The sequence below is a fragment of the Bufo gargarizans genome, chromosome 1 (genome assembly GCF_014858855.1).
Source record: "Bufo gargarizans isolate SCDJY-AF-19 chromosome 1, ASM1485885v1, whole genome shotgun sequence".
NCBI lineage: Eukaryota > Metazoa > Chordata > Amphibia > Anura > Bufonidae > Bufo > Bufo gargarizans.
The window spans coordinates 501,975,187-502,047,275 of record NC_058080.1 but is presented as its reverse complement, the minus strand read 5'-3'; the positions used below and the strand labels follow the sequence as shown (position 1 = coordinate 502,047,275).

General features: G+C 46.3%; 1 protein-coding gene, 1 long non-coding RNA gene and 3 other non-coding genes across 6 annotated transcripts; 4 read left to right on the top strand and 1 right to left on the bottom strand.

Annotated features, from left to right (window-relative positions):
• Window positions 1–13,238: 13,238 nt before the first annotated feature.
• On the bottom strand, window positions 13,239–47,177 carry CCNB1IP1 (cyclin B1 interacting protein 1). Of its 2 annotated transcripts, none has more exons than XM_044288351.1 (4): window positions 47,123–47,177; window positions 35,884–36,199; window positions 16,343–16,682; window positions 13,239–13,553 (listed from the first exon to the last, which is right to left on the bottom strand). In XM_044288351.1, exons 2-4 carry the CDS (start codon window positions 36,178–36,180, stop codon window positions 13,369–13,371), a joined length of 822 nt encoding a protein of 273 aa, XP_044144286.1. In that variant the 5' UTR covers window positions 36,181–36,199; window positions 47,123–47,177; the 3' UTR covers window positions 13,239–13,368. The 2 variants fall into 2 exon arrangements, with proteins under 2 accessions (XP_044144286.1, XP_044144293.1); XM_044288358.1 differs by having other exon boundaries at window positions 13,455–13,553; window positions 16,279–16,682.
• A 255-nt stretch (window positions 47,178–47,432) lies between these two features.
• On the top strand, window positions 47,433–63,285 carry LOC122933380. The gene is made up of 8 exons (XR_006388423.1): window positions 47,433–47,525; window positions 50,023–50,649; window positions 50,889–50,930; window positions 52,162–52,236; window positions 52,702–52,743; window positions 53,023–53,072; window positions 56,431–56,471; window positions 63,155–63,285. It is a non-coding gene; the product is annotated as an uncharacterized LOC122933380 (long non-coding RNA).
• On the top strand, window positions 50,997–51,138 carry LOC122925311. The gene has a single exon (XR_006387619.1). It is a non-coding gene; the product is annotated as a small nucleolar RNA SNORA79 (small nucleolar RNA).
• Window positions 52,810–52,953, top strand: LOC122925309. The gene has a single exon (XR_006387618.1). It is a non-coding gene; the product is annotated as a small nucleolar RNA SNORA79 (small nucleolar RNA).
• Window positions 56,530–56,672, top strand: LOC122925312. Its single transcript, XR_006387620.1, has one exon. It is a non-coding gene; the product is annotated as a small nucleolar RNA SNORA79 (small nucleolar RNA).
• Window positions 63,286–72,089: the final 8,804 nt, after the last annotated feature.

The following is a 72,089-nucleotide window of genomic DNA, read 5'->3' as shown; positions in this document are numbered from 1 at the left end:
CAAGCCCGGCCTGGTGGTGTGTGATAATGGGCGAAATCTCGTTGCAGCTCTGGGACTAGCCAATTTGACGCACATCCCTTGCTTGGCGCATGTGCTGAATTTGGTGGTGCAGAAGTTCATTCACAACTACCCCGACATGTCAGAGCTGCTGCATAAAGTGCGGGCCGTCTGTTCGCGCTTCCGGCGTTCACATCCTGCTGCTGCTCGCCTGTCTGCGCTACAGCGTAACTTCGGCCTTCCCGCTCACCGCCTCAGATGCGACGTGCCCACCAGGTGGAACTCCACCTTGCACATGCTGGACAGACTGTGCGAGCAGCAGCAGGCCATAGTGGAGTTTCAGCTGCAGCACGCACGGGTCAGTCGCACTACAGAACAGCACCACTTCACCACCAATGACTGGGCCTCCATGCGAGACCTGTGTGCCCTGTTGCGCTGTTTCGAGTACTCCACCAACATGGCCAGTGGCGATGACACCGTTATCAGCGTTACAATACCACTTCTATGTCTCCTTGAGAAAACACTTAGGGCGATGATGGAAGAGGAGGTGGCCCAGGAGGAGGAGGAGGAGGAAGAGGGGTCATTTTTAGCACTTTCAGGCCAGTCTCTTCGAAGTGACTCAGAGGGAGGTTTTTGGCAACAGCAGAGGCCAGGTACAAATGTGGCCAGCCAGGGCCCACTACTGGAGGACGAGGATGAGGAGGAGGTGGAGGAGGATGAGGATGAAGCATGGTCACAGCGGGGTGGCACCCAACGCAGCTCGGGTCCATCACTGGTGCGTGGCTGGGGGGAAAGGCAGGACGATGACGATACGCCTCCCACAGAGGACAGCTTGTCCTTACCCCTGGGCAGCCTGGCACACATGAGCGACTACATGCTGCAGTGCCTGCGCAACGACAGCAGAGTTGCCCACATTTTAACCTGTGCAGACTACTGGGTTGCCACCCTGCTGGATCCACGCTACAAAGACAATGTGCCCACCTTACTTCCTGCACTGGAGCGTGATAGGAAGATGCGCGAAGTACAAGCGCACGTTGGTAGACGCGCTACTGAGAGCATTCCCAAATGTCACAGGGGAACAAGTGGAAGCCCAAGGCCAAGGCAGAGGAGGAGCAAGAGGTCGCCAAGGCAGCTGTGTCACGGCCAGCTCCTCTGAGGGCAGGGTTAGCATGGCAGAGATGTGGAAAACTTTTGTCAACACGCCACAGCTAACTGCACCACCACCTGATACGCAACGTGTTAGCAGGAGGCAACATTTCACTAACATGGTGGAACAGTACGTGTGCACACCCCTCCACGTACTGACTGATGGTTCGGCCCCATTCAACTTCTGGGTCTCTAAATTGTCCACGTGGCCAGAGCTAGCCTTTTATGCCTTGGAGGTGCTGGCCTGCCCGGCAGCCAGCGTTTTGTCTGAACGTGTATTCAGCACGGCAGGGGGCGTCATTACAGACAAACGCAGCCGCCTGTCTACAGCCAATGTGGACAAGCTGACGTTCATAAAAATGAACCAGGCATGGATCCCACAGGACCTGTCCGTCCCTTGTCCAGATTAGACATTAACTACCTCCCCATAACCATATATTATTGGACTCCAGGGCACTTCCTCATTCAATCCTATTTTTATTTTCATTTTACCATTATATTGCGAGGCTACCCAAAGTTGAATGAACCTCTCCTCTGCCTGTGTGCTAGGCCTAAATATATGCCAATGGACTGTTGCAGTGGTGGCTGACGTGAAGCCTCATTCTCTGCTATGACATGCAGACTGATTCTCTGCTGACATGAAGACAGATTCTCTGTTACGGGACCTCCCTCCTCTGCCTGGGTGCTGGGCCTAAATATATGCCAATGGACTGTTGCAGTGGTGGCTGACATGAAGCCTGATTCTCTGCTATGACATGCAGACTAATTCTCTGCTGACATGAAGCCAGATTGTCTGTTACGGGACCTCTCTCCTCTGCCTGGGTGCTGGGCCTAAATTTATGACAATGGACTGTTGCAGTGGTGGCTGACGTGAAGCCTGATTCTCTGCTATGACATGCAGACTGATTCTCTGCTGACATGAAGCCAGATTGTCTGTTACGGGACCTCTCTGCTCTGCCTGTGTGCTAGGCCTAAATATATGCCAATGGACTGTTGCAGTGGTGGCTGACGTGAAGCCTCATTCTCTGCTATGACATGCAGACTGATTCTCTGCTGACATGAAGCCAGATTGTCTGTTACGGGACCTCTCTGCTCTGCCTGTGTGCTAGGCCTAAATATATGCCAATGGACTGTTGCAGTGGTGGGTGACGTGAAGCCTCATTCTCTGCTATGACATGCAGACTGATTCTCTGCTGACATGAAGCCAGATTCTCTGTTACGGGACCTCTCTCCTCTGCCTGTGTGTGTGCTGGGCCTAAATATATGCCAATGGACTGTTGCAGTGGTGGCTGACGTGAAGCCTGATTCTCTGCTATGACATGCAGACTGATTCTCTGCTGACATGAAGCCAGATTGTCTGTTACGGGACCTCTCTCCTCTGCCTGTGTGTGTGCTGGGCCTAAATATATGCCAATGGACTGTTGCAGTGGTGGCTGACGTGAAGCCTCATTCTCTGCTATGACATGCAGACTAATTCTCTGCTGACATGAAGACAGATTCTCTGTTACGGGACCTCTCTCCTCTGCCTGGGTGCCGGGGCCTAAATATCTGAGAATGGACTGTTCCAGTGGTGGGTGACGGGAAGCCAGATTCTCTGCTATGGAACCTCTCTCCAATTGATTTTGGTTAATTTTTATTTATTTAATTTTTATTTTAATTCATTTCCCTATCCACATTTGTTTGCAGGGGATTTACCTACATGTTGCTGCCTTTTGCAGCCCTCTAGCTCTTTCCTGGGCTGTTTTACAGCCTTTTTAGTGCCGAAAAGTTCGGGTCCCCATTGACTTCAATGGGGTTCGGGTTCGGGACGAAGTTCGGATCGGGTTCGGATCCCGAACCCGAACATTTCCGGGATGTTCGGCCGAACTTCTCGAACCCGAACATCCAGGTGTTCGCTCAACTCTAGTCCTAATGTATTCTGAATGGAAAGCAATCTGTTCAGTATGCATCAGGATGTCTTCAGTTCCGTCCCTTTTACGGTATTTGGCCGGAGAAAATACCGCGGCATGCTGCTGTATTTTCTCCGGCCAAAATTCCGGGAACACTTGCCGGAATGCCGGATACGGCATTAATTTTCATTGAAATGTATTAGTGCCGGATCCGGCATTAAAATTGCCGCATTGACGGATCTGGTCTGCGCATGCGCAGCCCTTTGAAAACGTGAAAAAAATAAATAAATACCGGATCTGTTTTTCCGGGTGACACCGGAGAGACGGATCTGGTATTTCAAAGCATTTGTCAGACGGATCTGGAAACAAATGATATCTGTTTGCATACGGATTTCCGGATCTGGAACTGCCTGCCGGAATCCAAAAACGCAAGTGTGAAAGTAGCCTTAGCTGCTAAGTATTACACGTTAGAAAATCCTGTCTACCAGCAAAGGTTCAGGTCCTGCTGAAGTTTCGGGAAGCACACCTGCTTCAATATTTGGCACATTTGTGTAATGTGCCCCTCCCCATCAGCTGTGCCACCTTCTGGGCATATCAGTCCATAGGTCAGTCAGTTAAGCTGGCCATCAGGGGCGGACTGGCTATATATAGACTTTACAGGGAAATTTCCCTGTGGGCTGATGCCCAGGGGGCCACCTGAGCCCTCCTCACGCCCGGCCAGTGGAAGTTTTTCGGGATGTATTTTGTGCTGCTGGCAGCAGTATTTTGTGATGGACTGTGGCATTTAGCTCTGTTGGAGTGGTATAACCACAATATGGTATTGCTGGCCTTGCTTTCCGTCAATTTGGACCCAACTACAAAAACGGGGCCACTTTTAGTATTTTTTCCAGGACCACTTTAAAGGGGTTGTCTCATCACAGACAATGGGGGCATAATGCTAGGATATGCCCCCATTGTCTTATAGGTGCGGGTCCCACTGGCGGACCCGGACCTATATCGAGAATGGAGCCCCGAAAGTGTTGGAGGGCACACCGCACATTTCCGTCGGGCTCATAGAAGTAAATGGGAATGGGGCCGGTCATGCGTGGTGTGCTCCCATTCACTCCTATGAGGAGCCGGCTTGATGGTGGCCGGACCGGAGTCCACCAGCCACCACCTTGCGGGCTCTGTTCCCGATATAGGTGCGGGTCCCATCGGTGGGACCAGCACCTGTAAGATAATGGTGGCATATCCTAGCGATATGCCCCTATTGTCTGTGATGAGACAACCCCTTTAAGTTCCCAGTCCGCCCCTGCTGGTCGTCCTTTATGATGGTACAGCCAATGGGACCTGATAGCAGCCCCCGCAGGAGCGCTTCATTTGCACTTGCTTTTGCTTATTTGTAGAACTCCTGGGGAAATTTACAGTTGTACGGTCAACCATCTGTATATATACTGTATATACTGTCACTGTATATAATGTCATTGTATAACACTGTTGTGGGGGCCCTGACAATAAAATCTTTCAGTCCTCCTCCCGGGCGGGCCCCTTCTGAGTTCCTCTGCTTCCACTATAGCTATGCCTCTGCATCCATCTGATGGTCAGTTTCCATATCAAATCTATGGCCAGCATTAAAATCAACCAAACCATATAACGTTGGGTGGATAGGCGGACAAGTAAATGTGAATGGGGGCAGCCCAACAGTCCCTCATCTGCCATTGAGGAGAAAAGAATCAGGCATGGTGGTGCATGCAAATGTAGAAGGACTTGTGTCAAATTATTTAGGCTAGGTTCACGTCTGTGGCTCTGTTCAGTTGTTCTGTTCCAGTATCGGCACAGACAACAATTGACTAGAATGGGATCTGGTGGGTTTTCATTATGGATTCTACAGCTGCGTTTTGGCCAGTATTTTTGCCAGAATCTGCGGTGGAGGCTCGCGCCAGGGCCTCAGCCACAGATGTGAACCTAGCCTTACAAGGAAAACAAGAAGTTCTTTATTCCTTTGCTTAATAACGGCAGATTGTAGAGACGCCTGACCACTAGATCTGGAATACTGGTGAAGGTTCCAGCACAGGAAAACATTTCTGGTGGACTACCAGTACAAGCTTGGCCAAGTACCTCCTCCAATGCAGCTTTTTCATACTTGCCAACTCTCCCAGAAGGCCTGGGAGTGCCCCACACATAGTAGGAATACCCTCTTAGTGCCCCAACACCATAAGAATGTCCCCTTAGTGTTCCTCAGACAGTATTGATGCACTCTTAGTGCCCCTGACACGGTGTGATGTACCCAGGGTTGTAGCAGGGGGGGGGGGGGGGAGCAGCCAGGGCAGTGCCCCGGGCACAGAGGGTCGCCGTTCGCTACATGGTGAAGCAGGGAGCCGCCCACTCCCTGCTTCACCATTCTGTTGAGCTCCGGCACTCCTCAGCAGGCCGCACATCGCACTGCTGTCTGTGTGGAAGGAGCGGTAAAAGCCTGGGAACCAGCCTCCTGCTGCTGCTGGGAACGCCGGATGTGCCATTATCATCAGGGAAACAGGTAAGTATTTGTGTTTTTTTGTTTTTTATGGAGCTGGAGAGAGCTAGGGACCAAAGGGGGGACATAACTACAATGAGGGGCCACAAAGAGGACATAATTACTGTGAAGGGGCACAAAAGTAGGCACAACTACTGTGAAGGGGCACAAAGGTGGGCATAACTACTGTGAAGAGGCACAAAGGTGGGCATAACTACTGTAAAGGGGCACATAGGTGGGCATAACTACTGTGAAGGGGCTACAAGGAGGACATTACCACTGGGAAGGGGCTACAAGGAGGACATAACTACTGGGAAGGGACTACAAGGAGGACATAACTACTGGGAAGGGACTACAAGGAGGACATAACTACTGAGAAAAGGCTACAAGGAGGACATAGCCACTGGGAAGGGGCTACAAGGAGGACATAACTACTTGGAACGGGCTACAAGGAGGACACAACTACTGAGAAGGGGCTACAAGGAGGACATAACTACTGGGAAGGGGCTACAAGAAGGACATAACTACTGGGAAGGGGCTGCAAGGAAGACATAACTACTGTAAGGGAGGCACAATGTGGGCAAAACTGCAGTGAGGGACACAATGTGGGCATTAGTACTGTGTGGTAACACTAAGGGGAAAGCAATGCCCTAGATTACCCTGTTATACGTTGAGATGGCTCTGTCTTCCAGGGCAAGCACAGTGCCCCCTGCTGGGGATTTACCAGAGGCAGTCACCATCACTTCCTTATGTGATTATTCTTTTTGCTCTATCGCCACAGTGACCTTGTTCCAGATCCAGCGCACATCGCGCCGGCACCCTGGATGAGGAAGGACCAATTGGTTCTTTCATTTATTGCAAGGTATATTGGTAACGCCATGTATACTATGATAGATTTTATTAGGTAAGTTGGACTGGGTGGGTATAGTTATGCATTGGGCGCTGTTAGAGGAGTGGATTAGTGTAAAAATCTTTGCCGCTGCGCTACCCGTGCAGCTGAACTTTTCCTTTCTTTATGTATATTTGAGTGGCAAGTGGGGGGTTGGGGGTAGGGATGGCGGGGATTGAGATGCTGAACCATTGCCCCAGGTACTGGAAAGCCTAGCTACACCTCTAGATGCACCTATAGGATGACCATTTAGTGCTACTAATATAGTATGATGTCCCCTTAGTGCCTCCCCACACAATATGATGCCACCGTAGTGTTCCCCATGCAATATGATGCCCCTAAGTGCCTCAACACAATACAATGCTCCTAACTGCCCATCTCACATTAGAATGTTCCCATAAGTGCCTCCCAAAAGTATGATGTCCCCTAAGTGCCCCCCACACAGGATGATACCCTCATGCAGGGGCGGATTGGCCATAGACCTTACAGAAAAACATTTCCCGGTGGGCCGATGCCCAGGTGGCCGCCCAAGCCCCCATCTCTGTCGCTGGCTGGGTACATAATAAGCTATCAGTGGTAATTAACTCTGTTAGAATCACATACTCATTTACCCAGCCAGCGACATGCCCTCCTGAATTCATCTCCTAAGCCCCCTGCTCCATATCTTAATCAGAGACAACTGGAAGAGGAGGAGAGAAAATGGCCACTATTGATGGCCAACTCAGAGGAACTGTGGTATCTGTTATTTTGTGCTATGGTATTGCTGACCCCCTACTTTTGTTGCCCCGCCTCCTGTCAATTTAGACCTTCCTATAATATGGGGCCACTTTTAGGTATTTTTTCCAGGGCCACTTTAGGTTCCCAATCCGCCCCTGCCTTCATGAGTGCTCCCCCCTAGAGTATGAGACCCCCCCCCTAAGTTCCCGATCAGTGCTGTCTGGGGCTCGGCACAGCAGGCACGATGATGTCACTTTGTCAAAGCTGACGACTCCCTGCTTCACCAATGTATTCGACTATATTTGTGTCCTGTGGATGCAGATACAGTTGAAGGGACTGTGGGACAGAGGGTCGAAATTCAGGACTGGCCTTTTGGACCCAGGACGGTTGGGAGGCATGGCCTCTCTGAACCCCTAGATCAGTCTTCAGAAAAGTTGGCAAGTATAAGCTGATTGCTCGAATGGTGAACATGTAGGATTTGTCTGGAGGGGGCTGACAGATACAAAGGAGAAAAGTTAGCATCACACGAATATGAGAGTGAATTCACATGCAGCAGATTTGTTGGAAATGTGATAAATGTATGATGGCCACTAGAATTGGGGTCCTAAGTACCCAACTCCTCTTCACTGCCCAAATGTAGGAGTTTGAGTGAGAGGGGGTTACAGATACATGGTGTGGCCCCCCAGCTATCAAGTATTTATCCTTGTGCAAAGGTGATAAATGGGCTGATCCCAAAGCATCCCCCTACTAGTACCCCTAGCAGACAGCTGCTATACTCACCCCTTTCTCCAGCATCATTCTCTGCGTGCTAGTCTGTTCCAGCAGCCATAACGGGCTAGTCTACCCCACATGACTGTGCCCCCGGAGGACTAACACTGAGAACACTGCTTAGGCTACTTTCACACTTGCGTTGTTTGATTCCGGCAGGCAGTTCCGTTGCCTGAACTGACTGCCTGATCAGGCAAACTGTATGCAAACGCATGTCATTTTTTCTGACTGATCAGGCATTTTTCTGATCAGTCTGAAAAATGCCTGATCAGTCAGAAAAATGCATTGCAATACCGGATCCGTTTTTCCGGTGTCATGAGGCAAAACGGATCCGGTATTTATTTTTTTCTCATTTTTAAAGGTCTGCGCATGCACAGACCGGAAGGACGGATCCGTAATTCCGGTATTTTCAATGCCGGATCCAGCAATAATATACTCCTATGAAAAAAAATGCCGCATCCGGCATTCAGGCAAATCTTCTGTTTTTTTCGCCGGAGATAAAACCGTAGCATGCTACGGTTTTCTCTTTTGCCTGATCAGTCAAAATGACTGAACTGAAGACATCCTGATGCATCCTGAATGGATTGCTCTCCATTCAGAATGCATGGGGGTATGCCTGATCAGTTCTTTTCCGGTATAGAGCCCCTGTGACGGAACTCTATGCCGGAAAAGAAAAACGCAAGTGTGAAAGTAGCCGAATCCCTGCTGCATCCACCAGCATCGGTGATAACGCCGATGACGGTGAATTAACCCCTCATATGCCGCGGTTAGTGCTGACCATGGCATATGATTGGTTTGCACTCCCTCTCCTTTGCCATCCGGTCCCCTTGCTGCGGTGGCGGGGACCCGATGGTTGCCATGGCAGCCCCAAGCAATTCCAAGGCCTTGGGGCCCGGCATGTACAGAGGCCTATGAGGCCCAGTGTAATACACTGATAGTCAATGCAGTACAATACAGATGAATTGTGCTGCATTGAAACAGGGCTCATACCCTCTAATGCCATGCGTTTAACCCCTTCCATGCCGCGGTCCGTAGGGACAGCTGTATGGAAAAGGTTAAGAGGAAGGGAGCTCCCTCCCTCTCCCATCGGGGGCTGCTGTGCCTTTTTAGCCCCCGATGGGAGAGGGAGGGGGCCCCCCTCCCTCCCCATCACCCACTGCTCTGCTGTGGCAGCGAATGATGGTTACCATGGCAACCGGACGCCTTCACAGGCGTCTGGCTGTCCATGGTACTGATCAGAGGCTGTCCATGGTGCTGATTAGACTTCTGCTAAAGGCAGAAGTCTAATCAGACTTTGTAAAGTGAAAATACAGTACAGTACACTATATAGTGTACTGTACTGTATTATACAGACATCAGACCCACTGGATCTTTAAGAACCAAGTGGGTCTGGGTAAAAAAAAATGTAAAAAAAAGTAAAAAACACATTTATCGCTGATTAAAAAATGAAAAATAAAATTCCCTACACATGTTTGATATCACCGCATCCGTAACGACCTGATCTATAAAACGGTCATGTCACTTTACCCGAACGGTGAATGCCATAAAAATAAAAAATAAAAAACTATGATGAAATAGAAATTTTGCCCACTTTACTTCCCAAAAAAAGTAATAAAAGTGATCAAAAAAGTCGTATGTTTGCCAAAATAGTACCAATTAAACCGTCACCTCATCCCGCAAGAAATGAGACCCTACCTAAGATAATCGCCCAAAAACTGAAAAAATTATGGCTCTCAGAATATGGAGATACTAAAACACGATTTTTATTTTTTTTTAGTTTCAAAAATGAAATAATTGTGTAAAACTTACATAAATAAAAAAAAAGCGGTGTAAAAAAAACTATTTTTTGTCACCTCACATCACAAAAAGTGTAATAGCAAGCGATCAAAAAGTCATACGCACCCCAAAATAGTGCCAATCAAACCGTCATCTCATCCCGCAAAAATTATACCCTACCTAAGATATTTGCCCAAAAACTGAAAAAACTATGGCTCTCAGACTATGGAGACACTAAAACATGATTTTTTTTTTGTTTAAAAAATGAAATCATTGTGTAAAACTTACATAAAAAAAAAAAATTGTATACATATTAGGTATCGCCACGTCCGTGACAACCTGCTCTGTAAAAATATTACATGATCTAACCTGTCAGATGAATGTTGAAAATAACAAAAAATAAAAACGGTGCCAAAACAGCTATTTCTTGTTACCTTGCCTCACAAAAAGTGTAATATAAAAATAATATGTACCCTAAGTTTCTACTCTAGGGGTGCATCAGGGGGGCTTCAAATGGGACATGGTGTCAAAAAAACTGGACCAGCAAAATCTGCCTTCGAAAAACCGTATGGCATTCCTTTCCTTCTACACCCTGCTGTGTGCCCGTACTGCGGTTTACGACCACATATGGGGTGTTTCTGTAAACTACAGAATCAGAGCCATAAATATTGAGTTTTGTTTGGCTGTAAACCCTTGCTTTGTAATTATTAAAATGGAAAATCTGCCAAAAAAGTGATATTTTGAAATTGCATCTCTATTTTTCATTAAATCTTGTGGAACACTCAAAGGGTTAACAAAGTTTGTAAAATCAGTTTTGAATACCTTGAGGGGTGTAGTTTCTTAGATGGGGTCACTTCCTTCCAAAAACCATACGGCGCACCGTTCCCTCTACGCCCTACTGTGTGCCCGTACAGTAGTTTATGGCCACATATGGGGTGTTTCTGCAAACTACAGATTCGGGGCAACAAATATAGCATTTTATTTGGCTGTTTACCCTTGCTTTGTTACTGGAAAAAATGGATTAAAATGGAAAATTTGCCCAAAAATTGAAATTCTCAAATTTCATTTCCATTTGCCAATAACTCTTGTGCAACACCTAAAGGGTTAACAAAGTTTTTAAAATCAGTTTTAAATACCTTGAGGGGTGTAGTTTCTTAGATGGGGTCACTTTTATAGAGTTTCTACTCTAGGGGTGCATCAGGGGGGCTTCAAATGGGACATGGTGTCAAAAAAAACAGTCTAGCAAAATCTGCCTTCCAAAAACCATACGGCGCACCTTTCCCTCTACGCCCTACTGTGTGCCCGTACAGTAGTTTACGGCCACATATGGGGTGTTTCTGCAAACTACAGAATCGGGGCAATAAATATAGCATTTTGTTTGGCTGTTAACCCTTGCTTTGTTACTGGAAAAAAATGATTAAAATTGAAAATTTGCCAAAAAATCTAAATTCAGAAATTTTATCACCATTTGCCATTAACTCTTGTGGAACACCTAAAGGGTTAACGACGTTTGTAAAATCAGTATTGAATACCTTGAGGGGTGTAGTTTCTAGAATGGGGTCATTTTTGGGTGGTTTCTGTAACATCCCAGAGTTATGTTACTACACTCTTTTACCCCGCTACAACATGTTAAGTGTGATTATCTTGTCATCTTGCATAATCTAACATCACCTCCTCAATTATGTGCATATTCTAAGCCTGTTACATATATTTGCTGTCATTTCCATGTACACCAGCAGATGGCAGCAATGTCAGCAGGTCTTTAGTGACAGTTTAGTGTTTCTAAACTGGAATAGTTTATTCCAGTTTAGCTCCCCCCTCTTTGAGGAGGTGTGGAATGTTCTCACATCCTGCCTCATGGGGAGGAAAGGAAGTTCTAGTTAGTGTACCAGCTACCCCAGCTAGGGTAAGGTTGTGTTAGTAGGAGCTCCCAGAAATAGGGATCCCAAACCAGGATCTCGTCTCGGTTGAGACCAAAGATCACCATTCCCAGTCTGAGCCCTTCAGCCTCAACTGGTGACCAGTAAGCAGCACCTCCAGTCCTCCAGGAAGAGCCATTCCCTGTGAGCATAACTGTGAGTACTTATCCAGAGACCAGGAGAAGGCAAATTCCTCCTCAGCTAGTCAGGCCCACACCAAGCAGAAGATAGACAGAGCAGAAGACAGATTCCTGCCACATATTACAGAGCCATAAGCAGACGACTAATCCTGCAAGAGAGCTCCAGGCACATGCTAGATGCAGAAGAGATATTGATCCCTGCCATACATTGCCAAATACCTGCTGGGACCTAAAATACTAATGCTGCATCTCATATGGATTTATGCTGTCTTCAGTAAAGACAAGTTGAATTATACTTCAAGTCTGGATCTCATTCATTCCTCAATTACTCCTACTAGCAACACATTTATTGCAAGTGAGCCAGGATCCAGGAGTCCAGCCGTACCAAGGTAGGAGACACCGTTGACACTATACCTACTACCACACAGAGACATTACCCCACTCTGGCATTCCTCACCTGGTACGTGAGTTGCAACACCTTAAAGGGCCCTGAGACTGTACCCTGCGCACGCTCCAATTGGCGTCACAAAAAAAAAACGATAGACTTTTATACACATATCCTGACCCACTGCATATATGGTGTCCGTGTAACTGTACCCACGGTCCGGCTCATTGCATTTCTATTATGTAAGCCTCACAAAGTGACTACTTCAGACCTGAACTGGTCCCTAAAAAGTGGGTTTTTGAAAATTTCGGAAAAATTTCAAGATTTGCTTCTAAACTTCTAAGCCTTGTAACATCCCCCAAAAATAAAATATCATTCCCAAATTGATCCAAACATGAAGTAGACATATGGGGAATGTAAAGTAATAACTATTTTGTAGGTATTACTATGTATTATAGAAGTAGAGAAATGGAAACTTGGAAATTAGCAATTTTTTACAAATTTTTGGTAAATTTGGTATTATGTCATATTTTAATTACCAGAGATGAAGAAATAATTAAAAGTTTACTCTTCTAGCATTCCACAATAGCAGAATTTTCCACTTTATTCAACAGACACATGATTACCACTAACCGCAGTGCTGTACCTGTACTTGCTGCGGTTGAAGATCTAGGTGCAGCACAGCAATTGGTGGTTATCTGCATGTGGTTAATGTGGCTTTGGCTCACATGTAATAACACCCCAAGGCCCCATGTACATGACCGTATCCGTTTTTTCCGTGAACATATCGCGTATCTGTAAACATGGATACCGGCTATGTGCGCTCCGCATTCTCCCGTTCTGCACGTCCTGCCTATGTTACAAATGCCTATTCTTGCCCACAAAAAGGAGAAAAATAGAACACTTTCTATCATTTTTGCAGGACGGCAGAATGGACTTACGGATGCAGAGAGTACACTGTGTGCTGGCTGCACTACTGAAGTGCATGGGTCTACATCCGATCTGCAAAACATGTGGATCAGATGTGAACCAAAAGTATGGTCGTGTGCATGGGGAATTTTTTCCCTCATAAGACAATGGAAACTGAAGTAGAGAACTGCAATAAAGCTATCAGACCAATATGCAATGTATACTTCTATTATGGTAGACAACACATCAAGCTTACAAAATAAGGTTATATAGAGAAATACATAGATATGAATGCAAAGTCATTGAAAACGTGGACACACTTGTTCCAAAAGAGGCAGCAGTTTACATCCTCATAACTTTGAAAGCCCTAGATGAAGCCAAGTTCAGTCGGTCTGCCCTCATTCCAGGGGAGCCATGGGCAGTGTTTCCGGCATCATCACGTGGAGATGTACAGAAGAATGTCTGAGCATGGAAATCGCCATCCGATGACCTCAAAGGGGGGGTTTTCTCTGTGTGGAACATGTTACCTAAGGAATAAATCATTGTGTTTAGTCACGACGGGGAGATGCTGTGACGGCCATGCAGGCATCAGAAGCGGCGCTGGTGCCAGGGAGCGAAGTAAGTACAATCTGTGTGAGGGGCACGGGCATTTGGGGGGGGGGGGCATTATAGGGGTTGGATAACTCCTTTGAGGCTATACATTAATACATTTTCTTAATGTTATATTCTTTATTTATTATTTATTTTACAATTATTTTCATTAGCGATAGCAAATAATTTTTCATGGCACAACGAGGATGGAGACTCAATGAAATCACAGGAACCAACACAGGTAGTGCTTCTGGAGGCTGCCTGCACACAATGTGGATTACCTGTGGGATTTTCGTGCAGAAAAAACGTAGCACAATACAGTACCAGCAAAGTATATGAGATTATTCAAATCTCAAGTACACCTTGCCTTTTTCTTAGGTGCGGAAATTGCAGATTTTGTCAATTGTTGTGTTTTAATTATGTGGATTTTACCCTTTTCAATGAAAGGGTGAGATCTGCAGAAAATCTGCACCAAAAAACGCATAAAAACTGCACAAAAGAAAAACTAGCAAGTGCATTGTGGGAATCACACTGCGTGTGTGAGCCAGATCCTCCAAAATTATTTATAGTGCTATGTGCCTCTGCTTGACCTTAATATGTGCCTTAGGCAGAGGATCTCCATACCGGAATTAAACGGATCCGTTTTGATTTTGCACATCAGTATGCATCTGTTTTCTTAGGATGTGGTTGTGTGAAATCAAAACGGAAAGTCAATGGGTGACAGATCTGTTTTTTTAGGCTCCTAAAAAAAATGGATCCGCCACCACTGACTTAGGCTACATGCACACGACTGTGCCCGTTTTTTGTGGTCCGCAAACCGCGGATCCGCAAAAAACGGAAGCCGCCGTGTTCCTTCTGCAATTTGCGGAACGGAACGGGCGGCCCATTGTAGAAATGCCTATTCTTGTCCGCAAAACGGACAAGAATAGGACATGTTATATTTTTTTTGCGGGGCCACGGAACAGAGCAACGGATGCTGACAGCACACAGAGTGCTGTCCGCATCTCTTGCTGCCCCATTGAAGTGAATGTGTCCGCACCCGAGCCGCAAAAAATGCGACTCGGATGCGGACCACAACAACGGTCGTGTGAATTAGGCCTTACATTGTTTTTAGTGACGGAGCACTTTTTTGTGTCCGGTCACAAAACGGAATGCTGCTGGAGCGGAAGACATCCTGATGCATCCTGAACGGATCTCTTTCCATTCAGAATGCATGAGGAATCTTAAAGAGGACCTTTCATCTATTTTACTTAGGCCTCTTTCACACTTGCGTTGTCCGGATCCGGCGTGTACTCCACTTGCCGGAATTACACACCGGATCCGGAAAAACGCAAGTGTACTGAAAGCATTTGAAGACGGATCCGTCTTCAAAATGCTTTCAGTGTTACTATGGCAGCCAGGACGCTATCAAAGTCCTGGTTGCCATAGTAGGAGCGGGGGAGCGGTATACTTACCATCTGTGCGGCTCCCGGGGCGCTCCAGAATGACGTCAGAGCGCCCCATGCGCATGGATGACGTGCCATGCGATCACGTCATCCATGTGCCTGGGGCGCCCTGACGTCACTCTGGAGCGCCCCGTATGTTGCTCCCCTGCTCCCCGCTCCCCTTTACCATGGCTGCCGGGACTTTAGCGTCCCGGCAGCCATGGTAACCATTCAGAAAAAGCTAAACGTTGTATCCGGCAATGCGCCAAAACGACGTTTAGCTTAAGGCCGGATCCGGATCAATGCCTTTCAATGGGCATTCATTCCGAATCCGGCCTTGCGGCAAGTCTTCAGTTTTTTGGGCCGGAGCAAAAAGCGCAGCATGCTGCGCTATTTTCTCTGGCCAAAAAACGTTCCGTTCCGGAACTGAAGACATGCTGATGCATCCTGAATGGATTTCACTCCATTCAGAATGCATTAGGATAATCCTGATCAGGATTCTTCCGGCATAGAGCCCCAACGACGGAACTCTATGCCGGAAGACCATAACGCAGGTGTGAAAGAGCCTTATAGGAGCTAAATACCTGTACTTGCGCTTATGCTGCCACAAGTTTTTTTTTGTTTTTTTTTTAAACATCGTCCCTACGCCCCACTGTGCCCACCTAAAGTTTTCGCACTCAGTATGCTAATACTGAGCATCAGAACAAGGAGGAGGAAACGCCAGGGTTTGTCAATGGGCGTCTCCTTCTCCTTGGCTGTGCCGCGATCCAATCACATCGGAGAGCGTCACACCCAGGGAGGTTTTTCCCGCAAGTACAGGTATTTAGCTCCTATAAGTAAAACAGATGAAAGGTCCTCTTTAATACTGGAAAACAACAACACAGTTCTGAAACAAGCATTACTTTCAGATTTTTTATGCCCTAATTGTAGAGCACTTTTGGCGCAAAGTAATGCATCTTAGGCCCAACCCTCCACCCCTTCCTGCTAAACTCCAGTCCTTTTTCAACCGTGTTGGTAAAAAATACTGAAACTCTAGATACACAAGATTGCGCCATTTGTGCTGTTTTTAGACAGATTTTTGGAGTAGTCACATTGGGCCAAAGTGTTACCCCCTGAATATGTGTCTAGATCAATGCGGTTTACAACGTGGAAAGGGTTGGGGACCTCTGTTGTACACTATGTCATTTTTATATATTGTTCCCTTCAAGGAAATGAGACATTGTCGTCCACTATGTACCTCCTCTATAGATATTTCTCCTTTCACATACACATACTATGTATTTCTTCCGCCCTGTGGTTACCCGTTGTAAATCCAAAAGGCCCAGACTGGTCCTGATGAGCTCGCTCTCTACGTGTAGAGGCCTCCCTATTCGTCACAGCAACATTGCGGAGTCGTAATCCGTCATACATTCCCTGCAGCTTATTATACTGGCGGTTCCGCTCCATCAGTTTCTCGGAAAGTTCGCTGTATTTCCTCTTGTATTCCTCCAGGATTTTCTTCAGTGAGTTCACTTCCCCCTTCATGGCTACTAACTCCGATTCCTTGCTTTGAACTTCATGAGCATAAAGTTTTTCCACATGCTTCAGATGCCCTTCTGCCTGGCTGTAGTTGTACTCCTGGTACAGTCGCTCCTGGTAAACCTGGATACAAATTCAAAGCACGGCCTGAGTGAGAGGAGTCTGTGGCATTACACACAAGAAGAGAAATGACCTATTTATGCAGTCCTGCCAGCTTTCTGGTGTAGTTGCATTACAAAGAATGGCGTAACAATGAAGCCCTCTTTATGGCATTTCCTTCTGCAATTACCACCACAAGCAATGCGCTTTTTATTGAGGAGCTAAAAACATGGGGGCAGACTGATGAAACTGTCTAAAGGAAAAACTACCAATCACAAAATTTCAGGTTTATGAAAGCAGAATACTAAATAGAAGCTCAGCTCTGATTGGTTGCTGACAAGAAAGACAGCTTTCCTATAGACAATTTCATACACATCCCCGGAACATGCTAGCACAGGGATCAGCAACTTCCAGCTGCTGTAAAACTACAACTCCCAGCATGCACACTTACTCGGCTGTTCTTGTAACTCCCATAGAAGTGAAGGGAGGATTCAGGGAGTTGTAGCTTCAGAACAGATTGAGTGCCGGAGGTTGCTGATCCCTGGGATAGGATAAACTGTAAGGCCTCTTTTACACGAATGATATGGTGATGGCTCGGAGTCTCAAACTGGCTCCAATGCCCATCACTTTCACTACCAATACAGGCCAGCAGGTGGTAGCACTGTATTGGTATATAGTAAATGGTGTTTTCTGTGATGGATAATTACCCATCACAGAATATGATTGGCAATCCAATGATTGCTAGTTATAGTCACCCAGGGTTACAAAAAATGTAAATAAAAAAAATATTAAAGTTTAAATCACCCTCACCTTTCCCGAAAATCAAAATAAACAATTAAAAAAAACATAACAGGCATCACTGCTTCTGAAAATGCCTGTACTATTAAAGTATAACAATATTTATCCCATATGGGGAATGGCGTAACGAAAAAAAAATGGCTAGTTTACCATTTTTGTCACTTCACCTCCCCAAAACAATTAAATAAAGAGTGATTAAAAAGTCAAACACACCTCCAAAAGGTATCACTGAAAAGGACAGATCTCCCCACAAAAAAATACTAAAATAAAATATACAAGTGAGGTATTGTTGTAATCATACTGACCTGGAGAATGAAAAAGGTCAATTTTACCACATAGGATACTATGGCAGAATTGTGTTTGTTTTTTTCAAATTCCACCCATCTGGATTTTTTTTTTCCAGTTCCCCACTACATCATAAGCAATATTAAATAAAGCCATTAGGCTGAGTTCACACGAGCGTGACAGATTTGGTCCGGATGCGTTCAGGGTGCGTTCAGTTAAACTCGCACCATTTTGCAAGCAAGTTCAGTCAGTTTTGCAAGCAAGTTCAGTCACGCGCGTGATAAAAAACTGAAGGTTTACAAACAACATCTCCTAGCAACCATCAGTGAAAAACGCATTGCATCCGCACTTGCTTGCAGATGCAATGCGTTATTAACGCAGCCCCATTCACTTCTATGGAGCCAGGGCTGCGTGAAAAACGCAGAATATAGAACATGCTGCGATTTTAAAGCATTGCAGAAGTGATGCATATAAAAAAATGCTCATGTGCACAGCCCCATTTAAATGAATGGGTCAGGATTCAGTGCGGGTGCAATGCGTTCACCTACTGCATTGCACCCGCGCGGAAATCTCGCCCGTGTGAACGCAGCCTTAGAAGGTATAACTTGTCCCACAAAAAAAACAAGCCCTCATATGTAAACGGAAAAATAAAAAAAAGTTATGCCTCTGGGAAGGCAGGGAGTGAAAGACGAAAACACAAAAAACTAAAAATCCCAGGGTCCCCGAAGGCCGTCCCAACCACTAAGCTGCGGCCCAGTACCGGGCAGTGGGCCAGTTAGTACTGGTCCGCGGGGAGCGCTGTTGTTGAGCAGCAGGGACGGAACCTATTGGTTCCTGTCCCCCGCCGTTTAGCCTCATAGGCTGAAGGCCGCTAGGCCTATTGCAGCATACGGGTAGGCTACCCGACACTGCTAGATTTGAATGTATAGTTCCCTTTAAGCCAGTCAGGCCGGTTACTGGCAATCCTTATCACAGCCAGCAGAGGGAGCCCCCAGTTCAGTATAAATAGGCTAGGGCCTAGCTCAGGAAGTGTAGAAGTTTCCAGACTCAGTGCAGAGAGGTTTCCTCCTGAGTCACCATCCGTTTAGCTGAAGCAGCATAAGCAAGCCACAAGCCAAGACACAGAATACCACAGAGGCCGATCAGAGAAAGCAAGAGGTACTCAAGATAACAGAGGAGGTACTAGATAAGGACAGATTCAAGGGTACGCCAGATAAAGGGCATTAGACCTTGGAAAGAAAGTCACATGTAGCAGGACCAGTCAGGAATATTGAGCAATCCGCCTGTACTGCATCTCCTGTAATCAACACTCTGTATAATGCCTTGCTAAGACCGGCCATTCTGTAACTCCCAAGAACCACCTGTATTGCTATAAGAAACCAACCGTCTTTTATGGAACTGTGCTCTTCCTGTGTCCATGTATTATCCTGACTGATATTCAGTAAAAGTTCCAGTTTTTGTTGGCTATCCTGTGCTTGCTTCATTCTTCCACCATACTTTACACGGCGTGTCACCGTTTAATTGACACTGGCGTCACGAACTCTTTAACTACCTGCCTGTTCCAGCATTCGCCCCGATTTGAAGACGACAGTGGATCCCAGGTTAGTGGTCAATCTGCACTACAAAGCCCAGCATACACTACTGACCCCCTGGGACACTGCATCGCTCTTTTTGGCGTCACGAACAGGATCCGCATACTTCGACAGTGCAGAGAAGTGTGAACTGTGTGCTTTAACTATTCCACCACCGTATTGCGAGGACTGCACCCTTTATTTCCAAGCCGGTGGATTGAAATTGTGCCTGGGAGGAATCGGAGGCGCTGTACTGTGTTGCGCTACCCCCAGAGAGAAAATCGTATTTGTGGACTGTGATTTATTGGACTTTGCAACACCCTGCTTGCTGTCAGGGAATCGTGATCAAGATGGCCACCGGCCGCCTGGAGTAAAGTTTCCCGCGCTGCTGAGGACCTCCGTGGGCGGATCCCTTCAAAGACACAGAGAATCCCGCCCCTCTTCATCATCGCACCGCTGCGGCCCTGCTTTTCCTGCGTCAGCAACGTCACCGCGTACACAGGACGTCCGGAGTCTCACGAGATTTGGCCTGCGCGAACCCGCCGATACCGGTAAGAACTTGTATCCGGAGGGAAGGGGATTGTTCCGGCCCCTGTAGTCACCAGCGGCCACCTCGTAATAAGGTAACATGTCAGATCCGGGAGTTGCCGAGCGGCCGGACCCGGGAGAGCTTGCGGCTCCTAATCATCCTATAGCCCCCAGCATGATGCCCTTTACCATGCCTTACTATTTTGGGGCCCCATGGTTTCCCCGCTATAACGGAGAGGCCCATACCCTAAGAGACTTTAAAGAAAAGTTGCTGGCCTTATTCAAGCTGTACCCCATAAATGCCGATCAGCAAATGGAAATCTTGCTAGCGCAACTGGAGGGGGCTGCCCGCAGAGAGGTATTATCCTGGCCTGCTGCTGAAAGGAGTACTCTAGAGCAGATATTCACCCGCCTCAGGGCCACTTTTGAAACGAGGACTGCCTCAGAGATAAAGATGCACTTCTTTGGCAAGAAACAGAAGTCCGGTGAGTCCCTCCGTGACTATGCCCTATCACTTCAGGAGGCTTTGGGGGCTGTAATCCAGATAGATCCCAAGGAAGCTGATAACCAGGATCAGACCCTGAGGGAACAATTTATTACCGGAGTGTCTAGTGAACAAATAAGGACCCAATTAAAGATGCTGTCCGCCCAACACCCTAACAGTACCTTTCTGGACTTTAAAGAACTGGCTATAAAAATTCTGGGGTCAGCAGTATCTACAGAGTTGAGCACCCCACCTGAGTTATCAGCCTGCAGGTCAAAACCGCTTATCATTAACCGAGCTGAGGCCGGTCAAGCTGTTCAAGCTACAGCTACCGATACTATTGCCATGCTGACAGAGCAAGTAAATCACCTCACTAAAAGCCTAGAGAGAGTGTGCAGAAAAATGGAGGAATGGGAAAAACCTATGATGTCAGAAGAGGAGTTCCTGTCACCCTCTAAGCCGTTCTCACCTCCATACCAAGAGACTCACCCCAGGGATCCTGGGAGGCGCAATAGGGGTCACCAGCGGCCCGTGTGTACATACTGCAAAAAGATGGGACACACAGAATCCACTTGCTGGCAGTTAAACGGGCAACCCCTGAGGCTGAGGACCACCCCTCGGGAGGTAGAACACTAGGTCCAAAAGATCCAAATTGGATGCCACGGTATGTAGGATCCCATCCTAAAATCAATGTGGAGATTAACGGGGTCCCCTTTGAAGCCCTATTAGATACTGGGTCTCAGGTCACTACTATTCAGCTGCCCGCCTTTGAAAGATTCTGGGACACCAATCAATTGACCCAGCCGCCTGAATCCTGGGTAGAGATTATCGCCAGCAATGGCAAACCGGTAAAGATCCATGGATACTGGGAACCCACCCTGCAGGTGGGAGAAGTCACCTTGCCTCAACAAGGGGTGATCGTAGTACAGGCCGGCGACAGAGGAGGACATCCTGTCATTCTAGGCACCAATGTCTTCAAAAACTGTTATGCTGAAATACTTGCCGTATTACATCAGACTCTGCCCACCGCTTCCTCTGCGTCCAAGAGGGTGATTCAAAAGACTATCACTGTGTTAAGCGCCCAGCAGAGGTTTGCTAACGGGAAAGGAGAAATTTGTACTGCCAAGATTCGTGATAATAAGCCTGTGACTTTGCCTCCTAATTCCCAAACTCTCTTATGGTGTCGTGCTGTCCTGGGAGTCCAAGGCCAAGATTATCCAGCCCTGGTGGAGCCAATCCAGATGGAGAACTACCCTTATGTGAGAGCTGCCAAGTGCCTGGTGAACGTCTCCCAAGGTAAAGTACCTGTCCGTCTGATTAACCTGAGTGATCATCCTGTTGCGCTTACTAAGCATTACCCTGTTGCCCAGCTTTCTCAGGTGTTCTTCCAAGACATCATCCGTCTTCCAGTGACAGAAAAGCCGCCAGCTGCAGTCAGCGGATGTCCGCCGGTGCCCCAGTCACAAGCACCCTGGTGGGAAGAGCTACATGTCGGGGACGAGACTACCCCCCAACATCAACAAGAAGGGATACTACGGCTTGTCAAAGAGCACCACCAGGCCTTCAGTAAACATGCTGCTGATTATGGAGAGGTTAGTGCCATACAACACACCATACCTACTGGCTCTCATCCTCCTATCAAGGAGAGATACCGACCCTTACCGCCTACTTCTTATCAGACTGTAAAAGAAATGATCCAAGAGATGAAAGACTCTAATGTAATCCGGGACAGTCGTAGCCCGTGGGCGGCACCCCTGGTCCTTGTAAAGAAGAAGGATGGTGGTATCCGTTTCTGCGTGGACTATAGAAAAATTAACCAAATAACCCACAAAGACGCATACCCACTGCCCCGCATTGAAGAGTCACTAACTGCTCTGGGCTCCGCTGCCTATTTCTCCACATTGGACTTGACCAGTGGCTACTGGCAAGTACCCATGGCCCCGGCAGATAGGGAAAAGACTGCTTTCACCACTCCCATGGGCCTGTTCGAATTCAATTGTATGCCGTTCGGGTTATGTAATGCCCCAGGAACTTTCCAGAGACTAATGGAGCGGTGTTTGGGTCACAAAAACTTCGAAACAGTGCTGCTGTATCTAGATGACGTCATTGTGTACTCAAAAACATATGAAGACCACCTGAAACACCTAGCAGAGGTCTTTGAAATCCTTGTCAAATATGGCCTGAAGGTAAAGCCATCTAAATGCCACTTGCTCAAACCTGCGGTAAAATACCTGGGGCATGTGGTAAGCGGAGAGGGCGTACAACCTGACCCTGATAAGTTAGCGGCTGTCCGTAACTGGCCGGTACCCACTACCGTCAAAGAGGTGAGGGGTTTCCTTGGTTTTGCCGGCTACTATAGACGTTTCATCCCCCATTTTGCTCAAATAGCCGATCCTCTCCAGGAACTCTTGAGGGGGCAGGCCAAGAAAAGTCCTAGAACTCCAGTGCTCATTGAGTGGAATGAAGAGAGAGAGATAGCGTTCCAGTTGTTAAAAAAAAAACTGACCGAGCCTCCCGTGTTAGGTTATCCCGACTACAGCAAGCCCTTCCATCTGTATACTGATGCTAGCAAGCGAGGCCTGGGGGCTGTGTTAGCCCAGATTCAAGAGGGAAAAGAAAGAGTGATAGCTTATGCAAGCCGCTCCCTGAAAGGAGCTGAGAAAAATGACCAGAATTATAGTTCCTTCAAACTAGAATTCCTGGCATTAGTGTGGGCAGTGACGGAAAAATTCAAAGATTATCTAGCCGCTACCCCATTCATTGCATTCACTGATAATAACCCTCTGGCACATCTAAATACAGCTAAATTGGGGGCTCTGGAGCAAAGATGGGCCTCTCGTCTCGCCGACTATGATTTCTCTGTAAAATATCGCGCTGGACGTACTAACGACAATGCTGATGCTTTATCCAGACTCCCCACAGAGACAGCTCCTGATGATGTGCGAGATGCTTGGGAAGATGTAGAAATGCCGGCCTTCTACCATAAATTTGCTCAACAGGATCAGGCTCGGGCTACCAGTAACAGAGCTGCAGTTCCTTCACCCTCCAGTAGGCCGGAACTCAAAGAAGAAAGGTGGGTGAAACTACAGTCTGAAAGTAGAGTGATGGGTGAATTGTTGGACTTCATTACCAGTGGCAGAACCCCTGAGAGGATTCGGCGTAAGAGTACAGATCCTGAGCTCATCAAACTGTGGAGACAGCGCAATCAACTCTTCATACAAAAGGGCCTGCTGCTACGGAGAAGCCTAGACCCAGTGTCCAACGAAAGAGTGCATCAAATTCTCATACCCCGACGAGATGCAGGTATGGTGTTGGAGATGTACCACAATCAATCCGGTCACTTTGGGGTCCAAAAGACTGAGGCAAATATCCGCCAGCGGTTTTACTGGGTGGGCATGAGAGAAGACATGGAGAAGTGGTGTCGGGAGTGCGTAGCCTGTGCCTTGAAACGAGGTGAACACCATGATCAGAGGGCACCACTGAGACCCATTGTAAGTACTCGTCCTCTTGAACTTGTCGCCATCGACCATGTGAAACTGTAGCCTAGTCGCTCAGGGTATGTGTACGCTATGACTATTATTGACCATTTCACTAAGTTTGTTGTAGCGGTGCCTGTGAGAGACCAGACGGCCAAGACTACAGCCGAACTGTTCTGGAAACACTTCCTCCTGCCCTACGGTTGTCCAGAAAAGATCCTCACTGATCAAGGTCCTGCTTTTGAGTCCCATCTGTTCCATGAACTGTGCCGCCTGCACAACTGTAAGAAGATCCGGACGACGGCCTACCATCCGCAAGGTAATGGATTATGTGAAAAAATGAATCAGACCTTGATAGAGATGCTGAGGACCGTGCCTCCTGAAACCAGGGGAGATTGGCCTAATCTGTTGCCACAGCTCATGTTCACATACAATCATACCATACACTGTTCCACCGGGTATACCCCCTTTTATTTGATGTTTGGGCGCCAAGGATTATTGCCTGCTGACCACTCCTTGGATGTACTCGTACCTGATGGCATCAACCCATTCCCTAATAGCGACTGGGTTGCTGAACACCAAAGGCGATTGAATACAGCCCAAGCTATTGTTCAGGAACGTATGGACTATGCTAGAGACCGGCAGCAGAGAGACTATGACCAAGCAGCCCATGCAGAACCCCTGAAGATAGGGGCTGTGGTATGGTTAAAAAATAACCGCCGTACCAGTAAACTGGACAGTAAATGGGAGCAAAGTCCTTATGTTGTCACTGCAATCCCAAATGTTGGAACTCACACTTATGAGATCACCCAGGAGGGCAGGGGATCCCAAATTGTACACCGAAACCGGTTAAAGCTTTGCCTGACACCAGGACCCAGTGCCGAGAGTTCTATATCTGAACCCCCTGTGTCAGAGTCATCGATACAGCCCGAGGATCCTATGCAGGCTGTCCGAAATCTAAGGTATGACGCCGATCCCATGCATTGGCTTCTGACACCATGGTTGAACTTGTTGGTGCCCGCTCCGGCACCTACTGTACCTTTACTTCCAGAAGAGCCGGTTCAAGATGCCCCGGATCCAGTTCCCCCTCCAGTGGATCCTGTTGTTCCTGTTGTTCCTGTTGTTCCCGTTGTTCCTGACCAAGGTCTCACGGATGGAGATCCTCCTGTTGCTACTCCCTCTTCTACCTCGGTGCTAAGAGGAGAGGAAACCCCTGTGTTGAGAAGGTCCACCCGGATGACCAGGGGACGTCCGCCAGTCCATTTAAGAGACTTTGACTATGCTGGTGGTGTCTCCTCCCAAACAGTTACTATCGGAAATAGCCTGCTTGATGTTTGTGCGCAAGAATGGACTCCTCCACGTGAGCCCTTGCCTGTTCTACACCCACGGGGAAACCCTGTGTAGTTCCTTACTCTACCTCAGTCAAGAAAAATAGACTAACCTGGTTCACCTTAAGTCCGCTGTGCCAGGTCAGCGGCCGCGCCCAAGAAGAAAGAAGACGCCCCTTTTCCTTGCGTCATTTATTGCAAATGTTATATTTTTGTGTGAAATTGTTGTTTATTATATTTATAATGTAATGTTTAAATTATGCATCAGCTTAGGTTGGTTCAGGCATGTGTGTGAGTACGAGGCCTTACTCACGTCAAAGTCTGGGGGTGTGCAGCATACGGGTAGGCTACCCGACACTGCTAGATTTGAATGTATAGTTCCCTTTAAGCCAGTCAGGCCGGTTACTGGCAATCCTTATCACAGCCAGCAGAGGGAGCCCCCAGTTCAGTATAAATAGGCTAGGGCCTAGCTCAGGAAGGGTAGAAGTTTCCAGACTCAGTGCAGAGAGGTTTCCTCCTGAGTCACCATCCGTTTAGCTGAAGCAGCATAAGCAAGCCACAAGCCAAGACACAGAATACCACAGAGGCCGATCAGAGAAAGCAAGAGGTACTCAAGATAACAGAGGAGGTACTAGATAAGGACAGATTCAAGGGTACGCCAGATAAAGGGCATTAGACCTTGGAAAGAAAGTCACATGTAGCAGGACCAGTCAGGAATATTGAGCAATCCGCCTGTACTGCATCTCCTGTAATCAACACTCTGTATAATGCCTTGCTAAGACCGGCCATTCTGTAACTCCCAAGAACCACCTGTATTGCTATAAGAAACCAACCGTCTTTTATGGAACTGTGCTCTTCCTGTGTCCATGTATTATCCTGACTGATATTCAGTAAAAGTTCCAGTTTTTGTTGGCTATCCTGTGCTTGCTTCATTCTTCCACCATACTTTACACGGCGTGTCACCGTTTAATTGACACTGGCGTCACGAACTCTTTAACTACCTGCCTGTTCCAGCATTCGCCCCGATTTGAAGACGACAGTGGATCCCAGGTTAGTGGTCAATCTGCACTACAAAGCCCAGCATACACTACTGACCCCCTGGGACACTGCACTATGAGGCAGTGCTAAAGTGCAGGAGGTTGCGATTACATCATCACGACCTCCTGCATCGGGTCACAGGCGGCATGACGACATCACACCAGCAGAGACCCAGCTCAGACCGCCTGTGCCGTAATGCAGGCAGCCAAGGCAGCAGCGGGGTGGAAGAATGACAGCAGGAGCGAGGTGAGTATTTAGTTCATTTTATTATTATTTTTGGTTTAAGGACACTACTGGGGGCACTATTTGTAAAGAGGCAAAACAGGGGGACCAGGCTATATTTAAAGAGACCACTACTGGGGAGGACTATATTTAAAGAGGCCACAATTGGGGGGCAGTTTATATAAAGAGGTCACTAACGGGGGGGGGGGGGGGGGGGGCAGTTTATGTAAAGAAGGCCCTACACATGTGAAACTCGAAAAATTTGAATATTGTGCAAAGTTCATTTATTTCAGTAATGCAACTTAAAAGGTGAAACTAATATATGAGACTCATTACATGCAAAGCGAGATATTTCAAGCCTTTATTTGTTATAATTTAGATGATTTTGGCTTACAGCTTATGAACCCCCCAAAGTCACAATCTCAGGTCCCCTTTGCTCAGGGGGTATGGATTAGTTAGCTGACTAGAGTGTGACACTTTGAATCTAGAATATTGAACCTTTTCACAATATTCAAATTTTAAGCTGCATTAATGCAATTCCTTTTAAGTTGCATTACTGAAATAAATGGACTTTTGTACGATATTCTAATTTTTCGAGTTTCACCTGTATATAAAGAGGCCACTCCTGGGGGGCATTATATGTAGAGAGGTCACTGCTGGGGGGCATTATATGTATAGAGGCCACTGCTGGGGGGCATTATATGTATAGAGGCCACTGCTGGGGGGCATTATATGTATAGAGGCCACTGCTGGGGGGCATTATATGTATAGAGGCCACTGCTGGGGGGCATTATATGTATAGAGGCCACTGCTGGGGTGCATTATATGTAAAGAGGCTACTGCTGGGGGGCATTATATGTATAGAGGCCACTGCTGGGGGGCATTATATGTAAAGAGGCTACTGCTGGGGGGCATTATATGTATAGAGGCCACTGCTGGGGTGCATTATATGTAAAGAGGCTACTGCTGGGGGGCATTATATGTATAGAGGCCACTGCTGGGGGGCATTATATGTAAAGAGGCTACTGCTGGGGGGCATTATATGTATAGAGGCCACTGCTGGGGTGCATTATATGTAAAGAGGCTACTGCTGGGGGGGCATTATATGTATAGAGGCCACTGCTGGGGGGCATTATATGTAAAGAGGCTACTGCTGGGGGGCATTATATGTATAGAGGCCACTGCTGGGGTGCATTATATGTAAAGAGGCTACTGCTGGGGGGCATTATATGTATAGAGGCCACTGCTGGGGGGCATTATATGTAAAGAGGCTACTGCTGGGGGGCATTATATGTATAGAGGCCACTGCTGGGGTGCATTATATGTAAAGAGGCTACTGCTGGGGGGCATTATATGTATAGAGGCCACTGCTGGGGGGCATTATATGTATAGAGGCCACTGCTGGGGGGCATTATATGTAAAGAGGATACTGCTGGGGGGCATTATATGTATAGAGGCCACTGGTGGAGAGCATTATATGTAAAGAGGCTACTTCTGAAGGGCATTATATGTATAGAGGTCACTGCTGGGGCGCATTATATGTAAAGAGGCTACTGCTGGGGGGACATTATATGTATAGAGGCCACTGCTGGGCGGCATTATATGTATAGAGGCCACTGCTGGGGGGCATTATATGTATAGAGGCCACTGCTGGGGGGGCATTATATGTAAAGAGGCCACTGCTGGGGGGCATTGTCACGGCTGAGGATGGGGGAAACCCTCAGCCGTGCGATGCCAGAAGATGTTGGTCGCTGCAAGGCCAGGACAGGAATCAGGGAGCAGGTCACCTCCTATCACATCCCTAATTCTGACCCTGTCTCCTAGCCGTATGAGCCGACCCTGATGGTAGGAGGGCTCATACTCCGGAACCTAAGATTCCTACTAGCCCTCAGGGTGGCCCTGGACTAGGATCAGGGTAAGACTACCTGTTCCTCCTAGATACGGACGAACAGGAGTCTCACTGGCCAAGCTACAAAGAAAGGGGGACATAACTTATGGCAATGGCAGGTAAATGCAACAAGTACAACACCTACCTGCCACAGACACAAAGCCTGGAACCCATGCAGAAGCGCTGCTGTCCACAAGAACACAAAGGGACACAGCACACACCACACATCACACATCACACAGGAACCCAGGACCATAAGCTGCAATAAACAAGCAGACGAAAGACACACCTTCATAACATCATGTATAACATAAACTTATGACCAACAAGGGTGGCGCTCACTGGCAGATGGTATAAGGATACCAGGAGGATGACTCCAGCAACATGCCTGGAGTACCCCTCCGACTTCTGATCTCAGCAGAAGCTAAATAGCCAGTGGCCACACCCACACACTGGGAAGGGAGTTAACCCTTGCAACACCAGAGAGGGTAAGGTAGCCACTTAAAGGGAAAGTGCACACATACAAAAACATTGTGCACAACAAGCAGGGAAAGTGCACACATACATAAACCCCGTGCACAACAAACAGACACAAGGCACACCTACAAAGACAGGTTGCCAGATGCAAACGCATGCAATGACAGCGAGCAGCCTAGCAACCAGCTCCAGCTGCTCTACTGCCACATACCTTATGTTGCCAGCGCCAACCACAGGTGAGGCAACATACTTCAGCCCTCACCTGTGATTGACAACAACCCCAGACTGCAGGCAACTGCATGCGGTTCAGGAGTCACGGCCATAACCATGGTTGTGACAGGCATTATATGTAACGAGGGCACTACTGAGGGGCTTTATAAGTAAAGAAGGCACTACTGGGGGGCATTATATGTAAAGAGGCCACTGTTGGGAGCATTATATATAAAGAGGGCACTACTGAGGGGGCTTTATATGTAAAGAAGGCATAACTGGGGGGCATTATATGTAAAGAAGGCATAACTGGGGGGCATTATATGTAAAGAGGCCACTGTTGGGGCCATTATATGTAAAGAGGGCACTACTGAGGGGCTTTATATGTAAAGAGGCCACTGCTGGGGGGCATTATATGTATAGAGGCAACTGCTTGGGGGCATTATATGTAAAGAGGCTACTGCTGGGGGGCATTATATGTAAAGAGGCCACTGCTGGGGGGCATTATATGTAACAAGGGCACTACTGAGGTGCCTTATATGTAAAGAAGGCACTACTGGGGGGCATTATATGAAAAGAGGACACTGTTGGGGGCATTATATGTAAAGAGGGCACTACTGAGGGGCTTAATATGTAAAGAGGGCACAACTGGGGGGAAATTATACAGTTGCAAGAAAAAGTATGTGAACCCTTTGGAATGATATGGATTTCTGTACAAATTGGTCATAAAATGTGATCTGATCTTCATCTAAGTCACAATAATAGACAATCGCAGTCTGCTTAACCACCTCCCGACCGCCTAACGCACCGATGCGTCCGGGAGGTGGTTGATTTATTCCTCCTGGACGCATCGGCGCGTCATCTCGCGAGACGCGAGATTTCCTGTGAACGCGCGCACACAGGCGCGCGCGCTCACAGGAACGGAAGGTAAGGGAGTGGATCTCCAGCCTGCCAGCGACGATCGTTTTTTGTTTTGATAACAGCGTCTAATATACCTGCTACCTGGTCCTCTGGTGGTCCCTTTTGTTAGGATCGACCACCAGAGGACACAGGCAGCTCAGTAAAGTCGCACCAAACATTACACTACACCCCCCCCCCGTCACTTATTAACCCCTTATGAACCCCTGATCACCCCATATAAACTCCCTGATCACCCCCCTGTCATTGATCACCCCCCTGTCATTTATCACCCCCCTGTAAGGCTCCGTTCAGAGGTCCGTATGATTTTTACGGATCCACGGATACATGGATCGGATCCGCAAAACACATGCGGACGTCTGAATGGAGCCTTACAGGGGGGTGATCAATGACAGGCGGGTGATCACCCATATAGATTCCCTGATCACCCCCTGTCATTGATCACCCCCCTGTCATTGATCACCCCCCTGTAAGGCTCCATTCAGACGTCCGTATGATCACCCCCTGTCATTGATCACCCCCCTGTAAGGCTCCATTCAGACATCCGCATGTGTTTTGCGGATCCGATTCATGTATCCATGGATCCGTAAAAATCATGCGGACGTCTGAATGGAGCCTTACAGGGGGTGATCAATGACAGAGGGGTGATCACCCATATACACTCCCTGATCACCCCCTGTCATTGATCACCCCCCTGTAAGGCTCCATTCAGACGTCCGCATGTGTTTTGCGGATCCGATCCATGGATCCGTAAAAATCATACGGACGTCTGAATGGAGCCTTACCAGGGGGGTGATCAATGACAGGGGGGTGATCAGGGAGTGTATATGGGTGATCACCCCTCTGTCATTGATCACCCCTCTGTCATTGATCACCCCCCTGTCATTGATCACCCCCCTGTCATTGATCACCCCCCCTGTAAGGCTCCATTCAGACATTTTTTTGGCCCAAGTTAGCGGAAATTTTTTGTTTGTTTTTGTTTTTTCTTACAAAGTCTCATATTCCACTAATTTGTGTCAAAAAATAAAATCTCACATGAACTCACCATACCCCTCACGGAATCCAAATGCGTAAAAATTTTTAGACATTTATATTCCAGACTTCTTCTCACGCTTTAGGGCCCCTAAAAAGCCAGGGCAGTATAAATACCCCACATGTGACCCCATTTCGGAAAGAAGACACCCCAAGGTATTCCATGAGGGGCATATTGAGTCCATGAAAGATTTAAATTTTTGTCCTAAGTTAGCGGAAAGTGAGACTTTGTGAGAAAAAAAACAAAAAAAATCAATTTCCGCTAACTTATGCAAAAAAAATAAAAAATTTCTATGAACTCGCCAGGCCCCTCATTGAATACCTTGGGGTGTCTTCTTTCCAAAGTGGGGTCACATGTGGGATATTTATACTGCCCTGGCTTTTTAGGGGCCCGAAAGTGTGAGAAGAAGTCTGGGATCCAAATGTCTAAAAATGCCCTCCTAAAAGGAATTTGGGCCCCTTTGCGCATCTAGGCTGCACAAAAGTGTCACACATCTGGTATCGCCGTACTCAGGAGAAGTTGGGCAATGTGTTTTGGGGTGTCATTTTACATATACCCATGCTGGGTGAGAGAAATATCTTGGTCAAATGCCAACTTTGTATAAAAAAATGGGAAAAGTTGTCTTTTGCCAAGATATTTCTCTCACCCAGCATGGTTATATGTAAAATGACACCCCAAAACACATTCCCCAACTTCTCCTGAGTACGGCGATACCAGATGTGTGACACTTTTTTGCTGCCAAGGTGGGCAAAGGGGCACACATTCCAAAGTGCACCTTTCGGATTTCACAGGCCATTTTTTACAGATTTTGATTGCAAGGTACTTCGCACACATCTGGGCCCCTAAATTGCCAGGGCAGTATAACTACGCCACAAGTGACCCCATTTTGGAAAGAAGACACCCCAAGGTATTCCGTGAGGGGCACGGCGAGTTCCTAGAATTTTTTATTTTTTGTCACAAGTTAGCGGAAAATGATGATTTTTCTTTTTTTTTCTTTTTTCCTTACAAAGTCTCATATTCCACTAACTTGCGACAAAAAATAAAAAATTCTAGGAACTCGCCATGCCCCTCACGGAATACCTTGGGGTGTCTTCTTTCCAAAATGGGGTCACTTGTGGCGTAGTTATACTGCCCTGGCAATTTAGGGGCCCAAATGTGTGAGAAGTACTTTGCAATCAAAATGTGTAAAAAATGGCCTGCGAAATCCGAAAGGTGCACTTTGGAATATGTGCCCCTTTGCCCACCTTGGCTGCAAAAAAGTGTCACACATCTGGTATCGCCGTACTCAGGAGAAGTTGGGGAATGTGTTTTGGGGTGTCATTTTACATATACCCATGCTGGGTGAGAAAAATATCTTGGTCAAATGCTGGGGGGCATTATATGTATAGAGGCCACTGCTGGGGGGCATTATATGTAAAGAGGCTACTGCTGGGGGGCATTATATGTATAGAGGCCACTGCTGGGGGGCATTATATGTAAAGAGGCTACTTCTGAAGGGCATTATATGTATAGAGGCCACTGCTGGGGTGCATTATATGTAAAGAGGCTACTGCTGGGGGGCATTATATGTATAGAGGCCACTGCTGGGGGGCATTATATGTATAGAGGCCACTGCTGGGGGGCATTGTCACGGCTGAGGATGGGGGAAACCCTCAGCCGTGCGATGCCAGAAGATGTTGGTCGCTGCAAGGCCAGGACAGGAATCAGGGAGCAGTTCACCTCCTATCACATCCCTAATTCTGACCCTGTCTCCTAGCCGTATGAGCCGACCCTGATGGTAGGAGGGCTCATACTCCGGAACCTAAGATTCCTACTAGCCCTCAGGGTGGCCCTGGACTAGGAGCAGGGTAAGACTACCTGTTCCTCCTAGATACGGACGAACAGGAGTCTCACTGGCCAAGCTACAAAGAAAGGGGGACATAACTTATGGCAATGGCAGGTAATGCAACAAGTACAACACCTACCTGCCACAGACACAAAGCCTGGAACCCATGCAGAAGCGCTGCTGTCCACAAGAACACAAAGGGACACAGCACACACCACACATCACACAGGAACCCAGGACCATAAGCTGCAATAAACAAGCAGACGAAAGACACACCTTCATAACATCATGTATAAGATGGTATAAGGATACCAGGAGGATGACTCCAGCAACATGCCTGGAGTACCCCTCCGACTTCTGATCTCAGCAGAAGCTAAATAGCCAGTGGCCACACCCACACAGACACTCACTGGGAAGGGAGTTAACCCTTGCAACACCAGAGAGGGTAAGGTAGCCACTTAAAGGGAAAGTGCACACATACAAAAACATTGTGCACAACAAGCAGGGAAAGTGCACACATACATAAACCCCGTGCACAACAAACAGACACAAGGCACACCTACAAAGACAGGTTGCCAGATGCAAACGCATGCAATGACAGCGAGCAGCCTAGCAACCAGCTCCAGCTGCTCTACTGCCACATACCTTATGTTGCCAGCGCCAACCACAGGTGAGGCAACATACTTCAGCCCTCACCTGTGATTGACAACAACCCCAGACTGCAGGCAACTGCATGCGGTTCAGGAGTCACGGCCATAACCATGGTTGTGACAGGCATTATATGTAACGAGGGCACTACTGAGGGGCTTTATAAGTAAAGAAGGCACTACTGGGGGGCATTATATGTAAAGAGGCCACTGTTGGGAGCATTATATATAAAGAGGGCACTACTGAGGGGGCTTTATATGTAAAGAAGGCATAACTGGGGGGCATTATATGTAAAGAGGCCACTGTTGGGGGCATTATATGTAAAGAGGGCACTACTGAGGGGCTTTATATGTAAAGAGGCCACTGCTGGGGGGGCATTATATGTATAGAGGCAACTGCTTGGGGGCATTATATGTAAAGAGGCTACTGCTGGGGGGCATTATATGAAAAGAGGACACTGTTGGGGGCATTATATGTAAAGAGGGCACTACTGAGGGGCTTAATATGTAAAGAGGGCACAACTGGGTGGAAATTATACAGTTGCAAGAAAAAGTATGTGAACCCTTTGGAATGATATGGATTTCTGTACAAATTGGTCATAAAATGTGATCTGATCTTCATCTAAGTCACAATAATAGACAATCACAGTCTGCTTAAACTAATAACACAGAAAAGAATTCAATGTTACCATGTTTTTATTGAACACACCATGTAAACATTGACAGTGTAGGTGGAAAAAGTATGTGAACCCCTAGACTAATGACATCTCCAAGAGCTAATTGGAGTGAGGTGTCAGCCAACTGGAGTCCAATCAATGAGATGAGATTGGAGGTGTTGGTTACAGCTGCCCTGCCCTATAAAAAACACACACCAGTTCTGGGTTTGCTTTCCACAAGAAGCATTGCCTGATGTGAATGATGCCTCGCACAAAAGAGCTCCCAGAAGACCTACGATTAAGAATTGTTGACTTGCATAAAGCTGGAAAGGGTTATAAAAGTATCTCCAAAAGCCTTGCTGTTTATCAGTCCACGGTAAGACAAATTATCTATAAATGGAGAAAGTTCAGCACTGCTGCTACTCTCCCTAGGAGTGGCCATCCTGTAAATATGACTGCAAGAGCACAGCGCAGACTGCTCAATGAGGTGAAGAAGAATCCTAGAGTGTCAGCTAAAGACCTACAAAAGTCTCTGGCATATGCTAACATCCCTGTTAGCGAATCTACGATAGGTAAAACACTAAACAAGAATGGATTTCATGGGAGGATACGACAGAGGAGCCTTTATAAAGTGTTACTATTGGCAATATTGTATTTTGTTATGTGTGTGACTAACCTCCACTACATCACCCGCCCGACACGCCCCAACCCCCCAGTCCGCAGGAAAAATGTCTTGCATGAAAGCGATCCCTGGTGCAAAAAAGGTTGGGGACCACTACCCTAAGGGACAATCACAAAACATTTGGGCTTACACTACATATATGCGCCTTTTTTACATCAGAGAACTATCATACAATAAATGCTCACTATTGTTTTTAGGGGAGAATGCGCTACCTCACAGAAGCACTGCTAATACAGACAAGTACAGTGTGTTGCCGTGTGTATAAGCCCTATGCTTCCCTTCAATTTATATTTAATATATAATTCAATGATTTGGGCACTTTTGAACAAGCAGAGCATGAAAATGATGATAAAGTCTACCACACGTAGGCCTCATTCACATATCTGTGTCTATTTGATGTCCATGAAAAAATCAGTCTGTGTTTCCTCTGTGAAGATGTCTGTGAAGGATCCTTATGTCTGTTTCTGCCCTCCGTATGTCATCCAGGGGCGTAACTATAGGGGAAGCAGCTGCTTTGGGGCCCTGACCCAGAAGGGCCCATCCAGGAAGAAGAGGACTGAAAGATTTTGTCAGGGCCCCCTCAACAGTATTACACAATGAAATTATATACAGTGACAGTATAGACAGTGTAGAAAACGGATAGAACAGCTGCCGGGCCTGGTCTGAGGGAGCGATCTTTACTAGCCACAGGAATGGGGGCAGCATGAAAGGAAGGGGTTGCAAAAAATTACTGGGGGAGGGAGCCCCATTAAAAAATTAGCTGTGGGGCCCAGTCATTTCTAGCTACGCCACTGATGTCATCCTTTTTCCACAAACGCTGCTCATCTGAAAATTAATTTCAAAAGCATTTCCTCAGTGGTCAGTGAAAAATGCACATAACATGGATACCATCCATGATGTGTCTGTGATTTTCACGGACCCATAGACTTCAATGGGCGTGTTCGGTCCGCATCACTGACAAAACTAGTGCATGCCTCTGTGATTGTTTCACTGAGCCATGGTCAGTAAAAAAATACTGATGTGTGAACATATTAAAATCAATGGGTGCGTGTGTTGTCCTCAGAAAATGCGCACAGCACACATGAAAAAAGGAAATGTGTATGAGGCCTAATAGGTTTTTGAGTATTTATAGTTCATATGGTGACTTGTTCTCTCTTACCTGGTAAGTCCAGAATGCCAGTGCTCGAGAGCATATGTCTAGAACGATCTCAGGACGTAGCCCTGCCAGCATCATGGCTTTATGTTCTTCTGCAGGGTTAAGCTCAGTGCGCACGATATCCAGTTTACTAGAAAGAGTGCTGCTGCAGGCTGGGCAAATAGTAGGGGACCGACTGAATTCTCCACTGCCATGCTGGTCACAGAAAATATGTGAACAAGCTGTGACCCAGGCACGGCCAGATAACTTTGCCCGGCATTTGGGAAAGTTACACAGTAAGAGGTCATCACATACTGCCATCGCTGCTAGAAAGACACACCTAAAAAATATAAAAGTATAAACTGTGCTTTAGTTGGTAGGACAAGACAGTAAACATTATGTCAAATCAGTTAATTCTTAAAGGAGCTGTCAGTGACGTTTTAACTGAAGCCCGCAGCCTCGCCTTCACTGTGGGGAGAACCATACTTACCTTTCCCTTGCAGCTCTCATCCTGGTTCGTGGCTTGTTTACTTCCTCCCTGGCATGGGCATGATCACATTTTCCAATGACTGGCTTTAGAAGATCATGTGACCTTGTCCATGTCAGGGAGGAAGTAAACAAGACAGGATCAGAAGACTGACACGCGGGTAAAGGTGTGCAGGATAAGGGCCCATTCACGCAACCGTATTTTTCAGTCTGCATTCATTTTGCGGATCGAATCCGGACCCATTAATTTCAATAGGGCCAAAAAAGATGCGTACAGCACCCCGTGTGATGTCCATATCTGCACTTCCGTTCCATATCCCCGAAAAGAAGATAGAACATGTTCTATTCTTGTCCGCATTTGTGGTTAAGAATAGGCATTTCTATTTCACCTCTGGGACCCGAACCTAGCTCTAGAATAGAGATAGAGGTCCACCGAACACATACCATTGCCCACTACATCCAGGCTGTGAGAGGTGTCTCGTTTTATGGAGTAAATGTTTTTTTTTTTATTATTCATAAATAGTACAGGCAAATATAAGAAACTTTGTAGTATATCATGTCAGAGAAAAATGCTTCCTTCTCCTCCTATCAGACTGCTCTCCTGCTAACCCTTCACTAACTCTCAGTTCACTGCTCAAATCTATCATGGCTGCCTGTTGAGATTACATACATACGCCGATCACGAGGGATACGCACTGACAGTATAATAAAATGTACTGCATAAACAGTACAGTGTATTATAGACGCGATCAAAAGCTCCCCTTTTGAGAGTAGTAAATGTTAAAAAAGTTTAAGTTTTATTAAAGAAAAAAATCCTCTCTGCATATTTAGTTTCAATTATCATGTAATTTATCCTGTAGGGTGATAATTCCATGCTTATTTGCGACCCAAAACGATATAAAAAAAAAAGGAACCCAAAATGATACCAGCGAAAATTATAAGTTGTCCTGTAAAAAAATAACTCTGTAAAAAAAATGCTCTGTAGATTGAAAAAAGTTATCTCGGTGCGGCAATGCAAATATTGGAAAACTATATGCATTTAGTATCAGCATAGAGCATAAAGTTATCATGTTATTTATTTTAAAAAATGCAGTAAAATTCATAATTTTAAAACCCAGTGGAAGTATTGCTGTTTTTAACCATCCCCTCAAAAAAAGAGTTAATAAAAGTTAATCAGTTATGTGATTCCTAAAATGGTGCCAATTAAAATCTACAGCTTCTCCTGCAAAAAAACAATCCCTCATACAGCTACATCAACAGAAAAATAAAAAGATAATTGCGGTACCAGCGCTGGAATCGAGAAAAGTGAAACGCAGAAAATAATAATAGTTGGTACCTGTCCCGATGGATGGCTGCTCGATGTTGCTGTAGTGCAGAGAGATTCTTCAGACCATCGATGATGCAGGGCAGGTTGCAGATCTCTGACGAAGAAGCCCATAGGCTTCGAAACGCGATGGCTTGTTTTTTTTGTCCTTTAAAGTTTCCGTAGGACAGGTGTGACGTCACACTCCACGCTCTGGAATCCCTTACCAACACGCTCCTTCGTGCGCACGCCAGCTACCGGCCGGGTCGGCGCACGCTTTTTTGAAGTCGAGCAAGAAGCACTGCAACCTGCCCTGCATCATCGATGGTCTGAAGAATCTCTCTGCACTACAGCAACATCGAGCAGCCATCCATCGGGACAGGTACTAACTATTATCATTTTCTGCGTTTCACTTTTCTCGATTCCAGTGCTGGTACCCCAATTATCTTTATACATATATGCATGTTTATTTGGATCGGGGCAGCCGTCATCCTTTAGGTATTTAGCAGCGGCTCTGTGCACCAATTGTTCACAGAGACAGGAAAGTGATTCATTGAGAGCGCAGGTACAATGACTTTATCTAGAAAAATAAAAAAGTTATAGCTCTTGGAATGTGACAATGAAAAAAAATTTGGTCACTAAGGCCCAAAACAGGCTGGTCACTAAAGGGTCAAGCACCAGTGATTACTATTTTTATTTTTTCATTTTTGAACATTGCTGCTGCCAGTAATTTGTTTAAAGAGTAACTAAACTTTTATTCAACACCCTAAAAACAATTTTTCTAATATACTTTATTAAATGATTTTTACTTTTTACTAAAGAAATTTGCACCTAAAGCTCTGAATTCAAACGCGCTTTAAAGAGGACCTGTCACCACTCCTGACATTCCTGTTTTAATAGCTTCATGCATTCCCCGTGTAATAACAATTCTGGAGCATCTATTCTTATGGCTCTATGTTGTGAATTGCTATTAGCCTTCAGTAAGGGTACAGAGTGGAGGTAACCAGTTATGGGGATGTACCTGCACAGTCTGAAAATGGCAGCACTGATTGGATAGAGTCAGACTGTGCAGGTACACCAGTCATTTGGCAATACGTAGAAAAAAGTCCAGCTCACTCATAAACCTGGATCACCCGCGTGCACAGAACAGGCAGGTGAGCCTCGATAGCATATATTATAAAACAAAGTTCCAGCACTCACGTTTTCTTTGCTAGCTAAAATCCTCGTCTTTATTCAGGCAGTAGAAACAATGTACAGGACATGCACGCACTAGTGTAGCAACATTGACGCGTTTCGAATGAAGTTCTTATTCTTAACTGTGAGCACTGAGCAGAGTCTTTTCCAGAGATTAAATACTGGACTGGAAACACTGACCTATGTGTATAACACTAACAATCCATTCTCATTGACGATACGCTCCTCATCTGGAGCGGCGATGCAGTATCTCAAGAGTAATCCTTATCATTTACATTTTACCTACACTGAGAACCAACATTGTGTTAACTTTCTGGATCTTAAACTCTCGGGAATACCGGGACACATTATACAAACAGAAACATTTCGCAAAGAAGTGACGGGAAATACGATTTTACGTGCGGACAGTCACCACCCAGCCCACACGATTAAATCGATGCCTGTGGGAGAGTTCACACGTGCCCATAGAAATTGCAGCACACTTGCGGCTTTTGAAAGGGAAATCCAGATGGTTAAAATGCGGTTAGCACAAAGAGCTTATCCTGGGTGGATGATATCTAGAGGTCTGGCAATGGCCAGAAATAAAACTAGAAGGGGACTTTTGTTCCCCTCACTAGGGTCTTTCTTCTAAGGACAAGAATATAAATAAAGGGAAAAAGAAATACAAAGGGGCGAATGATTGTGAGGACATCAGCAATAGGAACACAAATAGCTCTAACAGATACAAGAGTTGATCAATGTGAAACTAAGGGGGATATGCCCTTGTCTTAACATACAGCAAGCAGTTTGAAATAATTCAACAAACAATTAAAAAATATTTGCCAATACTGTATGATGACGATGCACTTTGCTGTATGTTGAGACAAGGATGTAGGATTGTTTCTAGAAGATCTCGAACTATAGGGAACAATTTATCCCCCTCTTTGTATATACGATACATGGCTTACTTACAAAGGTTTCACCAGGTGTGGCAGTTTTTGTTGCCGCACATGCAATTATGTAGTGAATACGAAAACTTTCCATAATGCGAATACTTCTCATATATACTCTATTAAATCGTATATCAATTGTAACTCGATGGGGGTTGTATATGTTATTCACTGCACGGCTTGTGAGATGATGAATGTGGGTTGCACCACCAGAATTTTGGAGCACCTCAACTACATCAGCAATCCTGCCAGTGTGAACATATCCAATGCGGCTGAACATTTTATACAGAAACACAAACTCAATGTCAAATACTTTAAAGCTTTTGCAATCGAACAAGTGAAACTACTGAAAAGAGGAGGTGATCTAAAGCGCTTGGTCAGATTGAGGGAGGCTTTTTGGATTTTTAAATTAGATACTAGACATCTGAATGGTCTTAATGTGAAAAATGAACTTATGCATTTCTATTGACCATTTTTTCGATGGGTATTAGAGGAATAAGATTTGCCTATAATATATTTGTATATGTATATGCTTAGAGATTTATGTATGACACATTGTATTATTTTGCATATGTAATTTTATATCTATGTTATGGGAATTGTCACTTTATATATAGAAGCATTGAATTCAGATGGATGGATGCTACTTGCATTTTCATTGCTTGACAATGTGAACAGTGCCTTATACAGGGAACAGAGGGCTCCACCTTTTCCTTCTCTTCCCTTCCCCCATCTTTCTAGGTGGGGGTGGAACTATGTGTTTCCAGTCCAGTATTTAAAGGGATTCTGTCACCAGTTTTAACCCCCTCCAGATAAAAATATGGTTATGTTCAGGGAGCTTTACTGATTCCTAATGTGGTCTTATAAATGTAATCTGTAGGCTCATCTTGCCTAAAAAACGCTATTACTAACCTGTCATTCATAAAAATAAGGTGCCCAAGGGGATGTAAATGGATCCAAGCTGCCGCCCGCACCCGCCGCCGTTCGTGCCCAGCTCCGCCTTTCCTGACCTCAGCGCCGCCTCATAATCCTGTGTGACGCCTCCGGCTCTCCCTCCCTCCCCCCTCCTTCTGCTCTAACATCTCGCGCGTGCACACAGGCCTCTGCCTGATGCGCCCATGTGGACTTCTTCATTCGGCTTCATGGAGCGAGTGTGCAGGTCATCGGGAGGTTGAGCGAAGTGCCGGCGCATGTGCACTTTGCTCTATGAAGCCGAATGGAGAAGTCCACACGGGCGCATCAGGCAGAGGCCTGTGCGCACGCGCGAGATGTTAGAGCAGAAGGAGGGGGGAGGGAGGGAGAGCCGGAGGCGTCACACAGGATTATGAGGCGGCGCTGAGCACGAACGGCGGCGGGTGCGGGCGGCAGCTTGGATCCATTTACATCCCCTTGGGCACCTTATTTTTATGAATGACAGGTTAGTAATAGCGTTTTTTAGGCAAAATAAGCCTACAGATTACATTTATAAGACCACATTAGGAATCAGTAAAGCTCCCTGAACATAATCATATTTTTATCTGGAGGGGGTTAAAACTGGTGACAGAATCCCTTTAATCTCTGGAAAAGACTCTGCTCAGTGCTCACAGTTAAGAATAAGAACTTTATTCGAAACGCGTCAATGTTGCTACACTAGTGCGTGCATGTCCTGTACATTGTTTCTACTGCCTGAATAAAGACGAGGATTTTAGCTACCTAAGAAAATGTGAGTGCTGGAACTTTGTTTTATAATTTGTGCATGTACACCCCCCCCCCCCCCCCAACTGGTTACCTCCCCTCTGTACCCTTACTGAAGGCTAATAGCAATTCATCCATAACTTCTAGTATAAATAATAAAGGAATGGCACAACATAGAGCCATAAGAAGAGATGCTACAGAATTGTTATTACATGGGGAATGCAGGAAGCTATTAAAACAGGAATGTCAGGAGTGGTGACAGATCCTCTTTAACGTCACTATTCTGGCACATCGCTGACTTGTATCAATGGGGCCGCAGTGAATGGTGTATGGGCAGGAGCACACATTGCTGTTCCTGCCTGTGCACCCTGAGGGTGACTAAATGCTGGCATAGCACATCAGTACCCTGTAACCATGTGCCATGCCAGGATTAGCTGAGCGGAGCGGGCTCCTGCCTGTGCTTACTTCACTAAGCTAAAAGCTTACATGTAGGACTCTTAGCTTAGCGAAGCGGGCACAGGCAGGCAAGTTGAATAAAAGTGTAGTTACTCTTCAACTCTTTAAATACATGCATAATAGTGCCCCAGTCGGTCTAAGGGCTCATGCACACGTGCGTGTGTGCTCCATCCGTGTGCACGCCATTTGCGGATGCGGACTTATTGACTTGAAAGGGTCTGAGATCCGCATGAGACTGTCCGCACTGCAAAACATTGTACATGTTCTATTTTTTTGCTGTGTGGAGACACGGACTGAAATCCCATGGAAGTGCTTCTGTGGGCTTCCGATCTGTGCCTCCGCAGGGTGCCAATGTGTGTATAGGCAGGCTGGGACCTGGGGTAGGCCCTAAGCCTGCCTTGAGTGTTCTCCTGCAGGCTGCACCTCTCTGGAGCAGCCTGTTAGTCAATGTCAGTAAAGCACTGACATTAAAATGCAATGCACTATAGGGATAGTGCATTGTATTTTAGAAGCAGGGACTATTAAGTGGTTAAAAAAGTAATATTTTTTTTTATTAAATTCCAATAAAAATCGCTTTTCAATGAAAAAAAATTGCAAAAATGATATCTCCCCCACATGATTGGTAAAGCCACGTCCTTAACAACCAGCACTACACAAATATAATGTAAATTATTCCCTACAGTTAATGCCGTAAAAAAAAAAAAAAAGAGAGAAAAAAAAAAGCCGGAATTGTTAATATTTGCCTAATAACAAGCGATCAAAAAGTGTTATTTACCCCAAAATGAAACCAATGAAAACTACAAGTCATCCCGCAAAAATCATGCCTTCACACAACTCCATGCAAAGAAAAAGGTATGATTCTTGGGATGCGTTGATGCAAAAAGGCCTAAGGCCCAACACAGGCTGTTCAGTGTTCACGATGATGTCATTGTGCCACCTCCATCTCAGTGCGGGTGGTTACGATGATGTCAGTTCTTCATGACCACCTGCCTCTAGTGGCTTGTGGCCTATGAGGGGGAACAGCAGGGCAGGAAGTAGTCATTGTATCGACATCCTGATACAGTTGAGTTGAATACAAAAAGGCAACTTGTGCCTCCCTCCCATACCTTTCTGACTGCCAAGCTGGTACACAAGAACCTGACGCTCCCAAAGTTAATTGTCCACCCTGAACGTTCCCTGAAGGTCTATGACTAGTCCGCCCCTGCTAAATAGGGACACAAGCATCTGTTTAGTATAACACAGAATATAGCTCAGTGGGACCAGATCCCATTCAGTCTTCCACAAATCTGCTGCTTGTGTGTATACTCTCATAGTATATCTACTAAGAATCCTCCTCAGCCGGGTCATGATGTGGAAATCTCAAAACTTCTGTACATAGGAATGCACTGATTCCCTCAGTCTGCTACACCTACTATTATGGTACTTGGCTGATTTTACCCTTGTCAAAATCCGTTGCGAGTTCTACTGCAGAAACCCTCCAGTTGTGTCCTTTTCTGGTGGAGTCTTGGAAATAAACTGCAGCCGCATGAAAGGCAGCATGGCCTCCCTTGGGGCTCATGCACACGGCCGTAAGAGTATTGTAGTCCGCAAATCGTGGATCCACAAAACACGTATCCCGGCTGAGTGCATGCTGCCATTTATTTAACTTCTGTAGAAATGTCCAGCGTAAGGACATTGGCGCACTGTGACTTCACAGAGAGGTAAGTTAATTGTTTTTTTATGTCTGCTCTGAGCCTGGGGATCTGATCTGAGGTCTGCTTGGGGTCATTCACAGTGGGCTCTGATCTGAGGTCTGCTTGGGGTCATTCACATTGGGGTCTGATCTGAGGTCTGCTTGGGGGGTCATTCACATCGGCTCTGACCTGAGGTCTGTTGGGGGGGGGGGGGGGGTCATTCACATCGGTTCTGATCTGAGGTCTGCTTGGGGGTGTCTTTCACACCAGGCTCTGATCTGAGGTCTGCTTTGGGGGGGGGGGGGGGGTCATTCACATCAGGCTCTGATCTGAGGCTGCTTGGGGGTCATTCACATTGGGGCTCTGATCTGAGGTCTGCTTGGGGGTGTCATTCACATCAGGCTCTGATCTGAGGTCTGCTTGGGGGGGTCATTCACATTGGGGCTCTGATCTGAGGTCTGCTTGTGGGTGTCTTTCACATTGGGGGTCTGATTTGAGTTCTGCTTGGGGGTCATTCACATCGGGCTCTGATCTGAGGTCTGCTTGGGGCGGTCATTCACATAGGCTCTGATCTGAGGTCTGCTTGAGGGTGTCATTCACATTAGGCTCTGATCTGAGTTCTGCTTGGGGGTTCCTATTCACATTGGGGTTCTGATCTGAGGTCTGATGAACACAGTCTGAGAGGAGGTCTGATGAAAAATATATTTTTCTTATTTTTCTCCTTTAAAACGTAGGTGTTTCTTATGGGTGGGTGCGTCTAACGCTGGGTTCACACCTGAGCGTTTTACAGCGCGTTCCTACGCGCTGTAAAACGCACAACAGGCAAGAACCAATGATTCCCTATGGGAATGGTTCTCACCTGGGCGTTTTACAGCGCGTACGATCGCGCTGTAAAACGCCCGACGCTCAAACAAGTGCTTGAGCTTTTTTTGGGGCGTTTGTCGCGCGTTCCCGCACATAGAAATTCGGGAATGCGCGACAATGTGTGAACGCCAGTCTCTGTATGCGCGATTGTAAACGCCCGTACAATCGCGCATACAGAGCGCTCGTTTCAGAACGCTCAGGTCTGAACCCAGCGTTATAGTGTGAAAAATGTGGCATACATTTAGACACTATAGGATCATTCCCACAGACATTGCATTTCCATATTTTTAGGGGAATGTTGTGAAGTGGGGGCCATGTACTTGGTACAGCATTCTGTGGGTATGACTTCCATGATCTGATGCTTTTGCTTTATAATTATCTATAGTTACGTGTCATTATTGTATTTTTCAATAAATTTTGATTTTTATGGATATATGATGGATGTTGCATTTAGGCTTCTTGCACAGTGAAAAAAAATAGTCATTAAAAACTAACACACTGTCAGTTTTTAATGGCCATTTTTAAACCATTTGTACATCCATTTTCTGTCCGTTTGTCCATTTTTAGTGGCTGATTACATCAGTTTTTTTTGCCGTTAAAAATAGCCATGAAAAATTGATAAATTTCATTGGCTTTTTTTTAAAGGGGTTCAGCTCTGAACCCGGACATTCCTCCATTCTCACCCCGGCAGCCCCCCTTGACTTGAGCATTGGAGCAGTTCAAGCTCTTCTCCTTTGCCCTGCGCTAAATTGCGCAGGGCAAAGGCATTTTTTGGAGATCCGGTGACGTACCGGGGCTCTCCATGGGGCTGCCAGGAAGCCGGTTGACGTCACTGGCACTGATGGGCAGGATTTAGCACTGCCCTTGCGCCTGGCAGTGTGTTAATGAAAACAAAAGAGACTTTGCCCTGCGTGATTTAGCGCAGGGCAAGGGAGCTCATCGGAGCATGAGATGCTCCGATGCTAGCCTCAGGGGGGCTGACTGGGTGAAAATAAGCTCTGAACCCAGACAACCCCTTTAAATAAAATCCCAACCCCTGCAATATACATAATGACCCCCTAATAACCTCCAGCAGTAATAATGTCCCCCACAGTGGCCCCCAATAGTAGTCCTAAGCTGTAATTTTTCTTTTTAGAAAACAAAACGCCTCATTCACTTGCAGAGGTAGTTACTCCTCTCTTGATTGTGAAGTACATGCGCTAAGCGTGATGTCACCATGTGTTCCCAGCATGGTGACATCATCACGCTGAGCACAGTTCCTTCTGTAGGTCCTTTACAAGCAAGAGAGGAGTAACTGCCTCTGCGCTTGTAAGTGTATGAGGTGAATAGTTTTTTTTTTTTTAATCCCTGAAATACCATATTCCCCTAGTGTACCTGTTTTTAACGTCCGTTGGAGGGGTGCCACTCCTGTTTTAGCGCCCATTAAAAAATGGCCTATTTATTTTAATGGGGTACATCTGGCCGTAAAAACAGCCAAAAATAGGACGTCATATTTTTATGGCTGCTATTCACTGGCCATTAAAAAAAAATGGTCATGTGAATAGCCCCATAGACTGTTGTGTGCATGTAGCCTTATTCCGTGTGGGGAATATTTTTTTGTAGGCAGTGCAGTATATTTAGGCAGGCCCTGGTTAGGCTACTTTCACACCAGCATTTTTTATCCAGGTTTTGAGATCTGGCGGAGGATCTCAAAACCTGAATAAAACGTTTCAGTTAATTGAATACACCCAGATGCAGCTGTTTCGTCCAGATCCAGTTGTATTATATAGAAACTGAACAAAACAGATCCGGCCTTAAAATCATTTGAAGTCAATGGCTGCTGGATCCATTTTTTGGGGGGGTAATCCGGTTCCATTGATTTCCATGCCGGATCCGAGTTGCTCGGTTTTGCAGCTCTTTTGTGTCCGGTCAAAAAACGGAACAAACCGGAACATCCTGATCGGGTCTGTTCTCTTTTTGCACCGGTTTTAAGATCCTCTGCCGGAACTCAAAACGCATATGTGAAAGTAGACTTAGTAGGTTGAGGCCTTCGTTGTTTTTCTATTGGGTAGTAAAAACATCACCCTTTTAGTCGGGCTGGCACTCACAGCATTATAAATCACCATGACGCAGCAGGTTCGGGTCAGTCGAGCCAAGGTCAGTGTGGGAAGATTTGGCTGTTATACGGCGTCTGTTTCACAGGCCGCACATGCTTGTGGGAAAAAGGCCTAAGGACGCATTCACACGGCAGCCACGTCTGTTCTGCCATCCATACTTCTCAATGGGAGACAGCACTGGGGATCAGTGATGAGTATGGACAAGACCTTCTCAACAGGGCTGCAGCTATAACCTGCCACTCGGTCATCCTCAGTGCTGCCTCCCATTGACAAGTATGGCTGGCAGAACAGTTCTCAGCGTGCATGTCTGCACCAAAACCCACCGTGTGAACGCGCACTAAGGGTTTGTTCACATGGCGCGGTTGTTGATGCCTCCTATAACAGGAGATGTGAATGTGCTGTTCACGTGACAGGACTGGTGACCAACTCCATATACAAAGTTACAAATTGCCACAGGGCAACAGTAAAGTGTCACACTTGCGGGGACACTGCAGTGTACGCTGTATCACCAGCGCTGCTCTATATCATGCTCACTACATCCTAGCGCTGAAAGTTACGACGAGCTACAAAACCCAAGAGAAAACGCACCGCACGCACAGCGCCGCTCCCCTCCCACTACGAGTAAAGCAACTGCGTAGCGAGGCGCCAGTCACTGTGGTCACATGATGCGAAGCTAGCCAATAGCAGACAGGCACCAAGTCGTCAGGCGACCTGAAGAAACAGACGGCGGTAATTGGCTGACAAGCATAAAGGGGCGGGATCATATTTGCATGACGCGCATTCTCCCGGTCTCTTTCCTGGCTTCTTAGTTTTGGAACTGGCCACGCCTCTTTGATTCCGAGGGCCACTGAGTGGTGGTGTTATTACTAGCTCCGCCTCCAGCTTGCCTCTCTCTTCCGGTGTCCTTACTTCCTGTTCCTCGTGTATATAATGCCGGGATCACGTTGTGACGGTTATTTCGGAGCCGGACTTCGGATGAGGATCAGTGAAGGTAGGTTTCAGTGGCTGGTAGGGCTGGGTGTGGTTCCGTTATCGGTGACTGCTCTTCACTGGGTGATGTGGGGGTTTTCTAGCTCTGTTTGTGGCGACTGAGGGCATTGAGCCCGGCGCCGCCGTGTTGGTTGTCCTCAGCACGTGGTATTGTGTCTGGCGGTCTTCCCGCGCTTCCTGTTTGTTGGTGACCAACCTGTGGCTCCTTTCTTTAAGTGCGGCTCTAGCTGTGGAGCCGGGAAGCGGTCAGGCGGCTCACTCTCCACCCCATGCTCAGAGCTTTTCCTGACCGGGCGCTGGTGCTACTTTGCAGATCCCGCTCACTCTCCCCTATGTTCTGATGCGCACAGTGTGAGAACGTAGCACGTGGAGGCATGGACTATGACCTGTGCTCATCGGGTCACAGTGGAGAGCGTGTCAGACCTGCAGAGTAGCGGGAGCCCAGTGCCTCACCAGCAGAGGGAAGATTTATTATAGATCAGACCCCCTCCCCCCCCCTCATTCCCGGTTCTAATTGTGGGTTGTTCTGATCTAAGCATGGGGTGGGGGGTGTCTTGATCTGAGCAATGGGGGTTCAGATTTGAGCTTGGGGTCAGACACTGAGTGACTTGTGTTTGCTGATCTGAGCATTGGAGGTCTGAGGTTTTGGGATCTTATTTTAGGTCAGGTGAGGATTGGTGATCTGATTTAGGAGTCTGATAAATAAAAAAAAATTCTCTGCTAATGAAAAATAAGAAATCATTAATCTTTTTCTTTGTTAAAACCTAGGTGCATCTTGTAGGGTGAAAAATACAGTAACTGTTTAGCTTGTGGCTCCTGGTAGTCATATATTTTTTTGGGGGCTTTTTGTGTCTAAGTTTGGCCACTGCTGGCATAGTATCCATGTGGCTATGGAAGCCAGTAATAATGCTGGTTTATCCTGACCTTACTGTGGATAGGACATGCAGGGTTTGAGGTTAGGTGACTTTCCTGCCATGAGGTCCTAGTCTGAAAATCAGTCTAACGCCCTGCTGCTCTTCACTGTGGCTCTAAGGTAAATGTATCACCAACAATGTGATCTGCCAGTGAAGACCAGATATCCATTTTTGTATCTGGTTTTTATCTTGTGATGTAGGTTTTTTTCTTCTATTTCCTGTACATGATTATGGAGGTTACATCTTGCCTGAGCTGTGAGCATTTAGAAAGAAAATTGCTTTAACACAGCCCAGTGGTCCATAGACATCATGGACTGATCAGGTTTTTTTAATTTGACATTTAAACCCTAATTTGTCAATTTCTTATTCTGGGCTTCCATCTGGCCAGAATAAGAATTGCAGCATGAATACTATCTGCCTCATCAGCAAGGCTGAAAGTATTCAACACAACTACAGATTCCCACTTTGGCCACATGGGGCATCGGTAGTAACCCCAGAAGCGTGAGCACCTGCATTAATATGTTAGTACAGCATAGTCCATATCATCACTTTCATAGTTTTCCTAGACAGTCCTGGCACATGTGTTCTGACTGGGGCCAGCAGTAGTTTTGTATGTACCCCATAGTCCTCTCCAGCTGAAGTGAGCCAGTGCTGCTATGTGACATAATGGTGGACTTGTGTACCAGTCATGACAGTGTAGCTCAGCGCATCTATGAGCCTGTGGGGCTACTTGAAGACATGGAGACAGGTATAATTGAAGAATGGACTACATTGAGGGATTCCAGGAACTGGCTGAATGTCGATGCAGCTGAGACCACCCTTTAAGGGGGTTGTCACTTCAGCAAATGGCAGTTGACATGTAGATATATAGTACATATGAGACACTTGATGTGCTAAGTGGTCCAAAAGTATGGAGACTGTTGGATGAGAACGTGTCCTTGTGGGATGTTGCAAAAGGGAAGGGTACAAATCTGTAAGATGTGGTGTCCAACATAGCGGCCATCTTGGAATACAGTTGTAGTTTCCTAATGGGAAGGGGTGACATGTGAGAACTTGATGAGGAATCCTTCTAAATTTATTCCTGCCTGTTAGCAACTTTCTTTGTTACATATATGGGTGAGAACAGATTGTGCTGTGGATGTCAGTGCTTGGCACCCCGCCACGCTGCCCATTCATCATGGCTATTTGCAAGTTGCTGGCCAGACTTCCATCCCAGGCTGTTACAAATTTGCAGAAAACCATTCATAGTGTCAATATTGTTTTGATTAGCAATTTACAAGAAATGGCAATTAGTGTTTTGCTTGGTAAATGGCTACTTCAATTTTGTGATATTTTGATTTTATGTAAAATTGGCAGCAAACGGTCTTTCAAGAAGTGCCTTATTTCTCTGTACTTCTGCTCTAAGGTTAAGAATATACTTATATTATAAAATATATTTTAAAAAAGTGCCATTCATAAAAGTTTTTAAACTAGCAATACTCATTTGCAGCAGTGTTAATAATTTTTTAACTAATGTCATACTTTACCAATTTTATCATAGTATCATACAAATAGTAAACATTTTTCTTGTCTGTCTCTTTCCAGGTACAAATAGTTTCTTACACTTGCACAATCTGAAAATTCAGAACCATGGCTAGTAAAAGGAAGACAAGACTGGCAACTTCCACTCGCATGAGTAACTTCATTGGAACTGGTTGAGAAATGCTGCCATCTGAACTCCCAACTCCGGGTGGTCTCAGATATGGCCTTCTGCTAAGAGCGCAGAGTGGAGCGAATGTCAGATTACCCAGCAGCCACTCTTGCAAAGGATATTTGAAAAGTGGGAACTAGCAAGCTGTTTTGTGGTGCCAATTTTAAATTCGAGTCGGTCCTGAAGATAGGTTTATGGCCTTTTCCCTTACGGCCTTTTTAAGCTATGTTCAGAAGTTGAGGGTCCAGGTGGTGTTGCCTGAACACAAAGTGCACATCTCCTGCTCTTCTTCTAAGGACATGAAGATACCTGTCAAAGAAGTACTCTTAATAGTCAGAGAAGGTTGGGTCTGTTGGACGGCATCAGATTGGATTACCAGATCTACCTGAGCACAGCACAAGACACATTAAAAAGCAGAAGAGGAAAGAAGTAAACATCTCTGAATATAAGCAGAAATGAGCAAGCTTGTTCAAGAGCCAATGCAAGTTCCAAAGTGGCCATATCATGGACAGTCCATAGAGGTGTGTGAAACAAATAACAGGCTTCTGGCAAACTCCTGGTCCATGCTTGTAGATGGCAGCATGTGCATCAGGCTCCATTTGTGTTACGGTGCTCAGTGATGAGTATGCATAGTCCGTGTTTCACCTGAGATCTGTGATTATAATTTTATGCTCTGAGTAACACCTATGTTCCACCCCCCCCCCCCTTCCCAATGGGTTCCTTATCTAACTTGTGATACTAACCAGATTTCTTTTTTAAGGTGATCTAGAAAAAAGGTTGGCATGATGCTGGATTTTAAAAGGTAAGTTTAACCCGTTAGTCAGCCATGTTATAAGGAAGCTGCAGGTGTTCTATGGTTCTCCTATCTCGACAGCCGTTCCTTTCTGAGCCCAAAGTTGTGGACTTGGAGATTTTAGGCCGTTGTAAAATAAAGTAGCCTTTTTCACTCGGGAGTGTGTGGTGGGTTGGCTGCCTCTCCTCACTTCCGAATTTTGCGGGGCAAGACAAACCTGTTAGTACTCTGAATGTGGGAGCTGGTGTATTACTGGCAAAAGCTGTAAGCTATCATCTTGTTGCAGGATATGAATAGTAGCTGGTCTGAGAAGGTGAAGCTGTATTTGGCCTCTTTGAAATGCTGACTGAATTTGGAGTAGAATGTTCTGTAACTTCCTGTTAATTGCAGTTGATGGCCACCATTACACTGCACACAACACCTCTGTATGCTCCTGCAGAGCACCCAATCACCCATGTGCACCTCAGTCCTAATCTAAATGTATTTAAAACACTTCCTAAATGCATTTTTATAAGTGTTTAGTGTTGGAGCTTCAAATTCCCATCTTCCAGTCATAACTAAAGGGGGTTGGCCACTGCCTGCTATTAAGCTGAGAAGTACATGAATAGAAAACTCATGTCACATGCACCCCTTCCCATTTAAAAATATCAACTTCCAAGATGGCAGCTGACATTTGCCTTTCCCTTTAGACACGTGGTGCTCCTAGTGTTTTCCATTTATTTAGGTGTCTTTATACTTGGACCACACTGTTAGAGGGAAGGCTGTCAATCACTAATGGGACCACCTCCTTGTTTTCACCGCCCAGAATGAGCAGAAATTTAAATGAATGAAATGCAAATTATACTAAATCTTTTCCCATAAAACTAAATCAGTCTGCTCAGCTATTCCTGCTCTATCATGTTTTACCCTGACAGGTTCCTGTTAAGAGGCTACAGTGGTCCAGATGTCATTTGCTTGGCTTTCTTGCATTTGAAACGCTCCATCAAAACCCCTAAAACTAGAGCATAATGTATGGCCTCTTGTCAGCTGCCTGCTGTGAGGAGTCTGCATAGGCCGTGTTTCACCTGAAAACCAATAATTATGTTCATGCCCTGAGCAGGCCTCTACTGTGAGAAGTGCTTCCCCAGAATGTAACCTGGTGGGGCTAGAGACTGAATCTGATCTTTGCCCTAATAGGTTGTGTAGAAGGGGTTATCACTTTGTAATTATGAAAGGTAACCTAGTTGTATTCCTTTTTTAGGTGGATGACTGAAGGCTACACTACAAGATCCATGGACCCTCTGCATGCAGTGACTGGCACATGCAAAGATCTTGGGTATGCAAAGCCACAAAATCCTGTTGGTATATTCTGGTAAGGTATACCAGCATTTGATGTGCTTGTTCATTCAGGATTATCACATGTGCAAGGAGTTCGATTTCTTGGCCTCAGGGACTCTTCAGTGAATTGACACAAGTGGTTTAGATATCAGTGTCGCTTATTTTTCCCCTGTAGATTCCAAAGTTGTAGCAAAAACTGCCATCAAAACTATGGGAAACATCTAAATTCCCTGAGGGGCTATCATCTGGCTCGAACTCCTAGTCTATGCTTGTAGATGGCAGCATGTGCACCAGGCTCCATTTGTGTTACGGTGTTCAGTGATGAGTATGCATAGTCCGTGTTTCACCTGAGATCTGTGATTATAATTTTATGCTCTGAGTAACACCTATGTTCCACCCCCCCCCCCCCTTCCCAATGGGTTCCTTATCTAACTTGTGATACTAACCAGATTTCTTTTTTAAGGTGATTTAGAAAAAAGGTTGGCATGATGCTGGATTTTAAAAGGTAAGTTTAACCCGTTAGTCAGCCATGTTATAAGGAAGCTGCAGGTGTTCTATGGTTCTCCTATCTCGACGGCCGTTCCTTTCTGAGCCCAAAGTTGTGGACTTGGAGATTTTAGGCCGTCGTAAAATAAAGTTGCCTTTTTCACTTGGGAGTGTGTGTGGTGGGTTGGCTGCCTCTCCTCACTTCCAAATTTTGCGGGGCAAGACAAACCTGTTAGTACTCTGAATGTGGGAGCTGGTGTATTACTGGCAAAAGCTGTAAGCTATCATCTTGTTGCAGGATATGAATGGTAGCTGGTCTGAGAAGGTGAAGCTGTATTGTGTTGAAAGGTAAGTACAGATGTGCTTTCTCAAGACTCTTAAAGCCAGGGATGCTCAACCAGCCGTAGGCTGTCCAGGCATGCAGGAGTTGTATTTTTGCAACAGCTGGAGGGACACAGGTTGAGCATCCCTGCTTAAAGTAATTTTGCCAAGTATTTAGCCTCTTTGAAATACTGACTGAATCTGTTATCTGCCTGGAGTAGGATTCTGTAACTTCCTGTTAATTGCAGTTGATGGCCACCATTACACTGAACACAACACCTCTGTATGCTCCTGCAGAGCACTCGATCACCCATGTGCACCTCAGTCCTAATCTAAATGTATTTAAAACACTTCCTAAATGCATTTTTATAACTGTTTAGTGTTAAACTTCAAATTCCCATCTTCCAGTCATAACTAAAGGGGTTGGCCACTGCCTAGTATTAAGCTGAGTAGTAATTAACCACTTCAGCCCCGCTAGGTGAAACCCCCTTCATGACCAGAGCACTTTTTACACTTCGGCACTACACTACTTTCACCGTTTATCGCTCGGTCATGCAACTTACCACCCAAATGAATTTTACCTCCTTTTCTTCTCACTAATGGAGCTTTCATTTGGTGGTATTTTATTGCTGCTGACATTTTTACTTTTTTTGTTAATCAAAATGTAACGATTTTTTTTGCAAAAAAAAATGACATTTTTCACTTTCAGCTGTAAAATTTTGCAAAAAAAAACGACATCCATATATAAATTTTTCGCCAAATTTATTGTTCTACATGTCTTTGATAAAAAAAAAATGTTTGGGCAAAAAAAATGGTTTGGGTAAAAGTTATAGCATTTACAAACTATGGTACAAAAATGTGAATTTCCGCTTTTTGAAACAGCTGACTTTCTGAGCACCTGTCATGATTCCTGAGGTTCTACAATGCCCAAACAGTAGAAAACCCCCACAAATGACCCCATTTCGGAAAGTAGACACCCTAAGGTATTCGCTGATGGGCATAGTGAGTTCATAGAGAACTTTTTATTTTTTGTCACAAGTTAGCGGAAAATGATTTTTTTTTTTCTCTTTTTTTCCTTACAAAGTCTCATATTCCACTAACTTGCGACAAAAAATAAAAAATTCTAGGAACTCGCCATGCCCCTCACGGAATACCTTGGGGTGTCTTCTTTCCAAAATGGGGTCACTTGTGGCATAGTTATACTGCCCTGGCAATTTAGGGGCCCAAATGTGTAAGAAGTACCTTGCAATCAAAATGTGTAAAAAATGGCCTGCGAAATCCGAAAGGTGCCCCTTTGCCCACCTTGGCTGCAAAAAAGTGTCACATGTGGTATCGCCGTACTCAGGAGAAGTTGGGTAATGTGTTTTGGGGGGTCATTTTACATATACCCATGCTGGGTGAGAAATATCTTGGCAAAAGACAACTTTTCCCATTTTTTTATACAAAGTTGGCATTTGACCAAGATATTTTTCTCACCCAGCATGGGTATATGTAAAATGACACCCCAAAACACATTGCCCAACTTCTCCTGAGTACGGTGATACCACATGTGTGACACTTTTTTGCAGCCTAGATGCACAAAGGTGCCCAAATTCCTTTTAGGAGGGCATTTTTAGACATTTGGATCCCAGACTTCTTCTCACACTTTCGGGCCCCTAAAAAGCCAGGGCAGTATAAATACCCCACATGTGACCCCACTTTGGAAAGAAGACACCCCAAGGTATTCAATGAGGGGCATGGCGAGTTCCTAGAATTTTTTTTTTTTTTGCATAAGTTAGCGGATATTGAGGTTTTTTTTGTTTTTTTTGTTTTTTTCTCACAAAGTCTCACTTTCCGCTAATTTAGGACAAAAATTTCAATCTTTCATGGACTCGATATGCCCCTCACGGAATACCTTGGGGTGTCTTCTTTCCGAAATGGGGTCACATGTGGGGTATTTATACTGCCCTGGCTTTTTAGGGGCCCTAAAGCGTGAGAAGTCTGGAATATAAATGTCTAAAAATGTTTACGCATTTGGATTCCGTGAGGGGTATGGTGCGTCCATGTGAGATTTTATTTTTTGACACAAGTTAGTAGAATATGAGACTTAGTAAGAAAAAACAAAAACAAACAAAAAATTTCCACTAACTTGTGCCAAAAAAAGTCTAATTGGAGCCTTACCGGGGGGGTGATCAATGACAGGGGGGTGATCACCCATATAGACTCCCTGATCACCCCCCTGTCATTGATCACCCCCCCCTGTAAGGCTCCATTCAGACATCCGCATGATTTTTTACGGATCCATGGATCGGATCCACAGAACGCATGCGGACGTCTGAATGGAGCCTTACAGGGGGTAATCAGGGGGGGGGGGGGGGGAGTGTAGTGTGGTGTTTGGTGCTACTGTACTTACCTACCTGAGTCCTCTGGTGGTCGATCCTAACAAAAGGGACCACCAGAGGACCAGGTAGGAGGTATATTAGACGCTGTTATGAAAACAGCGTCTAATATACCTGTTAGGGGTTAAAAAATTCGGATCTCCAGCCTGCCAGCGAGCGATCGCCGCTGGCATGCTGGAGATCCACTCGCTTACCTTCTGTTCCTGTGAGCGCGCGCCTGTGCGCGCATTCACAGGAAATCTCGGCTCTCGCGGGAGGACGCGTATATGCATCAACCCAGAAGAGCAGGACCGCCGGCAGGATGCAATCCTGCGTACGGCGGTCCTAAGGTGGTTAAATAGAAATCAGGGTTTTTTAAATTGACATTTAAAGAGGACCTTTCATCTGGCAAAAATTACTAATTAAGTATGATCTGTACAGTGGCGCCCAGGGATCTCACTGCACTTACTATTATCCCTGGGCACTGCTCTGTTCTTCCACTATGTCCCCCGATATGTTCGGTCACTTGGTTATACTGGGCGGACCTCTGTGCTGCAATTGGCCAGTGTTACAGCCTGGGAGAAGAACAAGGGCAGTCTCCGCCCAGTATAACCAAGTGACCGAACATACCGAAGGGCATAGCAGGAGAATGGAGTGGCACCCAGGGATAACATCTCAATTCCATGAGGGGCTATCATCTGGCTCTAACTCCTAGTCAATGCTTGTAGATAGCAGCATGTTCATCAGGCTCCATTTCTGTTACGGTGTTCAGTGATGAGTATGCATAGTCCGTGTTTCACCTGAGATCTGTGATTATAACTTATGCTCTGAGCAACACCTATGTCGTCCCCTGCCCCCCCCCATGGGCTCTTTAAGGGTCCATTCTGCAATTCCAGATTGTGGCTGCACATCATGCTGCCCCATAGAAATGTATGGGTCCGCAATGCCATTCCACAACGTGGAATGGAATTGCAGATGTGAATGGAGCATAACTTGTGTGGTGCTGACCAGATTTCTTTTTTTTTAAGGTTATCTAGATAAAGGTTGGCATGATGGTGAATTTTAAAAGGTAAGTTTAACTGGTTAGTCAGCCATGTTATAAGTAAGCTACAGGTGTTCTCCTAGCTCGACAGCCGTTCCTTTCTGAGCCCAGAGTTGTGGACTTGGAGATTTTAGGCCGTCGTAAAATAAAGTTGCCTTTCTTACTCGGAGTGTGTGTGGTGGGTTGGCTGCCTCTCCTTACTTCTGAATTTTGCGGGGCAAGACAAACCTGTTAGTACTCAATGTGGGAGCTGGTGTATTACTGGCAAAAGCTGTAAGCTATCATCTTGTTGCAGGATAAGAATGGTAGCTCTCCAGCTGCTTCTGGGATCTCTTAATCCCTATGCACCCTAACAGGCCTTGAAGAGTGAAATCTACCTGAGTCCTGGTTATTCTTAATCTCCTGCTCTCTTGCCAATCTGATGGTTGACAGTTCTCTCCTAGAAAGAAAACTAGGTAGACTGTTAATCAGCAGGTGGGCAGGGAGATCAGGAATTCATGAATAACAGACTCTTCTCAGGTGGATATGACTTCCAGGCCTGGGCTGTAATGGTTATGATGGTTCCCATTAAGGGTACTTTCACACTAGCTGTTTTGCTGGATCCATCCTATTAATGCTAAAACCATCTGCATCTGTTATGAACTCATCTGATTGTCTCTTAACGTTGCCAAGACAGATCCGTTATGAACTCCATTGTAAGTCAATGGGGGACAGATCTGTTTTCAATTGTCAGAGAACTGATCTATCTCCATTGACTTGCATTGTGGGTCATGACTGGTCGTCTTCTGCATCCGACTGAAAAAACCGCAGTTTGCGCTCCTGTTTGGGAACACAACTAAATGAAACAATGCATTTCTCGTGCTTTTTTCCATTGGGGGACACAGACCATGGGTATAGCTTAGAGGTATTAGTAGGAGGGACACTATGCAAATGAAAGAGCTCCTCCTCCTCGGGCTATACCCCCAGACTCCACCAGGAGGAACTCAGTCTTTGCTTAGTGTCTGGTGAAGGAGGTTGACACTCTCTGATTCTACTCCTTGTTATTTTTATTCTAGATGGGGACACAGGTCGGCATGGCGCCTTCCTGGTCCCCCGTGGAGTGCCCGCCGCCGTCTTTGGGACGTTGCCTGGCTGCCTCCATTTCCCCCCAAGAAGATAAGTGGATCCGGGCTCGACCTGTTAGCTCCGGCATCCCACCAGCTGCTGGGACGCCTGCTGCCTACCCTCCTCCAGAGCACTGTTCTCCTGGATTGGAGTCAGAAGTCTGAAGAGGCGCATCCCTGCTGGTCTGGACATCGAGGGAGCATGCTGAGCAGATAAGTGTTGCCCAATCCCTCCCCCTCCCTCTGTGTCTATTTGTCTGTGGCTACCTGGGTGAGCTTGAAGAAGGATCCTGATGGGGCACTTTCTTCATTTTGGCACTGGAGTACTGGCATCTCTTCCCCCTTAAACTGTGGGCTTCAGCGCTTCTCTCGTCGGGCCTTGGCTGCTGCTCTCCCTCAGCGCCCGCCGGCAGGCCGCTCCTCCACGTGGTGTTTGTTTAAATCACGCGCGCGCTTATTTTCGCGCATATTTTCGCGCGCGCATATTTTCGCGCGCGCATATTTTCGCGCGCGCATATTTTCGCGCGCGCTTATTTTCGCGCGCTTTTTTCACGCCATAATGACGCGTTCGGGGAGGCGGAGCCTCGGCATGCCGCTCTGACTCTCCTTACACCGGAGACTCTGTTTGCTCATGGCCGTGCAGCTCCTCATCACTCTACTCCGTTTTGTGCCAGGCAAGCTGGTAGCTCAGTGGTACTGCTGCTGCTGCCGCCCCATGTCCAGGCTTTCTGAGTTCAAAGCCCCTTTCAGCCTTCAAAAATTGTTTATATTATTCTAGATGGGGACACAGGTCGGCATGGCGCCTTCCTGGTCCCCCGTGGAATGCCCGCTGCCGTCCTTGGACGCTGCCTCTATTGCCCCCCAAAGAAGACAAGTGGATCCGGGCTCGACCTGCAGCTCCGGTATCCCACCAGCTACTGGGTCTCCTGCTGCCACCCTCCACCAGAACACTGCACTCCTGGACAAGGAGTCAGAAGCCTGATGAGGTGCATCCCTGCTGGTCCTGGAGTCGAGGGAGAAGTTCTGCAGGAGCAGATAAGTATTACCTGCATCCCTGCCTTACCCCCCTCCTCCACGTCCCTGGGGGCCTGCGGTCCCCGCTTGGGCATCTGCCATGTCCAGCGCGGCCGCTAAATTGGTCTTAGTCGCCAAGGCAACCATGTCCTTTAATCCTGTGGCGCTAACGACTCCATCTCTCTCAGTGGTCCCCACAGTGGGTGACTGACTACGAAGAGGCAGCGTGAGCGGCAGCATCCCACCTCGGATGTCTCCGTCTCTCCACCCCCCTCACCTCGCCGGTGGCGCTTGCGGACTGCTCTTCCCCCTCCCTAGGGAGAGTAATCCGAAGGAGAATTATCCGGCTCGGACGAGCCAGGTCCTTTTTGGACTATAGGGCATTTTCAAATCCTGTGACGCCAACCACCTCTCTAAGTGGTTTTCCACAGAAGACGCCTGACTACTAACAGGGAGCGTGAGCAGCAGCATCCCTCCTCGGATGGCTCTGGCTCCCCCCCCCCCCCCCTCGTCTAGAGGCGCGTTCGGGCGACTCTCCCCTCCCTTAGGGAGCGCAAGTCTGAAGGAGAATTTCCGGCTCTGATTAGGTCATGGAGCGGGACCCCTCGCCTAAGCTCTCCACCAGGGTGGCTGACTTAGTGGTGACTGTCCGAGACACCTTTATTCTCCAAGGGGATTCTCCTCCTTCCACTGGTCAGGAGTTCCCCCTTTTTCCGTCCAGGCAGTCGGAGACTACCATGTTCCCGGTCCATGAGGGATTTTTCCGCGGTCATGTCCAGGGCCTGGGGTGGTCTTAATAAGGTTCTCGACCACCCAGCGCATGGATATACTTTCCTTTCCCTGCTGACGGCGAGGAGAGGTGTCTCCTCCCCCTAAGGTGGATCCTCCGGTGGCCGGATTAGCCAATTATGTGGCCCTTCCTGTCTTAGTCAGTTCCTCTTTCCAGGATGCTGTAGACAGACGCATAGACTCTCTTCCAGGTCCTTTTTTCGCTGGCAGCGCGTCCCTGTGACCTACCTTTCACTCAGCAGGGGTAGCCAGTGCTCTCTCGGTGTGGTTACAACACCACCACCAGGAACTGGCGGTACGGGATGCGGCTACTAACACACTGGAGTTGGTTCTCCAGATGTCTCAGGCTTCTAAGATTCTTTGCGAAGCTTCTAGGGACATTGTTTCCCTCTTTGCCCGCAGGTTGGCCATCTCTGTCACTCAGCGCGAAGAGATCTGATTGAAGGTGTGGGACGCTGACGCCTCCACCAAGCGTTCCCTTGCTAATCTCCCCTTTGGGGTTTCCAGACCTTATGGGGATCAGCTGGACGAGTTCATCTCTGCATGCCTTTTGCCGTTTCTCATCTGGTAGGCCGTCGCCTGCTTCCTCCGCCGGGGGTCTCAGGTCGCCCGCAAAGAGGCCTTCCTTTGCACCAGCCTTCCTGGCACTAGAGGGCCCAGTCAGCCCGCCCTGCTGCTCCTAGGCCTATCACATGTCCCGATTGCGGAATCCCACCATCGATTCCTGCGCTTCGCCATTATGGGTCGACACTGTCAGTTTGTCGCCCTTCCTTCGGGTTGGCGACCACCCCGCGGGTCCTTGCCACGGTCCTGGACCGCTCATGGTGCTTCTTCGTACCAGGGGCATTCCTTTGCTGCCCTATCGGAACGATATCCGGATAGAGGCCCCCCTCTCTACCGCAGACCACGGACAGCGTCCGGATCACTGTTCAGACCCTGGAACGGTTCGGCTGGCTGGTAACTTTCCCAAACTCCTGCCTCTTCCCGTCCCAGAGGCTCTCCTTCCGGAGGGTGATTTTGGACACCTCGGCTGCCTAAGTATTCTACCAGCCTTCAAGTCCTCCCAGGTCCAGGGGGCAGTGTCGCATCTGCTGCGCTCCCCGTGCCTCTCCATTCGGGAATACTTGCAGGTCCTGGGTCTTATGGTAGCCTCTTTCGAGGCCTTCCATATGCCCAGTTTCACACTCGCCTGGCGCAACAGGAGATCCTTTACCTTTCAGCGGGTTCGGGCAGCTCTCCCTTGGTGGCTGTTCCCAAAGAACCTGAGGTCGGGGAGTTCCTTTCTCGCATTCTCCTGGACGATCGCCGCCACCGATGCCAGCATCCTGGGTTGGGGGGGGCGTTTTCCAGTCTCGCACGGTTCAAGGAATTTGGTCGGCGGCAGAGTCTCGCCTTCCAATCAACTTTCTGGAACTGAGGGCGATTTTTTCCGCTCTCTCTCTCCTATTGGACCTCTCTCCTTGCGGGCCTCCCAGTGCGGGTTCAAACGGGCAATGCCGCGGCCGTGGCCTATATCGACCATCAGGGCGGGACCCGCAGCCGGATGGTGATGCAGGAGGTGAAGAGAATTCTGACGTGGGCGGAGACGCACGTTCCGGTGTTGTCAGCAGTTTGCATTCCAGGAGTGGACAACTGGACAGCGGACTTTCTAAGCCACAACACGGTGGATCCAAGCGAGTGGTCTCTGCATCCAGAAGGGTTCGAGGAAATCTGCCACAGATGGGACCGTCCGGATGTGGACTTAATGGCGTCCGGGTTCAACAACAAGATCCCAGTGGTCCTGGCTCGCGCCCGAGATCCGGAGGCGTACGGATGGATGCGCAGGTGTCTCCGTGGCAGGACTTCAGCCTCCTCTGTTTTCCTCTCCTACCAAAGGGTCTACGCCAGTTCGAGGCGGAAGGGACTCCGACCGTTCTCATCACCCCAGAGTGGCCTCGCCGCGCGTGGTTTTTTCGGACGTGGCTCGGTTGCTGGCGGACGCCCCATGGCCTCTTCCCGACGGACAGGACCTACTGTCTCAGGGCCCGTTCTTCCACCAGAATTTGCGGTCTCTTCGTTTACCGGCGTGACTGTTGAAACCGCCATCCTGATAAAGATGGGGTTCTCGGATTCAGTGGTTAGGACCATGATCAGTCCGGGGAAGTCTTCTTCCTCCCGGATTTACTATCGTACCTGGATGGCCTTCCTATCCTTTTTTGAGGGTTCGGGGTTCCCTCCCCTTCGGTTTTCCATCTTGATGGTACTGTCTTTTCTTCAGTCTGGGCTTGTGCAGGGACTGTCGCTTAGTTCCCTGTAAGGTCAGGTTTCGGCGCGGGCCGTCAGAGGTCCCTTGCTCTTAAGGGTCCGGTGGTGACCTTTCTTCGGGGGTGGCGCATTCGGTTCCCCGTATGTTCCCCCTTTGTCTCCTTGGGATCTCAATTTGGTTCTGCGCGCTCTGCAGTCGGCCCCCTTCGAGCCTTTGAGGAGGGTCTCTCTGACTGTTCTCATCTGGACTTCCTTGTGACCATAGCTTTTGATACAGCTACATAGCGTAGTGATTAAAGTTCTGGGCTATTATGCAGTGGCTGTGAGTTCACGTCCCATCACGAGCTTTTAAGTCAGACTGGTGTCGGAGCTGGCCGCTCTTTCCTGTCTGGAGCCTTTCTGGTTTTCCACCAGGATTAAGTTGTGCTCCGTCCAGTCCCCTTCTTTTTGCCCAGGGTGGTCTCTCCCTTCCGCCTTGATGAGGATCTTGTCCTGCCTTCCTTTTGTCCTTCTCCGGCTAACCCCAAGGAACGCACTCTGCATTCCCTGGATGTTGTACGGGTCCTGAAGGTGTGTCTCGCGGCTACTGCTTCCGTCCGCCGTTCTTGGCGCTCTGGATCTGCTTGGCTATTTCCGCGGCTTGTCACGCTTGTGGTGGAGTTCCCCCGGCTAGAATTGCCGCTCACTCCATTGGGGCGGAGGGGGCTTCCTGGGCAAGACGCAGTCGTGCCTCTGCGTCTCAGCTGTGTACGGCGGCCACCTGGTCGTCCTTGCATACCTTTGCAAATTTTTGTCAGTTGCATTCACTGGCTTCGGCTGATGCGGCTTTGGCCGCAGGGTTTTGCAGGCTGTGGTTCCTGTTTGACCGTTGGGGCGTTCCTCCTGGCGGTGCTGATATTTTTTCCCACCCCATGGACTGCTTTTGGACGTCCCATGGTCTGTGTCCCCCAATGGAAAAAAGCACGAGAAAAGGAGATTTTTGTGAAACTCGCCTGTAAAATCTTTTTCTCGTCTTTTCCATTGGGGGACACAGCTCCCACCCATTATTCCTGTTGCAGGAGGGGTCTTTAGTTCAGTTTTTCTGTTTCTGGTTGGACCTTATGGCTTGGTCCGATGGTTTCCATGATTTTTTCTTGCTCCTTCTCCTACTGCTTGTGCAACGCCTGAGTTCCTCCTGGTGGAGTCTGGGGGTATAGCCCGAGGAGGAGGAGCTCTTTCATTTGCATAGTGTCCCTCCTACTAATACCTCTAAGCTATACCCATGGTCTGTGTCCCCCAATGGAAAAGACGAGAAAAAGATTTTACAGGTGAGTTTCACAAAAATCTCCTTTTTGTAGTGTTCTGTTTAGTTATATTTTGTCTCCATTGACAGAGTGGGGACAAAACTGAATCACTTCCAGGTATTGAGACCCTATGACATCTCAGTACCGGAAGATGCAAACACTAGTGTGAAAGTAGCCTTAAATAGTACAATGTTTAACAAATGTCCTCCTTGAGCATGTATTTAAGTATGGTTGCATGTTAATACTATGGGATTCATATGTAGACTTCTTTTTATAGGCCATTGATGACCTGAGGCTGACGGGCTGCTGTACAGGAGGCTGGTGTAAAGGCAGTCGTTTTGGAATTGAATGCAGTATTGATGAATTTTGGTGGAAACTGACAGCTAAAATAAAGATAAATGAAACTAACCTGTGTCCTTGTATGGAGGAGAAAATAATGAAGTCCTGGCTACTGTTTCTTGTATACATGTTCCATTCATGATATGTTGTAAGCTTGGATATGCCAAGTTTGCATGTAGGCTCTCTTCTCTCTCCCTTTACTAGATACTTGCAAGAAATACCAAGAATAAACCAGGCACTCAAATATGGAGTAATTGGTCAAACTATTTTATAAGGGAATAATTCCCATGATGCTATTATGGGAATTATTCCCTTATTAAATAGTTTGACCAATTACACCATATTTGAGTGCCTGGTTTATTCTTGGTATTGCAATTTTCTTCTGACTGGGTGGCTCACGTAAACCAAGAGCACCTTAAAGCCAGATTACCCAGCTGTAGTGATCCAGACACTTTGTTCTGACTTTACTAGATACTATCTGCATTTCACAAGTTATCCCTTCGTCTCTTGACCCACTTCTGTGGGTCAAGAGAGACGAAGGGATAACTTGTGAAATGCAGATTGTATCTAGTAAAATCAGAATCACTCTATTAAAGGGAACCTGTCACCGGGATTTTGTGTATAGAGCTGAGGATATGGGTTGCTAGATGGCCGCTAGCACATCTGCAATACCCAGTCCCCATAGATCTGTGTGCTTTTATTGTGTAAAAAGATTTGATACATATGCAAATTAACCTGAGATGAGTCCTGTATGTGAGGAGGCTGGGACAGGACTTCTCAGGTTAAATGTTTTATTTTTACACAAAAGTGCACAGCTATTGGGTCTGGGTATTGCAGATGTGCTAGCAGCCTATGTCCTCAGCTCTATACCCCAAATCCCAGTGATGGGTCCCCTAAGTCTTATCTTCACTTCTAGCCCTGAATACTAGAGGGAGATTTGATAAGACTGGTGTTACATCAGTTTTAGATCCCCCTTTGTTAGTGGAGGATGCATGTAAGTTTTGAGGTGTAATTATTATTTAGGACTGTAGTAGCCCTGGAGATAGTCGTCCAGATCCTTTCTAGCAAGTGGTTGTAGGAACACTTCGCATTAGTGATGACTGCCCTGCTGATTGAACAAATGATTTGATATGTTGATGAGATGGCAATTGCTCCTCCCTACTGTGGAGATCACTGCATGTGATAGCAGTGGTCTCCTCCATTGACAAACAGGCTATTGCAGCATCTGGCTTTCTGTGATGTAGGAATAAATGGACATGATGTGCTGGTTGTCCTTGTATGCTCTTTTCCAGAAAGTGGCAAAGGCATTGTGGAAACACAGCTTTTGGCAGTACAGTATTTTCTGTACTCACAGAAATGAGTGCAGCAGTGGTGTGCATTTTGGAACAAGCACTGACCATTTCAGGGGCCTCCACAGGGTATGAGGTTCCTGGTATAGTAATCAGGATGTATTCCATAATTGAGGTGCCAGTTTTCCTCTAATCAAGTTAAATACAACACTGGAAAATAAGGCAGATATTGCAAAGCAGTGGAAGCACTGTGAATTATCAGTGAGATTCCCTTACCCCAATTAACCCCTTTGAAACCAGCACCATACATGTATGATTGAGCAATGGGCAAACATGCTGCCATGGTCAGCAGGTCTCTGCTGTTTAAAAATAGAGAGCTATGGCTAATGGCCACGAATGAGAATACTGCTGATCATGTTCATTAAAGCTGTGGTCATCTAAAGGGTGAAAAACCTTGCTTCTTACTGGCATTCTTTGGCCTGAGGTGCTGTGGTGCTTACGGAGGCTGTAGGCTAAGTCAAAGGTTGGGTCAGCTTCCCTCAGCATTGGGCTCCGGTGATCCTCCAACTTCTGGTCACTGTCAGACTGGAAGTGGAGTGGCACAAAGGGTTAAGGAGTCTGTAATCTTTGGTTCCAGCTAACAGGTAGCTAGGAGCTTTTACACTTTTTTGTCAGCTGCAGGCATGAATGTTCCTCCTCTAACTTGAAGTAGAAGTTGGCTCCTCCCCTCTTACCTATTTAAATAGCCCCTCCCTTCAGCTGTCTCTCAGCCACCCTTGTGCTGAGAGTTGCTTACATTAGTGCAGTCTATTGAGTACTACAGATTGTTACTCCCCCGCTACACTGTCCTGCCACCTCTTCTGAAGTAAGCAGCCACCTATTTTCAGAGCCTCTGCAGGCTCTGGCAAAATGCCCTCTTCGGGATGCAAAACTTCTTCAGACACTTGTCAAGTTGGGAATGTGACTGTTGCCTGATGATTATCTCTATAATAAGTGTCAGAGTTGTCGCCCCCTCCCCCTCTCTCGAGACTGAGACCCAGTCTGCATATGATATCCTGGGTAAAGGAATTTGTAGGAAAGGCCGTAGCTGATGCATTGGCCCAGAGAAGACCTAGACAGAGTTCTCCTAGGAAATCGTCGCCTCTGCGAAGTCCATTCCTCTGCTTTGGATAGTGAGGAAGAGGTGCAACAACTTAAGAGCCATTGGGTCAAGGGACCAGGATGTTGATCAAGGGGAATCTTCTGCATCCACCTCTAGGGGGACTAGGGTCTTCAAGGTGGAAAGTCACTCAGGAGTCTGATTACAACTGAATAGAAGCATCCTGTGTAGGGACTGGTGATATCTAAGAGATTCAAAACCTTATACCCCTTAATCTAGGACCAACTGGATGATTTGGCTCTGCCTCCTAAAGTGGATCTAGCCATAGCCAATTGCAGGCCGTGGTGGAGCCATACAGACACTTCTTACCGGATAGAGTCCTGCTGCTTTTTCTCCTGACCGTTGTTCCTAAGGTTCCTTCCTTCCACAACGTAAACCAGGTCATTTCTTTACCAGTTTTCTATCCAGCTCCAGTATCTGAGCAAGAACAGGTCCTTCAGACCCTAGATGTTGTCAGAAGCATGAAGGTATACTTGGAAAGAACTAAGGACTTTCAGAGATCTGAGAATTTGTTCATTCTCTTTGCCGGTGTGAACAGCGGTCTTTTTTAAAGCATGACTTGCAAAGTTTGTCATTATTTCAATAACAAAGGCTAACATGAAGAACAGGGTAAGGCTACTTTCACATTTGCGTTCAGAGCGGATCCGTCTGGGTTCTGCCCAGACGGATCGTCTCATATAATGCAGACGATGGGTCCGTTCAGAACGGATCCGTCTGCATTATATTGTAAAAAAATTTCTAAGTGTGAAAATAGCTCAGACGGATCCGTCCAGACTTTACATTAAAAGTCAATGGGGGACAGATCCGTTTGTAAATTGAGCCATATTGTGTCAACTTCAAACGGATCCGCCCCCATTGACTTACATTGTGAGTCTGGGCGGATCTGTTTGCCTCCGCGCGGACACCCGAACGCTGCAAGCAGCGTTCAGGTGTCTGCCTGCTGAGCGGAGCGGAGCCCAAACGCTGCTTGCGAGAGCCTTCAAACGGAGCTCACAAGCGGAGCCCCGAACGCTAGTGTGAAAGTAGCCTAAGGGGTAAGGCAGGAAAGGGTAAAAGTGTCAAGAGGTAGCAAGCTTTATCATATATTTGATGAAACTTTGTTGTATCAGGATTGTAGCCAGTAATGCCATGTAACTCTAAATTTGGCTCTATTATTTACAGAAGCATTAATCATTTCACAAAGACAGTTACTGTTAACCAAATTGATTATTTCCATTAATGGAGGAGAGGATGGGTTTTTCCAATACTGAGCAATTTTCATCCTAGTAGCTATGATAACATGAATAATAACTGTTCTCTAGGTCTTGAGGAAAAGATCCAGATCAATGGAGAGTAAGCCTTGGACCAATGAGAGTGAAATGGGAAGTATTACAAATTTGGGATAACATGAGGTTAATTGGTTTAATCTCACTACATTCCCACCAAATATGTTCCATATCGGCTTTTGTTGATGTTCATCTCCAGCAGGCCAGAGATGATGTGGGGTACATTTTGGATAATCTATGGGGAGTATAGTACCATCTGTATAGAATTTTCCTGGATTTTTCCAGATGGTTGACCGATCTGGAAGAGGTACATATGATAAAGAATGCTGACTCCCATTTGAGGATTATCAATCCCCCAAAATGTGGTTCTCAATAGTGATCCAATGTTTGTTGACTTGATTTAGCCATGTAAATCTCAGCTGTTCAAATATACAAGCTCTAGAATACCTAATGATTGTCGGGCATCCCAATTCCCCCTTTGGAAATAGGTATATAAGTATATCCGCTTCAACTCTAGGTTTTTTATCTTGCCATATAAATTTAAGCAACGATTTCTGGATCTCTTTTAGGTGTTTCATGGGTATAGGAATTGGTAGGTTGTGGAATAAAGAAAGCATCTGAGATATAATGAACATTTTCACCACCGATATCCTTCCTCTATGAAATTTCATGATGTTTCATTTTATTTAGGTCCGATTTAATTTTTTCTTTAAAAATTTTGATATTTACTGGTAGGAGATTGGTGGTTGACGAAGTCCACTTGATTCCCAAATATGTAATGTATTCAGAGTCCCATTTAAAGGGGTAACTAGTTTTCAATTAGGTGAGATCAGAATCCTTCAATCCGATGTTAAGAACCTGGCATTTAGCCTGCCTTGTTCCGTTATTTATTTGGAATCGGTTGGATAACATTCCATTTATAAGTACTCTTGCCGAAGTGCACTTTACTCTGCACCTAACAGCCCTGGCAAACTGTCCCTGTATTCCATTTTGACAGTACTGCCTCCAAGTACCCCAATGTACTCGGTCGAATGCCTTCTCCGCGTCCAGAGACAGGAGCAGGGAAGGCGTTTGTCTTGTTTTCGTCTAGTGCCATCCAGGGTTTGTCTCGATTTTATAAATCCTACTTGGTCATGGCGAACAAGGTGTGGAACTATGAATAGATTTTTAGGTCAGAATTTAGGCGAGAGAGCAGGCGGAAGTTTTCTGGATAATTGGGGGATTTACCCGGTTTGGGGAGAGCCACTTGGCTTGAAGCATTTCAGGTGGTATATTCCCTGTAGTCATTATATGAGAGAATGTGGAAATGAGATGTGGAGATAACATATCCCCAAAGGTTTTAAAATATTAATTAGTTAATCCATTAGGGCCCGGGGATTTATTGTTTTTTTGTTAATTTGATAATATGCAAAATTTCTTTACTTTCAATCGGTTTATTTATTTGCTCCAGTTGTTCTAGGGACAATTTAGGTAGTGAAATGTCGGATAAGAAGTTGTTGATCAAATCCGGGATTGGTTGGGGCCCTAGTTTGTTGTTCTTTAGATTGTATAATAATCGGCAAAGGTATTAGAGATTTCCTGCGGGTTGATCTCTTTTTCTTTGCAGGTGTTATAAATAAATAGTAATTTTTTCCTATTTTGTGTAGCTTTAGGCTAGGTCTACACGACGACATTTGTTGTGCGACATTATGTTGCACTAATGTCGCGCAACAATTTTTATAATGGCAGTCTATGGTGTCGCACTGCAACATGTGACATGCTGTGACTGCGAAGCAACAGTCGCAGAAAAATCCATCTCAAATGGATTTTCTGCGACTGTTGCGTCGCAGTCGCAGCATGTTACAGTGCGGCACCATAGACTGCCATTATAAAAATTGTCGCGTGACATTTAGTGCAACAAAATGTCGCGCGGCAAATGTCGTTGTGTAGACCTAGCCTAAATGTTATTAGCCAAGATCTTACTTGCCTTGTGAGTAGTATTTTGCTTTTGATTTCCTTAAGTTATGTTCATAGTGTGAATGAGCCCTTATGATTAGTGTGTGTCCTGCATGCATATGGTCACAGATGGTAAAGTTCAAAATAGTAAAACTGCAGCACTCCTCCAATTCTAAGCAATGTGGGTATTTATTCATTAGGCATCAGTAGAAAGGCGACATTTCGACTCTCCTGAGTCTCTCTCAAGCCATGTGATAGTGTACAGAAAAAGAGAAGGGAGATGGCATGTGCGCATCGTCTCCTCATACAGCTGATTGGCGGTGGTGCTGGGTGTCAGACCCCCGCCGTTCTGATATTGGTGACCTATCCCGAGGATGGGTCATCAATAGTAAAAACCTGGACAACCCTTTTAATTAGAACCACGTACAAACAACGTATGTATACCCAAAAAATGGAAGGCAATACACGTAACAAGCTAAAAATCCAAGTGCTTTATTGAAACAATTCTACTAAAGGAGTATTCCTGTTAGATTGTTATTCCCTACAGGATAGGTGATAAGTGTTAGATCGTGGGGTCCTAATGATGGGTCCCTCACTGATCATGAGAATGGGGTGGCCGGTTTTACATCTCTTGGCCACCACATTAGATGAGTGGGGGACACTGGCAATGGCCGACCCCACATGACCATACTGGTTACCATTATGGTTTGATCAGCTTTTTAGTAAGGTTATTATTTCCTCTTGCGAGTTCCTTTCTTTTTGAACTTTTAAACCGCAGTTTATTGCACTCGCTTGTTTGACTGTTATATTGCTGAGCATAGCTTTATACCTTTTTGTTCCGACTAGGTTAAGGCATGTTATATGCATCCACAGTGCTGTACACTTTTTTGTCCACAAGGTGTCCCTCTTGCTATTTCTATTCACTGTTTTGTGGCTTCCTCTTTTTTACTATGGATTTTGTTCAGCCTTGGAATGGCTCGAAGGGGTACAGGTGAATCCCCGGGTGGGCCCCTGAGCAAGGTGGGCCCCTAGTCTCCCACCCCCTGCACAAGTGGCACATAACACAGTAGACTTACTGCACTACATACATATACCGTATTTTTCGCCCCCATAAGATGCACTCCCCCCCCCCCCCCCCCAAAAAAAAAAATATGGGGGGGGAAATGCCCCTGCGTCTTATGGGGCGAATGCTGACAGTTTAACATAGCTGGATGCGATGTAGAGCGAGCGGGTGCCTGGGGAGGAGGAGCTGGGGGCCGGGAATAGCGGCGGAGCGGTGCAGCGGTGCAGTCAGTGTACTATAGCCCCGCCGCTCCGGTATAGTAAAATTAAATGTCTTATTCAATTAACCACTTCAGCCCCGCTAGGTGAAACCCCCTTCATGACCAGACCACTTTTTACACTTCTGCACTACACTCCTTTCACCGTTTATCGCTCGGTCATGCAACTTACCACCCAAATGAATTTTACCTCCTTTTCTTCTCACTAATGGAGCTTTCATTTGGTGGTATTTTATTGCTGCTGACATTTTTACTTTTTTTGTTATTAATCAAAATGTAACGATTTTTTTGCAAAAAAATGACATTTTTCACTTTCAGCTGTAAAATTTTGCAAAAAAAACGACATCCATATATAAATTTTTCGCCAAATTTATTGTTCTACATGTCTTTGATAAAAAAAAATGTTTGGGCAAAAAAAAAAATGGTTTGGGTAAAAGTTATAGCATTTACAAACTATGGTACAAAAATGTGAATTTCCGCTTTTTGAAACGGCTCTGATTTTCTGAGCACCTGTCATGATTCCTGAGGTTCTACAATGCCCAGACAGTAGAAAACCCCCACAAATGACCCCATTTCGGAAAGTAGACACCCTAAGGTATTCGCTGATGGGCATAGTGAGTTCATAGAACTTTTTATTTTTTGTCACAAGTTAGCAGAAAATGATGATGATTTTTATTTTTTTTATTTTTCTTACAAAGTCTCATATTCCACTAACTTGCGACAAAAAATAAAAAATTCTAGGAACTCGCCATGCCCCTCACGGAATACCTTGGGGTGTCTTCTTTCCAAAATGGGGTCACTTGTGGCGTAGTTATACTGCCCTGGCAATTTAGGGGCCCAAATGTGTGAGAAGAACTTTGCAATCAAAATGTGTAAAAAATGACCGGTGAAATCCAAAAGGTGCACTTTGGAATATGTGCCCCTTTGCCCACCTTGGCAGCAAAAAAGTGTGACACATCTGGTATCGCCGTACTCAGGAGAAGTTGGGGAATGTGTTTTGGGGTGTCATTTTACATATACCCATGCTGGGTGAGAAAAATATCTTGGTCAAATGCCAACTTTGTATAAAAAAATGGGAAAAGTTGTCTTTTGCCAAGATATTTCTCTCATCCAGCATGGGTATATGTAAAATGACACCCCAAAACACATTCCCCAACTTCTCCTGAGTACGGCGATACCAGATGTGTCACACTTTTTTGCTGCCAAGGTGGGCAAAGGGGCACATATTCCAAAGTGCACCTTTCAGATTTTGCAGGCCATTTTTTACACATTTTGATTGCAAGGTACTTCTCACACATTTGGGCCCCTAAATTGCCAGGGCAGTATAACTACGCCACAAGTGACCCCATTTTGGAAAGAAGACACCCCAAGGTATTCCGTGAGGGGCATGGCGAGTTCCTAGAATTTTTTATTTTTTGTCACAAGTTAGCGGAAAATGATGATTTTTTTTTTTTCTCTTTTTTCCTTACAAAGTCTCATATTCCACTAACTTGCGACAAAAAATAAAAAATTCTAGGAACTCGCCATGCCCCTCACGGAATACCTTGGGGTGTCTTCTTTCCAAAATGGGGTCACTTGTGGCGTAGTTATACTGCCCTGGCAATTTAGGGGCCCAAATGTGTGAGAAGAACTTTGCAATCAAAATCTGTGTAAAATGGCCTGCAAAATCTGAAAGGTGCACTTTGGAATATGTGCCCCTTTGCCCACCTTGGCAGCAAAAAAGTGTCACACATCTGGTATCGCCGTACTCAGGAGAAGTTGGGGCAATGTGTTTTGGGGTGTCATTTTACATATACCCATGCTGGATGAGAGAAATATCTTGGCAAAAGACAACTTTTCCCATTTTTTTATACAAAGTTGGCATTTGACCAAGATATTTTTCTCACCCAGCATGGGTATATGTAAAATGACACCCCAAAACACATTCCCCAACTTCTCCTGAGTA

Bases quoted from the DNA above. Each gene is read 5' to 3' on its own strand.
- CCNB1IP1 (XM_044288351.1), bottom strand. From the start codon at position 36,180: ATGGCAGTATGTGATGACCTCTTACTGTGTAACTTTCCCAAATGCCGG. The intron at 16,683-35,883 runs GTAAGAGAGAAC...ATTTGTATCCAG, and splicing joins TGGCATTCTGGACTTACCAG to GTTTACCAGGAGCGACTGTA. The intron at 13,554-16,342 runs GTAACCACAGGG...TTTATTCCTTAG, and splicing joins GCCTTTTGGATTTACAACGG to GTAACATGTTCCACACAGAG.